Raw genomic sequence first — 72,089 nt, 5'->3', positions numbered from 1 at the left:
TGTGCATGACGGCCAGACTTATGGGAAGTTCTGGTATGCGCACGTGGGTCAGCGCGCTACGCTGCACCCCACAAACATACCCATTTGTTATTTATCCGCTAAAATAAAATCTAAAAACAAAAGTGACTGTATGAAAAGAGATTTTATAAGAAAATGTCTTGGTTAGGGCTTCTTTTGCTATGAAAAGACACCATGACCACAGCCACTCTTATAAAAGAAGCCTTGAGTAGGGGTGGCGGCTCACAGTTCAGCGGTTTAGTCCATTATCATCGTAGCAGGAAGCATGGCGATATGCAGGCACATGGTGCTGGAGAAGAGCTCAGAGTTCTACATCTTGCAGGCAACAGGGATGACTGAGACACTGAGCAAAGCTTAAGCCAAAGAGATCCCAAAGCCCACCCCGCAGTGACACATTTCCTTCCACAAGGCCACACCTACTCCAACAAAGCCATACCTCCTGATAATGCCACGCCCTATGAGCTTATGGGGCCAATTACCTTCAAACTACCTCAGTAACAAAGCAAAGTGTTCCCTTTATCACGGAAGGCAGTGAACTGGACATCTCCATGACTGTCCTCCTAACACACCCACCTCCCAGTGCATCCAGCTACATCCACGGCATTCTCGTCCCAGATGATCTGGCTTAGAGAAGACAGCAAGTGATGAGCCATGGGTTGCCGAACATGATACAAAATGAACACAAAATGAACCTGAGAAATAGTCAGGTGCCTTGCAATGACGCTGAAGAATCTTTATCAACCTGAGAGACACTGAGGTCCTTGTTGTTGCCTGGGGTAGCTGGAAAGGGCTCTTCTGAGTTCAGGCTCCTGTCTTGGGATTGCCATCTTCCAGCCAACAGAAGGATGCTCAGCATCACAGGCCTCCTGACTTCCAGGAGAAATATCACTTCCCATGAGTCATCTACCTTGCCCATGGAAGAGCCAGGACTGATTTCTAAGCAACCTTTTAATAATTCCAAGCTCTCTCCTGCCCACCTTCATCTAGAGAGAATGGGTTTATTACATTCCATCAGACAGCATGGGTGACAGAGCCAGGAAAATATTCATGGGAAGGGTACAGAAAGGGCTGATGTCTACACTGCCGACACCAGCAGACAGGGGTCATCCACTCAGTGCTGAGTGTGTCAGTCAGTGGCCCTGGCTGTGGCAGCCACCTCCTAAACTCCACTTAGTCTTCCCCTCAAACTAAAACGTGTGTATTTCTAAGCCCACTTTACTGATACCTCAGAAGGAATCAGAGCCTTTGGTAACTGACGCAAGGCTACAGGAGAGATCAGAGCATCTTCACTTTTCAGCCCATCTTTCCAACTCCCCAGCGGTGCTTCTGGAAGCCTATGGCAAGAGGCTGAAGTAGAGCGGGTTTAGAAGAGGTCCTCTGTTACACAAATGTTCGGTTTCCCTTTTAAAGCACAGATTGCAATTTTATAAAATATAAATGTCAGCTACTTCAGATTCTGTGACCATCTATCACCAAAATCCACAAAACTGAGTAAATAGAAGTTAAATTAAATCTCCACTGACTACTGCTTCAGACGCACAGGAGATGCAATGGGCTATATGCATCCGGTCCCAGGTACTTGCTCAAGAATTGTGCATGGCTCTGTGAGCATCCCTCGGGTACATCACACACACACACACACACACACACGCATGCACATACGCACGCATGCACACACGTGTGCACACACACGCATGCATGCACGCGCGCGCGCGCGCGTGCGCGCACACACACACACACACACACACACACACACACACGCACGCACGCACGCACGCACGCAAGCCAGAGATGGATCACTCTTCCATACACTAGCATCTGACTGAAACCGAGACTCTGAAGGTTAGCCATCCCTTCACAAGTCTCCCTCAGCATTTGGCAGCTATTCATGCATGGATGAATCTACAGAGGCCGAGAGGGTAGAAGTCACTCCACACTGCACTGCAACCACGCACAGATGTGCTGGTCTTTTGTCAACAGCCAGAATGACCCCCATGTTCCCCCACCCCCCGTGAGTCTCTGTGTATTAGGGCTACCTTGTGTTTAGAAACAAGTTTATTTTCTCTATTTCTAGCCAATCAAAGGCATGAAAATAGCATCTACATAACCAGAGTAGAGGGGAGGTGATGGGCATTGTGTTTGCCCGTGACATATGACCTCTATTGACTTTGGCTGTCTCTTCATAAATGTAGATGTGGCTTTATCATAATTTTGCCACTGGAGAGTTTACTTGGAACCCATGGGAAAACCTGGGTCAAAGACAACCTGGGAGGTGTGTAGAATTGTTTAGCTCAAAACCAGTGAGGTTAACGTTTGAGAATTCCAGATCCAGCAAGAGTGCTAAAACATTCTCAAGGATATGCTGTGGGCAGCACACAGAAAACATGCCTTGCTCAGGGCTGGAGGGAAGAGAATGCAGACTAAACACTGGCTGAGACACCCTTGGTAACTCTTCCTGTCTTTCTCTTTTGCTTCTAAGTACTGACTATGAAGTGATCATAGGCCGAGTCCTGAGGGACCTCTTACTCCACCGTGTTCATAGAGGTGCCCCATGTAGAAGGAGAATCCAACTCCAAGTTCTCCTCAGACCTCCATGCGTGCACTGTGGCCCAAGCCCTTTGCACACATCTTTCCACACCATTTCAACCCATTTTTAGAGACAGGTTCTTATGTAGCTCAAGCTAGCCTCAGGTGGATTCTCTCTGTAGCCAAAGATGCTCTTGAACTGCTGATCCCTCCTGCCTCCACCTCCTAAACCCTGGGATTTCTGTACCACCACACCTTGGTGTGTGTGTGTGTGTGTGTGTGTGTGTGTGTGTGTGTGTGCACATGTATGGGTGTGCATGTGTATGTGTTCATGTGCCTGTTCATGTGTGGGGATGGGCACCTGGGCACCAGGGCTTGCACTGGTCCTCAGTTCCACCTGGTTTGAGACAGGTGTGCCGTTGGTAACCAGACTAATTGGCCCATAAGCTTTTGGAGATTCTCCTGTCTCCAATCCCCATCTCCCACAGACGCTTGTGCTACCATGTCTGGCTTTAGTGGGGGTTCTGGGGACCTAAACTCAAGTTGTCAGGCCCGCATTGGTACCCAGCAAGCCATCTCTCCAACCCTCAGCCATCTTAAACACTCAGGTCAGGGCTCTAAGGTAGACGCTGATTGCTCTGCAGTCATCTCTGTTAATCCCCACAACTTGGACTATTCTGTATCGACCCCGTCCCACTAAACACTAAGTCTCCATGACCCAACTCCTGGAAGCCACCACTCTACTTTCTGTGTCTATGAACCCGAAAGCTCTGGAGGTGTTGTTTGAGTAGAATCGCATGCTTCTTCGTGTGATGTGTTTAGTGGTTATTTGCACCTCATTTGTGGAGAAATGCCTCTTCACGCCCTTTGCCTGGGTTTTAAACCAGCTTTTCTGGTTGCTCTTGAGCTGTGGGAGCACTTTATATATTCTGGGTACTAACCCTGAGCCCCTTACATGCTTGGGGAGCATTTTCAGTACCTTTCAGTATGCTGTTTTTTTACTCTGTCAACAGTGTTCCTTGGTGTGCAGTATTTTTAATTTTGTCGTGATTTATATTGTTTTCATTTCTTTTGCTGCCTGTGATTTTTGGTGACATATCTGAACAGTTGCTAGTGAATTCTGTGGATTTTAGGTATAATAATGATATTTCTCATATCTTACGCATGTCCTCATCTTTTGGAGATGCATGCTGGGACGTTGTTAGTGAGCAACAAGGTCCTCATGAGTTTATAACACAAGAGGGTAGCAAATGGGAAAGAAATGTGCAAGGTGCTTGCACAACAAGCCTGAAAGGCTGCATTATGCTTCAGAATTTCTTTGAAATATTCCACAATGAGGAATTTAGAAAACGAAGAGGATCATGAGCATGAGCATCCTTCCCAGCTGCATGATGCTGAGACAAGAAACACAGGTCCACGCAGGACCGGTTTCAGAGGCAATGCCCAGACCTGTCCCCACTGAGTTCTGAACACATGCTAGAACCAAAGATTTTATCTCCCAGAGAACCAGTTCGTTGAAGTCAACCCCTGGGACCCTTTGCTTTCTATAGAAGGAAGTGGAAGCTCAGAAAGAGTCATTTTCCAAAGGTCCTAAAGTCGTGAGTGACAGGATAGAGATCAGACTCCAGATCTGAGTGGACACAAAGCTACTCTCTCAGGCTAGGCTCCCGGGTTCCCTTGGTCTTTCCTGTTACAATTTTCATTTTTGCTCCTTCTGGCTTCACTTATGAGACAAATCCATGAGGTTAGAGCAGTCTTCCCGAACATGTGACACAGGGTGAGCTCCTCAGAAAACCATGGAGTCCTGAGGACACATGGTGAGTCCCTGCTGGGTTCCGTGTGCCCACACACCCCTGGCTAGTGTGGGAGGACAGCCACATGGGGATGCCTCTCACCTGGGGCCAGCTCCTATGGCAACACAGGTGCGGATGCTTCTTCCTAGCTACTCTGATCTGAAACTCCTGCCTGATCTTCAAACCTGAGTCAGCTCCATGTTGCTTCTGGAGCAAAGGGCAATGAATCGAGCAGTGGATGACCAGGTGGGTGAGGCCTTGTGCTACGGGCTGGGTTTATTTTTATTTGGGGGATAGCTCTATTCTAATTAGATTTAGCACATTTATAAAAACAACCACCCGTACGGATGAAGTGTGGAACCACCACACACACAATTTTCCGTGCACCAGTGACATAAACCCACTTGGTAAACACGTTATAATTACTAGTTAAGATAAAGCCAAGACAATCCCACTCAGAGTGCTCATTTCAGCGAAAGCTCCAATAAACACTACGTTGTGGTTCTGGAGTCTCCAGGGTGGCTTACTACACAGTGATGACATGACCAACAACTGCACAAACAGGATTTCAAGCATCTCGCAAACAATTCGCCAGGGTTCTCTGGATAAATCACTTACCCGATACAAATCACTTACCCGATACTGGCATCTTTCAGATATCCGTGCGCATCAGCAATGCATTTACCTCCTGGTTTTAGACCCCACTCCTTTCTGGTTCCAAAAAAAACAAACCAAAAAAAAAGCTTATAAAAGACAGTCATAATCATATGCACACCCCCCAAAACAAATGAGGGGAGAGTCGCCGTCTCTGGCACAGAGCTGAGGGCCTCACAATACTGTACATTTTCAGCCTCGCTCTGCTATTGCCTGAATTGAAGCCAAAAAGCTTTCAAAACCCTGCCTTCACCAAACCTGAGGAAACTGCCAAGGCAGAAATTGAATTCAAAAGATCTGCTGTGGCTCCAGCCACGGCTCGCTTTTATTGCCTTTGTTTGTGTAAAAAATGTGTTTGTGATCTGAAATGAGGACGCCAGCACACCAACGTGATCTGTTACAAATGTGCTCATCTTCCCCGGTGCAAGGCTTTCTTACTTTCTAGGATTTTTTTTTTTTATTAAATTGGTGGGTTTTCTGCAAGACTGGAAGTTATATTCCTGGTTATATATACATTGAATCGTGGTTTGGGGGAGAAATAGCTATAAATTTGAACTTCCTGAGTTGCGGTTGTCGAGTCTCTGCTACTCCTCACAGACGACGGTAAGACATGGAAGGTGTTCTGTGAGTCAGTGGCTGGCTCCTAAGAAAACAGCAAAGCATTGCTCTACCCCAAGCCAAGCTCAGTGCAATGGATGAGCCCTTGTCCCGTCTGGATGGGGCTGGAGCCTCAGGACCCCATTAGTCCTGTCACACGCGTGCAGCCTGAGTGTTTACTTTCTTGTTCCCCAACAGCCACCTCATCTACCTGACACGCTTAGATCCATTCTTAGAACCTGTGGATTCTGTATCTTTGTGCTTTGAAGGAAAAGCTAAAGACTTCTTCAAAAGTCCTTAGGGAAGAAAGAAGTTTGGAAATGATATCAAGGGCAGATCGGCGTGCAGATAAAGTGCCCATGCGTTTCCTTCAGAAATCGATCGATGTCGTTGACCTAGCCCGGAGGAGACTGCTCTCTTTGGCATGTTTAACACTGAGGGCGCTTCCCTGTCTCACGGGGGCACCTGCCTCTGCTGCTGCCACCTGGCTTCAGTGCACTCCCGTTCTGTGAGCGAGGACTCCAGCCCACATCAGTGCAGCTGTGTGTCAGGGGACCTACACTGGTCCCCCTAGTCCACTCTTCCTCTGCTCTCTCTGCCCCTCCCCGTATATCCCCAGATCATGTGCCTGGTTTATGCCACCTCATATAATGTCCTTGCAGGTCGTCCATGCTGTCATAGACGACGTCTTTTCCCTTTGTCATTTTTTAATATTGAATAGTGCTCCATCATGCGTGGTACCACAATATCCTCATCCGTCATCTGCCGATGAACGCTGAAGTCGCTTCTCCTTGTAGCAGTTGTGAACAGAGCCGCATTTAGGGGCAGACGTCCTTTAAGGTAGTGGGCTTGTCTCCCCAACATCTGGTGGTCTTACAGTTATTCCAATCACCATTTCTTTGGGAACCTCTGTAGTTTTCCCATAATGGCCAGGCCCAGCCATATTGCCACCGACAGAGTCATAGAAGTCTGTCTTGCTTCTTCTGCCCCACCTTTCTAAAGGGAGCTACCACACAGTGGGTATGAAATCTCATTCTCCTACTGGATCCTTATCTTGCCTTCTATCCAAAAGCAGAATTGGCAGACAGCAAAGGCTGAACAAATGAAGGAGTAACACTTCAAACAGGAAAGCTGAAATTCTCCTGGGAGGCAGAATGCCAGCGGAGCGAGGTCACTAGCCAATGCAAACCCTCTATGCCCTCAGCAGGCCTCAGAGTCCCAGCCAAGAGGCTGCAGCTATGTGATCTCCATCCTCAAAAGAAAGAGCAGCACCCTTTCTCCTCCTTCTTCTCTCAAGTCCTTCGGTCTTCCTCCCTGAAGGAGTGTCTGGGAGCAAGGCCCCTAAGCAGAGCTGGGAGCTGGCTGGGAACTAAACTGACCAGCTATACTCAGTGGTTTCACCTGGACTACTCAGGATAGTTCTGATTGGCTGGGTGCAAATGAGGTGTTAAATAAGGACCAATCAGAAGAGAGCCTGTTGGCCAGGAGGGGAAAAACAAAAGCCCACAGAAACCAGGGAGAGTTTCCATGCAGGGCACTGCTCTGTCCCTCCTCCTCCTTTGATGCTTCAGGGGAAGCACACTGGGGGGTGGGGGGAGGACCTGTTGTATTGTGGTGGGGAGTGTCAACTGTCAAAATGACAGAATCTGGAATCACCTGAGAGGGGGGCTCTGGGCATGCCTGTGAGGATTGTCTTGGTTGTGGTTTAACTGAGGTGGGAAAACCGTCCCCTGTGGGTGAGACCATTCCCTAGGCAGGATGAGGTGGCGAGGTGAGTTGGACACTAGCTTGCACTGCTCACTCTCTGCTTCTTGACTGTGGATGCAGTATAAATAGTCCCTGCAGGCTCCTGCCGCCCTGACATTCCATGGCAATAGACTGAGCCTTGATCCGCGAGCTAAAATAAGCCCTCTGGCCCTTAAATTGTCTTTATGATATGATTTTATCATAGCAAGGGGAATAGAAAAATAATGATGTGAGCCCCTTTTGTTTATCTCTTGGTCATTTTGTGTCTTTTTGGAGAAATGCCTGCTCAGGTCTTTTGTTCATGTTTCGAGTCATTTTTCGTGTTTTGTTGAACAAGTTTTTAAATAAATTCTGTCTATTAACTCTCTGATCAGATACATGTTTGCAAATATTTTTCTCAGCCTGTATGCTGTCTTTCTGTTTAACAGTTTCCTTGAGGCAGACTTTTGGTTTGAGGCTGTCCCATCTGTTTATTCTCGCCTTTGTGGATTAAGCTTACAGCTTGAATCTAAACTTCCATCACCAAGACCAAGGCATATGTTCCCCCTGTCATCTTCTGCAACTTGAATGGATGTAGATTCTACATTTGAGTCTCCTATGCACCTTGAGCTAACTTTTGTGTGTAGCGTAAAATAAGGATTCAATGTCACCTTCTGCGTGTGGGTTTCCCATGTCCCCAACATAACCAAGAGATTGTCCTTCCCCACTCTGTGTCCATGTTTGCTTTTCTGTGATAAACACCATGAGCAGAAGAAACTTAAGGAGGAAAGGGTTTATTTTGTCCTACAGGTTACTGCTCATTATGGAGGAGAGTCAGCGTAGGAACTAAAAGCAAGAACCTAAAGACAGGAACTGAAACAGAGGCCATAGGGGAGTGCTGTTTACTGGCTTGCTTCATGGTTCTCTGCTCCCATGACCACCTGCCCAGGGAAGGCAGTGACCATAGTGGGGTGGACCTTCCTACATCAATCTATGATCGAGACTGTTCCCCAGAGATGTCAGCACAAGACAATTTGATCTGGGCAACCCCCCAATTGCAACTCCTTCGAATGACTCTGGGCTGTGTCCAGTGGACAGCTGTATACAATATTCTCTGTGTTATAGCTCTCATTAGGAATTAGATGGTCACATGTTGGACTTATTTCTGCGCCCCTGTTCTATTGGCATCCCACTGTTGTGGCAATGACAGCTGTAAATGATTTTAAATCAGGACGCACTCAACTTGGTATTTCTTTCTGATTGCTTCTGCTGTTGAGATTCTTTTGTAACTCCGTGCAAAGTTTAGGATTCCTCCTGTATTTCAATAAAGAATACTATTGTAGCTGGGTGATGGTGGCATATGCCTTTAATCCCAGCACTCAGGAGGCAGAAGCAGGTGGATCTCTGAGTTCGAGGCCAGCCTGGTCTACAGAGCAAGTTCCAGGACAGACTCCAAAGCTACAGGGAAACCCTGTCTCAAAAAAAAAAAACAAAACACAAATCAAACCAAAATAAAATACCGTTGTAATTCTGGTAAGGATTCCAAGAAAGCCGTGCATCACTTTGGTTGATATAGATATTTTCACACTAGTTCTGACTCATAAACCCTAGATGTCTTTCCACCTGTTTGTGAGTTGTTACTTTTTAAATATCTTCCATTGATTCTATAATTTTTGATATGCAAACATTTTACCTCCTTACTAATATTATCCCTTAGTATCTTTGTCTTACAGTTGGGATAGAGTTGTTCATTTCCTTCTCAGTCAAGTGATGATATAGAAATGCTATGGACTTTCCCATGTTGGTCTTGCCTGCTGACTTTCCTGAACTCATCCAATAATTGTGTAGTTGTGTAGAATCTTTGGGATTTTTGCAGATAGAGACATGATGACATCTTCAAATAGAGGTAGATAACATCTTTCTTTCTGACTAGGACTTTTTTTTTTCTTCTTTGATTGCCTTTGTCAATAGTACTGGTCCTTGTTAGTAGTGGGAATGGCAGAGTGGGCATCTCTGTCACGTAGTGGGTTTTAATGTGGAGGCTGCAGTCTTTCCCTGTCAGTCATGACGTCAGCTGTGGCGTTTTCCTAGCCGCCCTGTTGTGGCAAGGACCTCTCCTGCTACACTACGCTAAGACTCCATCAGAGAAAGATACTGAGCCATGCTAAGAGTGTTCTGTTGCCCTGTGTTAATGTCATCCATCAGCGATTGACTTGCACACAGCCTTGCATGCCTGTGAGCACCAGCCCCACTCAGAGGTGACAGATGATCTTTTCCTCATGCTGCTGAATTCAGGTTGCTAATGCGTCCACTGGGGCTGTTTGCATCTGTGTCCCTCAGAGGTATTGGCCTGTGACTTCTTTTTTTTTTTGTAATGCATATGGGTATTTGTGTACATGTTTGTGTGGGGTGCATGTGCGTGCATATACACATGCGTTATGTGTACATAACCTCAAGTATCATTTCTCAGGAATGCTGTCCCTCCTTTGGGACAGGGTCTTTCATTTTCAAAGCTCACCAATTAGTTTAGGCTGGATGGCCAACTAGCCCCAGGGATCAGCTCACACATGCATCTGGCCTGGCATGTTTACATGGGTTCTGCAGGTTGACCTCAGGTCCTGGTCTTTGCCCAGTGGAGCCCTTTACCAAACCTTACCCTTGGCCATCTCCCTAGCCCTGGTTCCCTTTTCCAGTGGTGTCTCTTCCCTGGCTCAGGTGCCAACATAGTGCGAGCCTTGTGAACTATGTGTGGACATGTTTCCTCTTGTACAAGCTTTTCACAGGCATCAGTGCCCTGGGGGTGGCTCAGTGGCATAGGGCCTGCCTGGCATGCATGAGACCCTGGGCCCCCTCCCTAGCAGTGCACGCAAACATGCTGGTTGTAATTGTTTCTGTAAATGCCTGGGAGGCCTCTGTCACTTGGCCAGCTGGTCCCAGACGATTCTTTGTTAGAAGGCTTTTAATTAGCACTCTTGTCTATTACTGGTCTTCTCAGGGGCATCGTGATCCTTTCCGTGTCTGTCCAGCCAAGCTTTTTCTCTAGGAATTTACCCATTTCCTCCAGGTTATCTAATTTGTTGGCCTGTAATTGTTGCTAATGGTCCCTTATGATCTCTTCATCCTGAGCCAGCTGTCAAAGCATCTCCAACTCTTATTTCTGACTTCATCAGAGTCTCCCTTATTTTCTTAGTCTGGGTAGGGGGTATTGATTTTGTTTGCTTTTCAAAGGATCAACTCTTAGCTCCATTGATTTTTTTCTCTCTGAATTTTCCATTTGCTCTCTGTTCCGATATCTGTTGTCTTTCCTCCTGCTGATGTTGGGGTTGCATGTTTATTTTCCGGGCTGTTTATTAAAGGTCTTTTCTTTGAACACAGACATTGATTCCTGATGAATTTCCCTCTTGGAGCAGCTTTTGCTGCATCCCATAAGCCTTGCCATATCCGTTGCTATTTAAGATGTGTGAGCCGTGTGTGTGTGTGTGTTAGTATGTAGTAATATGGTGGGGTGTGTGCATGTGTATCTATGCTGACTATTTGTGTATATGTATGATGAGGTGTGGTGAGGTATTTACGAGGTAGATGTGAATGTGTGTACATGTGAATGTGTGTTGGATGTAGATATGTGTGAATGTGAAGGCTTACATGTGTGCATATGTATAATGGTGTGTGTGTGCATATATGTGTGTGTGTGTCTGTGTGCTGTCTCTGTGTGTATGTGTCTGTCTGTGTGTATCTATGTGCTGTCTCTGTATGTGTGACTGTGTGTGTGACTGTATATGTGTGTGTATCTTTGTGTGTATGTGTGTATCTTTGTGTATGTGTGTTTGTGGCGGGGGGGTATATACAGAGGCAGAAGCTCCAGGAAGAATTCTAGTCCCAGCAGAATCACTTGGAGGGAGCACCCGGACCCTGAGGCTCCACCCTCCTAAAGCACCCACTTCTCCGTTCTGATCACTACACTGAGTTCCAATGACATCAACACCCACCCTTCTTTTGAGAAGACTTAAAAAGCAAAGAGGAAATGTGTAGGTGAGAGAGGAGGTAGGGAGTGGCTGGACTCACACCTAGTGGGTGGCACAGGCAGGGGTGGAGACAAAGTGCCCGTCATCTGTGAAGTTTACCCAAGAATAGCCTTCATACAGCCTGAACATTTGTTCTACATGCCTCAGTCCTCCCTGTGACCCCAGTACGTGTTCAGTTCACCTACAGGACTCTGGAGCAGTACACAAAAATGTCTATCTTGTTGTGAGCACAGGCAACCAAAGCACAGGGCATCAGGTGCCAGGGAGTTTGATGCAAACCTTGTGCTACAAGGGTAAAGTCTATTTAAGGAACTGACCTGCTAAGTCACACAGGAGGACACAGTCCCCTGTGTGGGTCCTGGAGATGATGATGCCCCAGGGTGAGCCCTGACAGACAGAGCCACAAAAGAGGAGCATGCCTGGAAAGAGGGTCTTGGTGAGCATGTCTTGGCTTGCCCCAAACTCACAGGTCCACTTTGATATGGGATTTCCCCTCTGTATGTTGTTAATGTTTTATTACCATTGGCTAATAAAGAAGCTGCTTTCAGCCAATGGCTTAACAGAGTAAAGACAGGCAGAAAATCCAAGCAGAGATGTACAGAAAGAGTAGGCAGAGTGAAAGAGAAGCCATGTAGCCACTGCAGGAGACAGATGCTGGACACTGGACGGAACCTTACCGGTAAGCCACAACCATGTAACCATACACAAATTAATAGAAATGGGTTAATTTAAGATATAAGAGCTACCCAATAAGAAGCATGAACTAATAGGCCACAGTTATTTCGGGTCAGGGCAACAGGGAAAGAAACGAACAGCCTCAGACTACACCACCTGCCTCCTCCTCCCATGTGCAGGGATGGGATGAAAGTCATAAACACCGTGCTCTCCCTGTAAGGACATTTTGTTCCTAATCTGTAGCTGGGGAAGTCGAAGCATGGGGTGTTAATGTTGCCAACTATCTCAAAGCTGTAAGCAGCAGGATGGTTTGGCAGGGAAGAGCTCCAAGCTCGTCTTTTACTGCCCCAAAGCCTCTTGGGAGCAGCAGCTATTTAGAGGACCTCCTGCTGTCAATCACTGCCCTCGTGACTGTTTGCTTTTCTATATCCCGACTGTGCCAATGCATTCCTTGCTTCCATGGCCTCAGTTCCGTTTCTGTAAGGGGTGATGGTAACACCCGCCACGAGCATCCACAGGTGCTCACCTTCACATCACCCGAGGTCAGCTTGCTCTCACTCCTTGGCCTTGGTGTCAGATGGCCCTTCTTCTGTCCTGTTACCTGATATCCGGAGCTAACCCTGGACACCAGACTTTACACCTTTTCCATCAAATTATGTAGCTTTCTTAAAAAAGATGGAATACATTGATGGATTAGTTGATTGATTTAGAGAGAGTTGGTGTGTGTGTGTGTGTGTGTGCGCGCGCGCACGCGCGCGCGCACGTATGCATGTACAGGTATGCACATACCATGGTGCACACATGGAAGACAGAAAACAAGGAGTTGGTTCTTTCCTTCTTCTCTGAGGGTCCCTAAGTGCAAACTCAGGTCACCAGGTTCTCAGGGTAAAGGCTTTAGTTTTTACTGGCAGAGCCAATCTATTGACCCCAGACTGCAACCTTCTTATAGGAATGGACTGTCCTTTGCCTCTGTGTAACTATTTCCTGTATAGACATCTGGACTTTCAGGTCTGGGCAGAAAGGTGCCTGTTCGTCTTATTCACATCTACAACCATGCTCATCTGGTTCTCAGGAAATACTCGGGGAGCCTGGGACTCCTGAGATCTTAGAGTTTGAAGCCAGCCTGGTTCACAGAGTGAATTCCAGGACAGCCAAAGTTACAGAGAGAAACTCTGTCTCAAAAAACCAAAAGAAAAGAAAAATAAATCTATAGAAAAGTCAAAATTTGAGGAAACAAAATTAATGCTGAAAACCAAAACCAAAAACTACTCCCAGAAGTTGGGAGACATTCCCAAGGAAAGCAAAAGCTGTTGGATTTCTTTTGTCTGGGTGTTTTATAATAAAAGTGGACAGAGGCTGAGAAACCATTCACTAAGATTGGCCGATTCTCTGGGCTGTCGTAGGCTGAGTCAATGGAGGGCCCACATGCCCTATGAATGCCCCTAAAGCAGAACCAGGGAGAAGACCACGTAGTGTTCCGTATGACGCACACAGGCTGGGGTCGTTGATGTCCCTCTGTCCATCTCTAACTCAGCTCTGACACTGAACACCTGCTAAGTTCCAGCGTCGCAGCCTCTCAAGCGCTGTTAATTATACGAAGATCTCTTCGTCGCCATGTTCGCATGATCAGCTTTTAGATTGCCACGGCAGAGAGTCACTCTGTCCCAGCCACCATGAGGAAGCAACAGTCACAGTGGTCTGGGGTGATCTGCTAGGTTGAACCTTCCTGCTAGAAGCCACCTCACAATTCGGTCTATCACAATTAGCTGCATTAGAAGTAAGAATATGTGGATGATAATAGTATCATCAATGCGGAAAGGGTTGGGGGACAGCCAGCCTACCGTCACTATCCAAGAGCCCTGTCCCTCCTCTCATCTATCTAGCTTGGTTACCTCTCACCCAGCCTGCAAGTCCTTTTCTTCCTCTTCTTCGGGGTTCCAGACTCTCCATGTTAAGCCTTGGTCTTCCCTCAACATCAGCCTCTGTGTTTGCTGCAACACATGTGAGCCCCTTGCAATTGTCACTTGTGACCTTTGTCCCCTTCTACGTCTTCTAGAAAGGTCCTGCATCCCTACCTACTCTGCAGTGGGCAAGTGCTCACTCGAACATGCGAGAGAAGACATGCATGGAATATGCATGGGAACGGCATGTTTCCTTTAAAGAGCAGGCACCTGCTCTTTGGAAAGAGGGCCAGTCTCTTTGCCACATTGATATCTTCTTCATCTTTATGATGAAAGGCCAGATCCTTATTCTTTGTCAACTAACCAAGTCATCAATTTCTTGCAGAAAAAAATGTGTGAGCATCATCAAGGATGTATTTATGTCTCCAGCTTACCAAAGTCACAACAAATTAGAGCTATAAAAATGACAGGAAGCCATTAATTTTGGTTGAAGCTGGCGGACAGAAAACTTCTCTGCAAGGAAACAGTGAAACTGAACTGGAGGGTGGGGTGGAGACTGAACCTTCACAAGCGCCACTTTCTCTCTTTTCAGGAGGAGGAACTGTGGGACTCTGGCCTCTCAGTAAAGTTCCACCCTGAGGGAGGCTGGGCTGAAATAGAGAGAGAATTCAGGAACATCACCCGAGAGCTGACGCCGGAGGAAGGTGAAGGCTGTCTGGTACACTAGGGCTCCAGTCCAGCCCCTTCTAGCCCACCCTACCTGTGCAAAGAGACCCAAGGAAGATTTGCCCCCAAACACCCATGAATGTGGCTGGGTTTGGAAACGTGGCTTTTGCAGGTGCCATTGGGTATGCTGAAGTCATATTGTGGGAGAGCTGGTTCCAATCCATCATGGCTGGTGTCTTCAGGAGACTAGGAAAGCCACCCCAAGGAAGCTGACCATGCGGAAAAAGAACACCATGTGACAGAGGGCCAAGGGCTAGAGAGATGAGCCAGGAGGCACCAATGACCAAGGACACAGGGTCTCATATAGCCCAGGCTAGCCTCAGGCTCACTATGCAGCAGAAGCCCTTGGACTTCTGATTCTCCCGCCTCTACATCCCAGCTGCTGGAATTACAGCTGTGTGCCATCACACCCGCGCTGTGCTGCGCTGGAGTGGAACCAGGGTCTCACGCATGCTAAGTGCACACTCTACCTCCCGAGCCATATCCCCAGCCCCTCTGTGAATTCCTAATTGTGCGATCATATTTTCCTTTCAAATTTTTAAATTTTATACACAAATCACAAGGCCCTCTTAACATGGTTTTCTGTCTGGGTCACGGTAGTTCTGGTTTTAGCATCGCTTGCTCCTGACCATTCTCCATGTTCTGTCTCTTTGTGTCTGACGATCTTGAACATACATCTTCAGAGTAACTGAAATCATGTGAGATACAGGAATATGTCTTTCTTGACGGGAACTCTTTATGCTTCTGTGGTGCACCTGGGGCCAGTTGTTCTCAGAGTCTAGACCTAAAGTTTTCCTCATCAGTGGGGACCAGGACCCCCTACTCCTGCAGGATGCAATACTGACTAGAGCTAGGGTCTCTTTTAGCAAAGCCCTCAAATTCCACAGCAACTGCCATGGTCCAGGTTTCAGCCACTGTTTTCCAGGCAGTGCCAAAACCCCAAATAGCCCCATATGCCAGGCTCCCGTCTCTGGACTCAGGCCTTCAGATTTGGGGGCAGTCATTTTCAACAATCTTATTAATTCCCTTGATGCTAAGCTGGGGCTACCTATCATGCTTGAAAGGCAATGCTCTGCCTGTATATATATATATATATATATATATATATATATATATATATATATATACATACATATATATATGTGTGTGTGTGTGTGTGTGTGTGTGTGTGTATGCAACAAGAAAAGGTTTTTATTGAACACTGCCCAGTGAAGAGGCAGGCAACATGCTCTAGTTGGCCTCCCACCTGCTGGTAGGGACCAGACTTACGGGGAGGGTGAGGGGAACTGCTTAAGGATGGGTACAGATGTTGGCATGCCTCTTAGCGACTTAAGTGTTCCTTGGTGGGACTTTGAGCTTGAGACATCAGAAGGCCATCATCTGTGTGAGCAGCCTTTGTCCGAGCAGAGACTGTCGGTTCCTAGCTGGCCCCCGGCAGGTCCAAGCTCATCTCAGCAAAGCTCCTTCACAGAGCTTGCCGTCTGCCTAGTTTGCCTACTCCCTACCTGCTCCACTTTGTTGCTTTAAATTTTCATTTTGTTGATTTTCCATTTGCCTGGCTTCTTGGAGTACCCTCTAGGGGAGAGTTATTGGGAGCTACCCTGTCTGCTCTTCTTAGAAGTAACTCTTCCTTCAGCAAGAAATTCAAGTGTGGATAAAGCCCTACTTAAAACTATTTCATTTAGAAAAATCCTCCCAGATCCCTTTAAGATGTTCCCAAGCGATGATGGTTCAGGTGTATTTACCTCTGCAGCTCTCTGTGCTCTTCCACCTGTCAGATGCCAGTTGTGGCCGGGAGATACCTAATAGTTCAACCCAGAGCACGGGATGGAAGGGGTGCCCCTTTGATTCGAACCCAGGCTGAGTGCCTGGGAAGGCTGCCATCTCTATCTTTTCCGTAAGCAGAGAAAGTTGATCAGGAGCTGAGCAGCAGCTACAGACAGCCAAGAAACCAACGAATCAAATAGGTTCCTGCTGCCTATTCTATACAGATAACTTCAACCATAAAAATTGACAGCATTTAAATAATGGCTGGAGAAATTCAGAGAGAAGAGGAATAAAATTAATTTGAGGCTGATTGTCCCATGTCTGCGGCTGTGACCCCCAATTCTCTGCTTCCCCGCCAGTAACAGTTGTCCATGGATATTTACTTTGTTTCCACACTCCTCCTTTCTCCAGCAGTGGCTAACGAAGGAAATGTCAATGCGATTGTCTGTTTATTTTAGGAAGTCTATAGACTTGAAAGCCGGTTTATACTTTTTAATCAGAGAAACTAGTTCGGCTCTTTCTCTCTCTCTCAAGGACAAAGCCTCATGGGATGGCAGCGAGTAAACAGGCATTGGAAATGTAAATATTTATGTGCTCCACTAAGGGAGAAAGGATTCTGACCCCGAAATAACTCCGGAATTGTCTTAGATAGTGGGCTTGAAAGAATATCATAATGCATTTTATCATTATTTTAAAACATAAAACCATGAATCTTTGTGTAAAATGCTGAGCTTAAGCACACATTCCAGAAAAGCATCAAAAACAATAATTAGAAATTTTTATTTCCTTCTGTTTGGGGATCTGTTGATGAGCCTCCACAAAACAGCATGCTGCAGAGACTGTCGCTAAAACTCTTCCAGGAAATACCAGACTCCGAGGAAAATCTGAAAACCTGCTGGAGAGCCACGTGGCTTCTTCCCTGTAGGGATTCAGGCTGTAGAGAGACCAGGAGAGCCACGTGGCTTCTTCCCTGTAGGGATTCAGGCTGTAGAGGGACCAGGAGTCTAGTCTCCCATCAGCTCCAGCCACTGAACTGCTAGTCACAGGGTGTTTAATTTTCAAGATGCAGAGTTCAAAGGGCACCCCCCTGAATGGCATAGAGAGGATATTAAAAAGCTCTGTGATTGTACCAATAAAAAAGAATGTCTAATCATATAGCCGTTATTCTTTAAATGTAAGCAAATTTGTGTACATGAGCCAAATAAGACTTAGTTCATCATTGGTCTTTTAATATAATAGACTGTCATGGTTAATGACTATCTGTCATATAAAACAGATACTTTCAGGTTTTATATACATGGAAGATCTTCAGTTTCTGAGAGTATTCCAGGACCATCTGGCAAAAGGGTAGCGAGCACAGCCTGGAGGGAAAGAAACCTTTGTAAATGCATCTCATCAGGAGAGGATGAACGAGCTGTTTGTGCATGCATGCCTGGCATATACATGTATGTGTGCATGTATATTACACACATACATTTATGTGAGTGCACATGCCCACATATTCATACACACGTGTACACACATCCATATATATGTATAGACACATGAAAACATGCAAACACATATACGTGAGCACATGTAGATACATATATGTATAAGGCTGCAGGCAGACAAACACACACATATATACACATGCATGCATGCATGAATGCATACATAATGTGGTAGCTAGGATGAGAATAGCCTCTGTAGGCTCATGTACTTGAACACTTGATCCCCAGTTGGTGGAACTGTTTGGAAAGGATTACAAAAGTGTGGCCTTGGTGGAGGAGGAGTGTCAATGGGGATCAATTCAAGTTCCCTTGATCACCCACTTATGGCCCTAGTAGTAGCTGGGTGGCTCCACCGGGAATGGCTCGGCTAACCAGAGAATCCCAGAGGCAGCCATGCAGCACGGGGAGACTGACAGTGCTACCCTAGGTCCCACTGGTGCAACTTACTCCCAAGGGGCTCACAGACATCGAATGTGTCCTACCCCTACACCAAGACATGCCACAATGCACCAAAGAAGCACCATCCTATGTGGCCTGCAGAAACGGAACTGTCAGCTGTGCAGATATCAACACAGAAACACGAGAAACATAAGAAAAGCAAAGGAGCCGGGCGGTGGTGGCGCACGCCTTTAATCCCAGCATTGGGGAGGCAGAGGCAGGCGGAGCAAAGGAACACAAAACCTCCAAAGAAGTTAGCAACAGACACCAAAGAAAAGGAAACAGATAAGTTCCTTGGAATGTAATTAAAATTGATTTTTAGAAGGGAACCCAACAAGATACTAGACAATACAGAGACAGTTCAGTGAATTCCGGATAAACTTCACACACAGCATAAAAAAAAAATGCAGTGGAGACAGAGCACAGAAATGAATCGGTCTTAGAACTGGGCGAGGGAGATGGCTTGGTTGGCAAAGTGCCCACTGAACAAGCAGGAGGATCTCAGCACAACCCTAGGAATGCAGGTTAAAAAGCCAGGTACAGCATTGAATGTTTGTATTCACAGTGCTGGACAGGAGAGAGAGGTAGAGCCTGTGGTCTCAGGATATCAGATTCCTAAGCCAGTGAGAGACCCTGTCTCAAAACAAACAAAACCAGGCAGTGGTGGCTTGTGCTTTTTATTACAGCACTCAGAAGGCAGAGGCAGGTGGGTCTCGTTGACTTTGAGGCCAGCTTGGTCTACAGAGTAAGTTCCAGGACACCCAGGGATACACAGAAAAGGTCTGTCTCAAAAAACAAACGAAAACCAACAAAGTAGGTAGCAGCACGAGCAATAATACATATGCAAGACTGACATATGTGCACACGCGTGCAGATAAACATGCACAGTCTCAAAACTGAAGAACTTGATGTTTTTAAAAGCACAATGGGTGACCTCAACAGCAGACAATATCTATCAGGCAAGGAGGAATAATTTATGAACTTCACTGCTGGTCTTTTTAAATGAATCAGACCAAAACAGAACAAAAAAATTTAAATGAAAGAAAAATAAATTTAACTGGGTAAAGGAAGCTTGTAAAATTTATGGTACATTGTTGAGTGAAGAAGCTTTGATACTAAAGGAGGGAATGGCCATATAAATCTATAGTAATTTGCTTTATTAAATAGTAAGTAGAACTTTTCAAATCACAGACAAGATATATTTTTAATTGAGGAAGGTCCAAAGACTGGTTCAAGCCAAATGGTGTCAACTTTGAGGTATATAATAACCAATAGTTAGAAGTCCAAAGCAAAGAGAAAATTCTTGAAACAAGAGGAAAATATTGAGTCTTATATAAGAGCTATAAGTTATCCCCATTAGAGTAACCAGCAGAAGTCTCACAGACCAGGAGGGAATGAAGAGACAGATTCAAACTCCTGAAAGAAACAAAACTGAACACCAGAATACTACACTCAGTAAAGTTGTCTTTCAAAAATGAAATGAGAAAACATAATTTAAAGGATAAGCAAAAGTGGCAGGAATTCAGCACCACCAGATAGTCTTGCAATAAATACTTATAAAATGTAGACACCTCAAGGCAAAATAGATAAAAAATTGCTATCATAAAAAAACATAAAAATAAAAAATTTACCAACAGATTAGATACACAAAAGAAAGTGAAACCTTACCAGTTCTGAGACCCTCTAAACCAAAAAATGAACAAGGGAAGAATAAAGATGTACAAAAGGCAGAAAAAAATAAACAAAATGACTGTAGTAATTCCTTAACTATCAAAAATAACCTTAAATGCAAACAGCTGAAGTCTCCCACTAAAAGAATTAGACCAGCTGAATGTACTGAGAGGGAGGGGCTCAATGATGTATTGCCAGCAAGAAACTCACTTCCCCTGGCAAAGACACACAAATAGAAAATGAAAGGTAATTCTTTACAAAAGAAAGTCAACAGCAAGCCGGAGCAATGTTGCTTATGTTAGATAAAAAATAGACAAAGTTTTAAAATAAACTATAAGAAACAGAGTCACCATAGAAAGACCAATAATATAAACTCAGAGTCACCATATAAAGTCCAATAATAGAAACTCAAAGTCATAAACATGCATGCTTCTAAGGTGGAGTGCTCAACTAAAGAAAACAAGCACCATTGGATCGGAAGGAAAAGACAGACTGCAATACAACAAGTTACCTGAAGAGACAGAAACCCGGGCACAGGAATATGACGTGTATGTGCAATGGGATACCATTCTGCCACAGGAAACACAACCTTGCCACTTGTGGCAACGTGGACGGAGTTACGTGAAGTAACCCAGGCTCAGAAAGGTTAATTCTGTGTGCTCCCATTCATATGTGGAAGCTAAAAGGCTGATGTCACGTAAGTCAGGAGGAAAGTATTGGTCACTAGAGACTGGGACGATGGATAGAAGGAGGCTGGAGAACAGGTCACAAAGTAGAGTCACATGGGTAAAATAAACCCCCATCTTCTACAGCACAGAAGGCTGTGTTGTTTCCAATGCAGGTTATATACTGGGTGAACAAGATGGGAAGAGTTCAAGGGTCCCGAAACAAAGAAAAAGAAATCATCTTTAAAGAGACCAACATGCTAGTCGTCCTGACTTGAGTGGATTAACTATCACGTCAAAAGCCAGGGGACAAGCCGGGCGGTGGTGGCGCATGCCTTTAATCCCAGCACTCGGGAGGCAGAGGCAGGCTGATCTCTGTGAGTTCGAGACCAGCCTGGTCTACAAGAGCTAGTTCCAGGACAGGCTCCAAAGCCACAGAGAAACCCTGTCTCGAAAAACAAAAACAAAAACAAAAACAAAACAAAACAAAAAAAAAAGCCAGGGGACAAACCATCTTTGAAAATAAATAATTTTGAATGGAAAATGCCTCCAAGACCACACTGTACATATCCCAATGACTACATATCCTTTCTCTAGGTGCTGAAATCGGTCATGCTGTTTGCTTGCTTTCATTCCAGGTTGCAATTCATTTAAAGTAGAAGACTCACAACCAAAGCTAGTGAGTTACCTTCTGTTATTATGGGAAAACCTTATGACCAATAATGGGAAAGAGGGGATAAAGGAAAAAGGAACAGGGAAAAGGAGGAATTGAAAAAGTCTTCAGTGGTTGTAGGTTGTTATCACTATACATGCATATATAGAGATGTATATATGCTTAGATACACATGTGTGTATATATGTCACCATATATCACCATATATACATATGTATGCATATATACCGCTGTGTATACACATACATATACATGTGTGTATAGGTGTATATATGTGTGTGTTTGTGTGTATATACAGTGATATATAGTGAATAAAGATATAAATATCTATTCATATAGCTTTATGATGGAATGTTTCATTCAGAGTATGGTATGGTTTCACTCCAGGCTTGAGTCTTGTTCTGTGTATAACAAACATTCTGTAGGTCAGTGAGCTGGATATTGGCTTACACTAGAATACCAACAGGCTGGTTTAGGGTGATTGCCGAGACTTAAGGCCAGCCGGAACTACAGATGCAGACACTTAAAACAAATGAACAAAGGAAGAAAGAAATTCGTGAGGACAGGGATGCAACCCCATACAGGACCTACGGACTCTGCAATGATCTCCTAAGTACAGTGTAGAGAAAGCCCTTCATTCCCATCCCGTGCCATTTCCTCCTGTGGGGAAAGGTACACTTCAGCATTCGATGGTGCGGTCCGCTGCTGCTGAGTACTGCCAGCCTGTCTGATGTCACATGTCTTAAACCCTCTTCCCAAGGGTCTTTCCATTTCCTCTAGATTTGGTGTTGGCCAACCAGTCAGTGTATCGATGCCTTTACTATTTCCTGCCTCCTCCCCCCCACCCCCTGGAGGTTCCCAGGTGAGCAGCTCATCACTCCCTACATGGCCTGTCTCCTGGTTGATTTCAACATTTTCCCCTTGACCCTCCATGTGGCTATTTACCTGCAACATACCTGGTATTCATATTACTGTTTATCTATTTTACATGCTCTTGCTTTGAGTCTGACTGGTCCTGGGATCTGAAAATTACCTTCTTCATCAGACAAGGTGACTCTCTGACCATCATTTTTCTAAGACAGAGAACCCAGCATGTCTCACTCTCACCTGCTTCTCTAGGGAGTTGTATGTGTGTGTGTGTTGAGCTGTTTGATGCCATCTGTAGGTCCCCAAAGATCTATGCAGCTTTCTTTATTTGTTTTCTCTCTTCAGAGCATATGATTTCTGTCGGGGCCTTCAAATTAATTGCACTTACATTTCCTACCTGCTGCCTGTCAAGCCCACCTGGTACCTTTTGAACGAAAAAACTGTACTTCTTAAAGCTCTACACATTCCACTTGGCTCTTCAATCATTTCTGTCTCGCTGAGATCCCCACTCTCTCTCTCACTTGTTAGTTCTCCAGTTTCCTTCTATTCTTTGAGGATGTTAGAAGATCCATGATAGTCTTTGCCAAGTGGAATAGCTGGTTGTACCATTAACTGGCTCCTGTCTCTTCCTTTTTCCTTTTGTCTGTGGATGTCTGTCTGTCTGGTGATCAGAACTCGATACTGAACTCTGTGGATGTGCTCTAGAGGCCTCGGGCTCTGTGATGGTCCTCTTCACAGTGCCAGTTGCCATGACAACAGGCAGTTGGTCACAGAGTAATCGCCATGAATTTGGCTTCAGTTAGCCAGGATTTTCTCTTTAGAAGTCCAAAGTGTTTCAGACTCTTTCACTTGGCCATACTTGACTGTCCATCCTATGTCCCATGTGTCTTTGTAGGCTAGCAGCAGCCACACATGCTCCCTGCTCCAAGGGCTTCCAGGATTTCTAATCAACTCCATCAGCCTTAACATCCAACTTTGTAGGCCTTGAACCCTGACCCCCGTTCAGCCTCCAGTTCCCATACTTCAGTATCAACTCCCAGTCAGACTTGATTGGCATTGATTTGGCCTGGAAAGCTTCATCCTGAGCCACAGCCTCAGGAGGGACCCTATGAAGACTCCCAGGGCTTCAGGCTGAATGGTCTCTGCTCTCTACGGTGTCACCTACACAGCCTAGCTGCTCTAGGAGCCCAGAACTCAGCTTGTTGCTATCTCTCTGTGATAGTTTGGTTGTAATTGGCCCACATAGGCTCACGGGGAGTGGTATTTTTAGGAAGTGTGGCCTTGTTCAAGTAGGTGTGACCCTGTTGAAGGAAATGTGTCTCAGTTCACTTCCTGCTGCCTGTGGATCCAGAGGTAGAACTCTCAGCTCCTTCTCCAGCACCATGTCTGCCTGTGTGGCACCCGCCATGATAATAATGCACTAAGCCTCTGAAACTGTAAGCCAGCCCCAATTAAATGTTTTCTTTTATAAGAGTTTTCATGGTCATGGTGTCTCTTCTGAGCAACAGAAACCCTAACTAAGACACTCTCTCTGGGTTTCTGCCTTCTGCACCACAGACAGGAGATTGTTCTTGGGTAGAATATAGGGCACAGCTCAATTTATGAGCTGTCTTTCAGTGATCGTGTGTGGTGGAGATGGCCATCCTCTGCTGGGCATGGTGGCTGTCCCCTGATGGGCATGGTGGCCATTCCCTGCTGGGCATAATGGCCTCCCACAACTTATGACCACTCTTTGCAGTAGAGGGTATTTATGCCCAGCTCTCCAATGCAACAGTTATTCATTGCTGCTCATACTTGCCTATCAATATACACACAGTGAGTATCCAAAACATCTTGGCATTGAGGACACAGGCCTGAACAAGGGCTGAGATCTTCACACCCATGAAGCTCAAAGTCTAGGGGGAAAAATCAAATGCTGACCAACCATAAAAATAAAGTTGTGGCTGGGACGGTAATGGACATTGTTTGTCAAAGCAGTGTACAGGGAGAAGCGATGCCCCAGTGCTGCCTGGGAGAATGGCTATTCAGGGAGGTGATGTGGGAAATGAGGCCAGACCTAAAACCACTGTACAGTTAAAGGGTCAAGGAGAATCTTCGACAAGGCAGAGGGCAGGCTGGCAGAGAAGGCTCTGGGTAGGAGAGGCATGCCAGGGGCAGTGGGGCATCTACAGCAAAAGCCATTCATGGTGATAGAGGCCTGATTATGTCTGGCATTCCATCATTGAGAAGAGGAGTCAAACCACAGTGTCCCCAGCACCACGGGGTGTAGAAACCCATACTACTCAGCTGGGTGCCCAAATCCTAGCCTGTGCATCATCCATTCTGATGGAGTCTCCCCAAGAACCAGAGTAAATAAACTTTTCAGAGCTCGTGGAAACAGGTTGAGGACCCAGGCCTTCCAAGAACCCATGTTCTGGGGACCTCGGCTGATTCTTCAGTTCCTTTGTAATGCCCAGATGAGGGGATCCTGCCTGCTGCCTTCATACCACCAAGTTCCTCTGCTCTGACAGACAAGATTTTCTGTGGCTGTGCTTTGTTTCCTTGGGGGAGGGGGAAGGGCTCCAGAATGAACTGAGCTTGGCCAGTACTCAGAGGGAGGTAGGACACAAGGAGAGTTGATGTCAAAGATTAAAAGTATTCTAGGGGATGAGGACAGACCACAAGACGACACACACCAGCTGCCAGATACTGCTTGTCATTGTTCTCTTACTGGATTTCGTTATAAGAAGTGTCTATTAGACATGGCTCAGTGGTGGAGTGTGTACATATTGCCTATGTGTGTTAGGTTCCGAGAGAGAGAGACAGAGAGACAGAGAGACAGAGACAGAGAGAGAGGGGGGAAGGGAGAGATTTATCCTAGGTTTCACTCTGTAATTTGAGCTTAAACATTTTAAATTATTGAAGGAAAGGTTTCAAATACAGTATCCATAGCTCATGTTTTGGGTCAGCCCTTCACACGCTAACCTAATTGCTTATTTCCAGGTACTCAAAATGGGAAATTTTTGCCCACTATAAACAGATATTGATTATGATGACCAGTTTCATCCTCAATTAATTGGCAATTAAAACATTTTTCTCTTAGGCAGGAAGTAGTTAATATTCATCCCCACGTCACACTTTCTGGACTGTTTTAAATGGAACCGCGTGAATCAGAATTTCTAAGGCGCTGCTGCCACAGTCAAGGCTGCATTTTTCTGTGTAAGATGCGAGAAGGAAACATAACCGTGCATACGCCAGAAACAGCTACCCGCCCATCATCATATGTCGATGTAACCTAGCTGCTCAATGTCACGTCACATATGTTTTATTCAGCTAAATTACCGAAAATAAAATGTATAGTGTGGTATGGTACAGCCATATATTGTGTACAGTTTGTACATAAAAAAGAAAGAATGATTAAAAGTCGATGAGAGAGTGTTTATAAATCTTGATTGCTTCATAATTTTAACTTTGAGCAACATTTTTATCATAATTATAGGCTTTCTTAAAGCATTTATGCAGATTGTTGTTGCTCAAAAGGGGGTTTATTCCATTTTGGTATAAACTACACTTTTTTTTTTCTTTATGAAATCACTCTTTGAGTTCCTAATACCCAGGACTCTGCCAAAGCTGTAGAATTCAAGTAACAGGAGGCGCTTGCCCCACAGGGTGCAGTGTCCCTCTGTGCCATGGCCATTTAGTGCCCATGGACACAGGGTGAAATGGGACAGTCTCCACAGTGACAAGCACTTGACACGTGGGGTACTCCTGCCCCTTTCCCACATGTGTGAGGTTGGTCTATTCCTGTACCCAGTTCACAGATTCACCCTGAAGGCTTAACTAGTGACAGAATATTCCACTGGACATTATATCTGGAAGATGAACCTAGAAACAACCAACAATGTGGTTTTGGTTTTCACCTTAAAAAGCTGGTTACTTAACCTGCCCAGCCAGCATCCTGTCAGAATATATACTATTGTTGAGCCCAGAGGCCACAGTGTGATGAAGATTCAGGCTGAGTCACTCAGAAGCCTCATCAATTCATAGGCTCCCATCCGGGGTGGGGTAGGGGTGGGAGTACGGTTTTCCCTCCAAGAATTTTCACGATTGCCACATGGTCATCAATTTATGAAAAAGCATCTGGGGGGAGGTATCACCAGACACAAAACACAAACTATGTAAAGAGGAAGCACAAAGAGGACCTGTTCCAGAAAATTATCTAGTAGACTCCACCAAACCAATCTACAAATCTCTCCACATACTCTAGGGACCAAGGTTGATCTTGCTCTTGGTTCCTCCATTTCATCTCAAGGCCTAGGATGATACCTGCCAAATAGCAGATGATCCACAAATATTTATAAGGTGAATGAGTGAGTGGGTGTAAGGATGGATGGATGGAAAGATACATGGATGGAGAGAGAACGGGGGCTATGTAGAAAGATAGATAGATAAATGGATAGATAGATAGATAGATAGATAGATAGATAGATAGATAGATAGATAGATGGATGGATGGATGGATGGATGGATGGATGGATGGATAGATAGATAGATAGATAGATAGATAGATAGATAGATAGATAGATAGATAGATAGATAGATAGGGCTATGTGGATGAATGGATAAGTAGGTGGGTAGATAGAGAAACTAATGGACATATGGACAGGTGGATGAACAGATATGTAGATAGGTGGCTATGTGGATGGATGGATGGATGGATGGATGGATGGATGGATGGATGAGGGATGGATGAGGGATGGATGATAGATGGATGATGGATGGATAGGTGGATGGGTGGATGAGGGATGGATGGATGGATGGATGGGTGGATGATGGATGGGTGGATGGATGGGTGGATGGGTGGATGGATGGATGGATTTTGGATGGATGATGGATGGATAATAGATGGATGATGGATGGATGGGTGAATGAGAAGGAGAATGGGTAAATGGATAGATGAATGGGTGGATGGATTCTGAAAAAAAGGAACAAAAACCTGAACAAATAAGGGGCTTCTATGAATAAAATATGACATGTAAAGTCTTTGTATAAATTTGCATAAAGAAATAAGCCTTTATCGATAGGGTTAGTATAAACCTTTAGATACAGCCACTCTTATCTAAAACAAACAAACAAAAAGACAGTGTGAATATAAGTTAGTACACAACCAGGTGCCCTATTGCTACCATGGACAGCATATGTTTAAGTCACCCAAGAGAGGGCGTGACCACTGAGACATGAAGACTGACCAGAGTGTCCAGTCACTGCAGACAGACACTGCCAGTGCACGGAGGAAGTCCACCCATAGCATTCTGCCTGGGCAAGCCTGTGGGATCTCCCCCAGAGAAGTGGGGTGTTCCCTGTCCATTGTTTCCCAACACCGAGACCTAAAGAAGACCAGGGCATGGATGAACAACCTGAGCACAGAAGAGTTGCCGTGAGGAAAGCCTGTGTTTTCCATCAGATTGGTCCTTTGTTTCTCACGACACTGCAGTGCCCAGTCTCTGCTTCAGGGTCAGGAAACTAAGGACTAGAGATGCTAAAGAATGCCAACCATAATCACACAGCACGGAACAAAGCCAGGCACTGTCACAGGCTGTCTTACAAACATCCACTCTGCCATTTCTTCATCTCTCTACAAATAAGTCAACACCTGTGGGGTTTCAGGTGATTGCAGACCCTCTGCAGTGGCCTGCTTCCAGAATTTAAGTCTGGAAGATTGGTCAAGATTTTTCTCACGCTAGTTTCATTCTGCCTATAGTGGTAAGAAGCGTAGTCAAAATATCACATGATTGTTTTAACTTTTCTAATGGATTTGTCTTAATTATAAGTTAATTGGGAAGGTGAGATGACTTAGTAGGTAAAGGCATTTACCACCAAGCCTGACAACCTGAGTTCAAGCCCCAGGCCCACAAAATAGAAGAAGAGAACTGGCTCCCATGAAATGTGCCAGACCACACCACACCATACCACACCACACACACACACACACACACACACTTAATTTGTTAATAATTTAATCAGATATAAAGGCATATGCCTGTAATCCCAGAACTTGGGATGTAGAGATAGACAGATCAGGAGTTCACAGTTATCTTTGGTTGCTTGGATAACATGAGACCCTGTCTCCAAAAGAAATTCAATTAATAATTGAGACGGGCTTTTAGTTAGCACACTGTATAATTCTGTGTGTCATAAATGTTGTTAACAGTGTGTTGTACTGTTTATATCACATTACATATAATATGGCTATGTCTGAGAACTCGTCCTGTCGGACAGGGCTCCAGCTCTTGACCACTGACGGTGCGTATTTCTTTGGTGAGGTCAACACTCTGCCTCTAGCTTCAAGAACTGGATGGAAGTGCAATGCTGGCCCTGCCCAGCTCTGAATCTGAGAAAGTTTTGAGGTACGAGTTTCATTCCTCTTCAACAGTGTCTGGGCTTGGTTCTGGTTGCATATGGTTTGCTATATGGTTTGAGCAGGGAAAAGGAACAATAGGAAGAAGCTGTGTCTTTTGTCCAATTGAACATGAAAGCATAGCCAGGCAGTGGTGGCATATGCCTTTAATCCTAACAGGTGGAAACAGGTGGATCTCTCTGAGTTAGAGCTCAACCTGGTCTACAGAGCAAGTTCAGGACAGCCAAGGCTACACAGAGAAAAACAAACAAACAAAAAACACAAAGACAGATATTCAACCAATAAGTAGATTTGTTCCGTGTGACTCACCCCTGGATGAACTGCTCAGAAAACAGGGCCACAAGGCTGCTCTGTCTAGGAAAACATATCAGGTGGAGAACCAGGAATGGGGGTGCAAACTTGTGGTCTCAGCTTTGAGGATGCAGAAGACAGGAGAATCGAGAACTCAAGACCATTATTGCCTACATACTGAGTTTGAGGCTATCCTAGGATACCTGTGATCCTTTCTTTAAAAATGGGATGTGGAATGTACGTGGAACTTTCAAGTAAAGATGTTTTAAGAGGATAGAATCCATTCTATTCTATTGCTCTGAGTAGCAAGAAAATATATCCGAAGAAGGTTGTAATTAGCTCTGACTGGAAAAGAAGGAAAGAAGGAAGCAAAGAAGAAAGGGAGGGAGGGAGGGAGGGAGGAAGGAAGAAAGGACAGTAAAGAGACACACACCTGCCCCTGCAAGAGCACACACACACACACGCACACGCACACACGTGCACACGCACACACACACAGAGGCACACTGAGCTGGTGCTGGACATCTTCAAGGATGCCTTTCCTCATCCTTCCTATGTCTTCTGCAACCTTCAGGGCTCTGGCTCCAGGGTGCTAATGCTCCTAAATTTGCTGAACCCTGCTGCTGTTTAACCTGAAACCCTAGGGATCTTGCACAACATCTTCACATGGCATGGCACAGGGAGACATTGAGCGGAGTTACTCCCTTTTCCCCTGAAGACTTCGTCCTTCATACATAAGAAGTGTATCTAACGAAGATGTATTCCTGTCCAGGTTTGCCCTGTGGCAAGCTCAGATGTTCTCACTGCTGCTACTAACCAGGGATGCCTGCTGAAGGGGACCCCTGTCCTGTTTCCACCTCTCCTTGCAGGAAAGCAATGTGCTGTGGGAGACATGTGATCAAGATCTCAGGCAGAAGGTGAAAGCGTGTGCCATGGGTACACTCAGAATTAATTAATTCTATGGACCCAAGGAAACTGCTTTTTTTAAAGAACTTTATCTATCAGCCATGTGAGATGGTGCACACCTTTACTCTCAGGCGGCAGAGACAGGGGGATCTCTGAGTTTGAGGTCAGTTTGTCTGCAGAGTGAGTTCCAGGACAGAGAAACAGTGTCTCAAAAAAATTTAATAATAATTAAAAAATTCTTACAGGTCTGCTTTTTCTTTTCTATTAAAACATCATTAAAGTCAATGGCACAGAGAAGCTAGGGGCATGGGCCAGAGTAATGCTCTGCATGCTTAGGGAAGGAGGGGCGAGCCATGTTTTTCTTGCAGTCCCTTGAAAAGACCATAAGGAACCAGGAAAGCCTGTGTCAGCTGTGTGTCATTCATCCAGCACAAGAAGGAACAGGTCTTCGCTGATCTGAGAGTCAGACAGTTACAGCACCAGGGCTCTGATCACTGTTCATTGCAAAGTAGACACTGGCAGCACAATAAGGCCGATTTTCTGGAGGGAAGCCCTGAGAACTCCTAAATCTTCTTAGGCCATATTTTGTACAGCCTAAAATGTTTATCCCCACCTTCAAACTCCATGTGTAAATTCAACAAAACAAAACGAGGAGCTGACAGGTCAGGGGGACAAAGGAAGGGACAATACATGCCAAGTGTAAAACTATAGGACTCTACCTATCAATCATCTTGTGTCATGATCACATGGCTTGGGGCCCCCGTCTGTAAGGGGTGGCTGGCATCCCGTGTACAAGCTGGACTTCACCAGGAGAAGATGAATTGGACAGATTTTTCAGAAGCAAAGCCTTGTGAGTCAAGTTCTTACTGCTGAATAATCCTCTTCTGATGGAGGAGAGAGTGTAGACACTCTCACCCATGTACCAAGTTCAAGTATTAGAAGTCCCAGTGGAGAAATACAAAAGCCACAGGGTTTCCCTCCAGCTGCTTTCTCTATGCAACTTCACTTAATGTCTGGCTGGCCCTTCAGACCTTAAGAGGAGGATCCTTGTGTGATAGGAACAGATAGGACGGCCTCTGGGAACCTAAACAAAGATGTTCTCTCTCGAATCTCCGCCTTGAATTCAGAACATCACCTCTTTTGGTCCCTTCTGTCTTCCATGGCAGTAGACAAAACCGGGTCCGCCTCAGACGCCCAATTCCGGCTAGGAAAAGTAACAAATAACATTAACGCAGGCACTCTGCGCTAGGCTCCAGACCTCCTTGGCTCTGGCACAGTCTCCGCCAGACTTAGGGTGGCCGTAGATTTGCTGTAGACCCTGCCTCAACCACAGGCCTTTTTGAGATTTCTGCAGGCCCATTCTCCCTCGGAAAGCCGAGAAAGGCTTGCTGCAGCGGCCAAGGAAAGCGCATGGGCACCAGGCTCTCTGCGGTGTCCCGGATTAGCAAAGAGCAGCCTAGGTCTGCAGAACCGGAACTGGGGACTGCAGAGGGAAGCGAGGGAGAGGCATACCATCTGGCCACCCCCACAACCTGCAAAACTGGTTGACACTAGGCTTATCCCCTTTTGGCACCTGAGAAGCAAGTCCTGGTTTGAACAGACTCCCGAAGTTGTTCTGTCCAGTGCCTAGGACCAGGCTGTGACTCGCAGGATCCTGCGTCTTCTCTGCACTGGTGAGCACACCAGCTTCCCGTGATGTGGGTTAAACTCCACTTCACAACCCCCATTGATACGGGTTTGACATCTGTTTGCCAGAGTGTTTTGCACTTAGGCTAACACCCACTATTACATGACAAAAATGTGGCAGCTTGTCAAAGCCAGCTGACTGGCAGCTGCTCCGCTTACAAAAACCATTCAAATATTTGCAGGTTCTGAGGCTTTATGCGCTGTTGTACCCAATCTTTTCAGTGATTTAACATGTAAAATATAAGTCAAAGTTTTAAATCTGGATTCCAAAATGTTTCCATTTTCCATACAAAAGGAAAGAGCTTCCCGTGTCTGCTGGAATGGCTCCAACTCCGAAGAATCTCCGCATTTTCTGCCCCCAGATTCCTGCACAAACTCGGGTTTAAAAAAAAAAAAAAAAAAAAAAAAAAACCACCCAGGAGGGAAGTCCCTCTCTCTGGTGTTGCCGACATTTGGAATAACTGAGCTAAATTACTTTAAACTCCAAGGGTTTCTTAGAGGTGGATTGAAAAAATAAAAAAGGCTTCCCCACGGAACTCCACCACCAGCTTTTTCCCCCTTCTCTGTCAGACCAACGTGTCTGTGGCTGGGAAGCCTTTCTACCAGGGCAAGTGTTCCTAGGCAGCTCGTCAATCTTCGGCGATTCCCAGCACACTAAATCCTGAATTGCGCTTCGAAACCTCTCAGTCCGATTAAGAAATAATTTACACATGACAAAGTGCTTGCCTAGATTAAGATCCATGGAGGGAAAGTCATGTGGGTTTTTGTCTCCGAGATTAGAGCCAGTCATGGTTCTGCTGAAAACCTCAGCTGCCAGCAGTGGGGGGAGGGGGAGAGGCATACGTGTGTCCACAAGAGAACTCCAGATAAGCACACACCCACAGCACCCCGATGGGGTGAGCAAACGCTTGATACGATCACGTGTGTTGTGTTTGTATATTTCTTTTTAATATTAGCTTATTTTCTTAGGTTGTCAGGGAATTGTAAATTCTTTGGGCAGAACTTGGGGTCATCCCTTTAAGGGGAAAAAAAGTTTGCTTTTGAGACATTCTCTAGGTGCCACAGAGGGTGTAGGTCTTAAGTCCAAAGTGCTGACATCTTCCCATAGTTGGTGACCTAATGGGAGAGGGAGACCGGGTACGGAGAGAAACTGGAAGCGAAACTTGAGCGGCGGCAACCCGGCGCCTTCTCAGGGATTCTCTCCGGCATTACCGTACTTCGCGATGGGCTGCCGGGCAGCTTCAGCCTCGCAGCAAAGGCCGAGTACGGGGACCGCCATGAGAGGGAGTACAGAGTATTGGGAGGGAGGGTACTCCGCAGCAAACTCACTGGCCTCGCCGCCTGCGGCTACAGCTTCGGAACAGCTACTCCGGACTCCCTCCCGCCGTGCTCACCGGGACACCAGACTCCAGTCCGGGCGACTTTTTTTTTTCTTTTTTTTTTTTTAAACCTGGAGAGCTTTGTGTCCACCCATTAATCTTTAGACACCGTCTTTCGTTCTGTTGCTCCCCTTGGTAGAGGGAGCAGCACTGGAGGGAGGGGGGATTGAGGAGCGCGGGTGGGGGGTGCTGCCCTCACTGCTCCGGGGGAGGCCTGGCGCGGCGCCCACGGTCAAGGTATCCCCTGGGTGAGACAACAAAGCTCCAGCCCGGAACAGAGCCGAGAGAGCCCACAGTGAGATCGCGGAGGGGGCGGAGGGGGGTGCGCCGTTCAGATCCCTCTCAATGACCGCGCTGACTCAGGAGTACGGGTGGGGGCGTCCCCACCCTACGAGAGGTAGGGAAAGCCGGGAGAGTCGCTCCAGGTGAAAGTCGCCGCTCGTGGGACGCCACAAGTGACAGCTGACGACGGGCGGTGGGGGGGGGGGCGGGAATGCGATCGCCACTGGGGGAAGGTACGGGATCCCTGCGGTCTCAGGGTCTCGAACCTCTGCGGTCGGGCCGGCGGGAGGGGCTGCAGGCGAGGGCGAATGGGGGAGCGGCGGGGACCCGGCTGGGGAGCGGCTAGAAGAGGGCGAGCGGCGGCTCCACCTCCCCGCTCCGCTCGGCGTCCCAGCTGCTAGCGAAGCAACGGCTCCCTTCTATTCACTGCCGAGCAGGAACAAAAACGCGGCTATTTATTAGAATACTTGTTTGGTATTGTTCAGTGCCACACAAAAGACGCTTCATTATGTGGCGGGATCCCCCTTTTCCAGAGAGAAACAATAACCTGAAATTGTCTTGCGAGTCTTTTCTATCAATAATAAATTTCATTTTCTTGTCTCTCTCGCCTGCAGTGTGTGCGTCTGCAAGTGTGTGTGCCGAGCAAGGAGCGAGGAGCTTGTGCTAGCGAGTGTGCGAGCGGGGGTGAGCGTGTGAGTGTGCGTGCGCGTGGCGCGGGCGCCATCGCCGCCAGGAGCCTGGCCGGGCCGGGGTCCGCGGGTTTCAGCGCGTGCGCTTGGGCCTGCAGGGCGCCCAGGTCCCACACGGCCCGCAACCAGGCAGGGCTGCGGAGGTACAGGCCGGCCAAGCGGTGCGGACCCGCCGGGCTGCAGGAAGAACTAACTGTAAGTGTGTCTCGAACTCGCGCGCGCGGGAGCTTCACCAACCGGGCAGGGACACGCGGCGGGCGAGGAGCGGGGAGGGGAGCCGGTCACCGTGGGCCCTTTCCGAGAGGATGTGCGAGGTGCTTGGAGCCTTCTGGCCTCAACGCTGAACGGCCCTGTAAGGCGGTGACCTTCGCAAGCCGACTCGCGGGTTTACTGGTCATTTTCTTATCTGTGTGTTCACTCCTTTGCTGCTCCTCAGCCTTTTGGATTGGCCACCGCCCAACCGTCCCAAGCCACATCTAGGTAGATCGCCCTTAGGAGCCGAGGTGGAGGGAGGTCCAGACAGTAGCCTTGGGGGTAAGATTTAGTGGAAGGAGGTTCCCCTTCCGCTGGGGTCGTCTGTCCTTGCCCCGCCCCCGGCCTTGCCGAGGCCAAGCTGGCGGCTCTGTGCCACCACTCTAGGCAGCGCCAAGAACTTAACCCACGGGATGAAAAATAACCTTCTAAAAATTAACATGTTGAAGCGCGTGCCACTTGGTGAGAGGTGTTTTGGGCAAAGAATCAATTTAACTTTGACTGACCGACAGACTTGACTGTATTAATTCTGTTACTAAAAGAAAATCAATCATCCGGGAGCCCTCGACACTCAGAGAGAGCCTTTGGACCGGGTGCCTGCCCAGTAGCTGCTTTGGCGCGGTGGAAGTCGCACCGGCTAGAGGAGGACTCCGGGTGAGCGATCCTGAGTACGCACAGCTAAGGGGGCCGCCCTAGATAGGGATAACCCGGACCCAAAGACCCAGCCTTGGTAGTGGGTCCTCCCTCATCAAGCAAAAGCGCATCGTTCGGCTTTGGGTTGAACTTGTTGGGCGCACTCAGAAGTCTCCAGGCCCTAGTTGGCCACCCTCTTCTGCCCCCTTCCCATTTCGAGTAGCCAGCGAGTGGGAGTATACCGCGACTTTCAGAGGTGAAATGGATTTTCGGCGTGGCCTAGATTCGATGAACAAGGCGGGGCAGAGCCTGCAGCATCGACCTAGGCAGAGACCAGACAGGCCGCCGCTGCTGGCAGGAAACAGGTGTTTGAACGCGATAGAGGCCTCCAGTCAATTAACCCATTAAAAGCTCGCTTTGTGCCATTGATTTCCTGCAGTGCGGAGGGGCCCGGCTTTCTGGACGCGCCTTTGTGAGAAGCTGGCGTTAGAGAGGGGGCTGCATTCATGGCACCCTAGTAGGTTCAGAGGAACCCCAGGAACACTCCCCTCCTCAGTGGCTTGGGCTGGAGCCGGAGTCGCCCTGTTCGGTCCTCAGTAGTCTTCTCCCCTGCAGCCTGGTTGGGTGGATGCCACTGGTAGCAGAGTGGGAACCGCGGGCATCGGCCACAGGCCAAGTCGAACTGGGCTGTGAATACCGCCTATGGTCAAGTTCAGGATCCTGAGGACAGGGGAATTGCCCCTTTCCTGGACTCTGCCAGGTTTCCTTGCCTATGAGTTTTTGGGTGGAGCAAGGCAGGCTGCGGTGGCTCTACCTGAACAAGGACTCCCACGGGGGATGTTCAGGTGCCCAGTGAAGTTGAACAGAAAGTCACCAGGTGGCTTCCTGCTGGGTTCTAGTAAAAGTGATGGAGCCAAAGACTTAGAGACTGAGTAAGGGGCTGGAAAGAGGGACTGGGATGGAAGGAGGTGACCTTCTGGGGTTTCCTATCTTCACTTGCTCCTCCCAGCAATGAACCCAACCCTGCAGGGGTCTAGAGAGAGAATACTCCTGTGGCTGACGGAGAAGAGAATCAACAGGCGCAGCCCCGTTGGGGGGAGAGGGGGGGAATGTCCAGTATGCCCTCCAGAAGCGATGTCTGGGCATTCTGAGTTACAAGCACAATTTGAGAAAAACGAAAGGCCGAAAAGAGCTGGGGTCCAGACACCCCTCTCTGGTGGCCTGCTAGGATTCTTTGTCCTTCTGAAATACAGATCAGCTCCTGACCCAGGTAGCCAGTCCCTGAGGGAGAGAGGGGGACAGTGAGGGGTACTGATTCCAGCTCTTAGCCAATTTTATAGTAATCTCACCTCTTTTTCCCTCCACTCCTAAGTGAAGATTTAGGACTTAAAGGCCACCTGAAACCCTACATGCCTTCCCACCCCCGCCCCTGTGCCTTTGGACCTCCTTCCCAAAAAGGTCTAGAGTCCTGGGCCCTGGAAGGTGGGCTGTGATCTTTTTCCAACGCCCCTGTCTGGAGAGTGTTGCCCCCAAAAGCTCCTGTGCACACACAGTCGGTCAACTGGCCTCTCTCTCTCCAACCCCAGAGAAATCTGATTTCTGCTGGAGAACCAGCTGGTTTGTATCTTTGCAAGGGAAGATGAATGGCGTTCAGATGGGGCCAAGGGGTCCTCCATTAGCCCCTCACAGGGCTGCGAAGCTCTCCCCACAGCCTGGAGATATCTACAGACCCCCTTTTCCTGTTAGCTACTTTCTGAAGTAAAGCGGGACATATGACTGAAAGGGCTTGAAATTGTGTCAGAGTGATGTTTTAATCTCACTGAAAAGTGTATTAAAGGACAAGATGTGATTTATGTGAGCCGCTCCGATGAAAGGCAAGATTGGAGTGGACGGGCTTTCACTGGCGTGAACCTCGTGCCATGTTTATATTGCAGCCTGTGCAGCTAATCTAATTTGCAATAACTGGCATGACCAGGAAGGAAAAAAAATAGCATCTCTGATTTCACGGTATTCCTCTTCATATAAAAATTCCTTATGACTTGTCTCCCCTTGTGAGGGATGCCTTTTCTATTTGGGGGCTAATGAGAGAGAATATGAGAGAAGACCATGTGTACTCCAAATGCAGCTTCTTGCACACAGCCCTGGTCAGGGACGCCCTTGGGCTCTATGGGCTGAAGCCTTCTTTCAGATAGGATGGGATGGTTACCGTTCCCACCTTCTAGTGTGTCATAACTCACCTTGCCCCCCAATATCTCCAGGCAGCAGATATTGCAGGCTTGTCTGCTCAGCCTAAGAATTCTGGTGTTAGAGGTTTCTTTGGGAATGTCCCTTAATCAGACGCCTTCCATCCTTCCGCGTTTATTCTCTGCAAATCTATATTTGAGCAGTTGCAAAGCTCCACTGATCAGAAAAGTTTGATCTTGTGCACGAGCTTTCTATGGTCTTAGGGAAAAGCCCAGCACCCCTCCACTGGGAGCAGAGCTTTGAATTCTCATGATCACATCTAACTTAACCAGAATTCTTTATTGGGAAGACACAACAAGCATTGGAAAATTACAACTTTTGCACAATGTAAAAAAGGTGTATTCAAACTGTTAATTACGGGGGGTTGAGTAAATGAAACTTTCACAGTGACCCATTTAATTTTGCAGTAATTGCTGACAAAATACGACACGGATGAATCACAATACAGTATATTTATCTTGAAGGAGAATATTGTGCTGATGTAGTTAAACCGAAGACTAAGAGAAAAATTTAAGAACGGCGGCAGAAATTTTTAAAGTACATAAAAAAAATTACACCCTGAAAACATCTGGGTTAAAATCGCGGAAAGGCGGCTTCCTTGACTTTTCTGAAAAGCGCAACCAAATTACAGAGGCGATTGCGCCTCTCCTCAAAACCCGAGGCTCACCACAGCCCACCTCTAAGCAGGGTCAGATGTGTGGTAGAAATCTAAAGGCAAAAGAGGGTGGCAAGAAAAGTCGGTCCCAGTGCAAGCAGAAGGCGGCATCTCAGAGATGCCGGTTGGAGCGCCTGAGCCCGTGGCAGGTTGACCCTGAGACAGCGTCTAGCCCAGGCCCTACTTGGCAGAGAGAATGAGAAGGGAGAGGAGGGGTCACCCATGCCCCTGGCACAATTTGCTTCCTGCGGGCGAGTCCAAACGGATTTTTTTTTCTTTCCCATTCTTTTGTAGGAAGGGAAGCGGGCCCACACTCTCTAATTGCTAACCTTCTTCTGCAGCCCAAGGCCAAGCAACCGGTTCAGCCAAGGGCAAGGGGGCACAAGCCTGGGTACCCACTAGATCTGTCCTTTCTCTGTCGGCATTGACACAGGAGTGCCAACAGTGTGCAATGCCACCAGAGCCTGGCGCGCCCAAGGTGCACATAGAGAACCGCATGGGTAGAGCTGTTCTCTACAGAGTGCCAGGGGCACTGTGCTGTGGATGCCCAGCCGGCACTTGCGATGGGTGTTAGCACCAGGCATCGCTAGTTCTTTCAAAGGGCACTGGATGGAAAGGCAAGAAACAGCTAGATGCTGGAGGCTCAACCCTCCTGTAGGGATGGGTTTGGGCTAAGTGGATAGATTCGTACATCTGGTGCCCAGTTGTACCAGCAAGGTAGGCCTGCTGAAATTCTTGTCAGATTTCACGCGGCAAAAGTGGGCGCTCGGTTCCAAACCCGCGAGGCCTGGCACCCAGCGGCGGCCCAGCCCCGCTGGCATCTTGGTTGCCTCTTCCTCCAGCATCAACAGCTCTGGGGAGAGAGGGCGCGATGCCCCCTTGGGTTCCAGGCTTTCCCCTCTTTCATTCATAAACCTGGTGGCTACAGACGCAGCTTGAATATTGACGTCTCTCCCCCGACTGCTCCGCCGTTAACCCAATTACAGAATTCATCAAGAACTGTGTTGAATTATCTCTTTCCATACAGTATCAGCATTAGCCTAATTAAAAGCTATAATGTCTGATATAATGATTAAATCGTTAGCTCTGCTGTAGGGAAGCAATATTTTGTTTTCCCTTCAATTAGAAGCTGATTGAGGTTTTCAGAGCAGGTCAGCTGTGAAATTTGAATTATATGTGTGAGCACTGCTCACAGGGTGAGCCCCTACTCGAAGCTCCCAGAGATTCTCCGAATGCTTCCACCCAGAGAACCAGGAAGCATGCACGCACACGCAGTGCAGCTCTGGATTTTGTGTGCCGTTCGCCACGCTGGCAGCAGGAACCCGAGCCTGGAAGCCTAGAGGCGAGGACTTTATTTGCCCCTTTCCCACAGGCGCAGTTGCAGCGGCTCTATAAACTCGGGCGCCCGTTCAGGTCGGAGGAGAGGAGTCTTTGCTTTTTAGTTGAGAGCGGCTCGGCAGAGAAGGGCTGTGAGGAATGCTGGTAAAGGCGCTGGGATCGCCCAAAGTTCTTCACTTGCGAGTGATTCTCTTCCTTTGTCCCCTCCCCCGACTTCTCCCCTTTATCTAGATTTTGTTTCTTTCCCCCTTTTAAACAAATCAGCAACAACGAACGAACCACCTTTGGCACCTTTGGCTGTTTGCGAAGAATCCCCCAAACTAGTCCGGACTGGGCCCAGGAAATCGGCTGAGAGGGCTTGGAGACGACCCAGGAGAAGAGATGCTCCCCACCCCCACCCGGAGACCGGGGTCAGAGGCACACGCTAAAACTCAAAAAATACTGAACTGGCGGGCGGCCAACCCTCCAGTGACGCTGAGCTAGCCATAGCTGGGCGAGGGGCGCCTCCGCCAAACAGGTGACAGACAGTCCGAGGTGGCTCCGCGAGGACAGAGAAGGTGGGGCGGCCAGCAGACGGCGATCGCGGCCCGCGCCGCGGCAGGGTCCACACTGACATGCCTAAGCGCTCCGCGATGCCCCAGCGCGCTGCCCTCCACTCAAGTTGCAGGTCCCGGGATGGAGTCACAACTTCCGTGCCCGCCCCTCTCGGATTTGCTCTCCTCCCACATGGCCTATAATCTGTGCCTCCTGTTGGCAGAGATGACTTCGGAGGCCCTTTTCCAACTTGCAGTGTTCTTTTCCCTCTCCCGAGTTTACTTTGGGGCCTCTTCCTAAACACTACTTTCTTCCTCCATAGTCCAGCCTAGAAACTGCCAGCTCGCTAGAGGTCTTCAACTATTCTCTCAGCCTTTAAAGGGTACATCAGAGCCTTGAAGTCTTTGCCCCTGGCAGTTACCGGTAGTCACTTCCTCGTGTCCTCTGTCCAAGTGCCTCATCAGCCTTTAGACAATCTTGTTCTGAGCATGATCAAGGGATTGTCACCAGAGCAGACAGTCTGGACCTCCCATTGAATAATTTCTAGTCTTGCACGGTCCCCAAGAACCTCAGGCTACCCAAATTGTTTGAAGCTTGAGACTAACGCTAAGCATAGAAATCCACATATAGATGTCTGAGAACCAGTCTTCCAAAAAAGGAAACAAGGGGTTCTGTCCACAGGGGCCCTCTATGAGTCAAAGATTTTTCAAGAGCACAAAGGTGTGTGAAAGTACTGGTTATTCTATGCCAGGGGTTCAAGTTTAAAACCCAGGTGTTTAAAATCCAGGACTCGATTTATTTGAAAGTCAGGGTTTTCGTGCGAAAGCTTAAACATACCATTTCCATATATACACCCTTTCATAATTTATCTATGTTCATTTACATATACAGGCACAGATGCATATACTACATGCATGCATCATTTCCTCTAGCAATGGGTCGACATGAATTTTCTGAGGACTGTAACCACAGGTTGGATTAAAAACTTAGCCACTTTTCTAAGTCAGTCTTTGGCATTTTGAGCAATGGCACAGTGAAATTTCTGAGTTGCTGAGAGAGCAAGATTGGTCAGTCAACAGTGAAACTAATCCTTGCCTTGGATTCTGGGCTTTCTCTATTGTTACTTGGACATAATATAGTCAGTCTTCAAATCCACAAGGATATGGTTTGTAGGATGGCATTAGGCTGGTAGGCTGGGAGGCAGCCCCACCAAGCTGGTCGGGAGAATGGGAAGCAGACAAAAGTATTTATCAAACTGGTTTTTGGCTTTTCTTTTCTTTCTTTTTTCTTTCTTTTTTTCCTTTTCTTTCTTTCTTTCTTTTTTTGTAAGAAGAGCCATTGGGGAAAGTGAGCATAGAAGAAACAAGGAGCAGAAGCTTCCAGAAGTTGTCACTGACAGGAGTTGCAAAGCTTCTCACTGCTCATGCCAGGATGGAAGGCACAAGGAGGTCTGGCACAGCATGCCCACCACTGCTTAGTTGGCACAGGCTGCTGCTGCCAATCTTCTGTCACTTGGCAACAAGTTACACCTGCATCTCTGATTTCCTACTTCGCAGGTGGGCACCCATAGGGTTTTCACTGGCTTGGGTTGGCAACAGTTTATTACTAAACGGGGCTTCTGAAGTGCAGTGCCCTGAGTGACAAGCACCAACATGGTTGCCTGCAATGTGACGCCATTTACCTCCTATTTAGATGTTCTGGGAAACAAGGGTAACATCCCATTTGGAAACAATGTTCTGGGCTTGGTAGAAAGAAATGAGACCATTTCAAAGTCATCTATCCAAGTTTCCCAAAGCATAAAGCATTCCTGCAAAGCTCACTGGAGTGCAGGGTGTTTATAAAATAAATTGCCCCATTGATATGGAAAATAATGTGCCAAGCTTGATTCATACAAAGCGTTTTCAGGGGGTCTTTGGCTATTTAGTTTAAAATCTAAATTGAAAAGCACAGGAAAGAAATCTTTCAAGTGCTAAGTGGATAATATAGTTTATAATTTGTAAACCGTTTCTTTTATTTCAGTCTTGTTGACTTCCCCTAACACAGTGGATCTCTCTGCACACCCATCGCCTCCTAGATTATCAAAGAAAAATGGCTCTACCAAATTCTTAAACAATATTCCTGTTCGTTTTGTTCATTTACAATGTAACTGATATTTGTAGGGAGTTCATGAAACAAATCAAAAGGTTTAATAAACTTGATTGCTGAAATAGGAAAGTAGCTGAAAAATAGTCTATAACCTAGATGTTTATGAAAAATATGAAACAATGCTTCCAGAATAATTCTATATTATTTGATGAGTTTACTAGTAAGCACTGGATGGCCCGAAATGAAAGCTCAGTCGGCAGAGGGATGGCTTTGCTGTTGCACTGTGCTATAGCAACCTGGGATTAAAATAAAATGAAAAATAAACGTATGTAATAATCATAGCAAGGGAGCAATGGGGTCGGGAAATTCACAGCCTCAGATATTTTTTTGTTAACAGAAAAAAAGAACTGTCACATGTTCAGCGCCCAATATACTGGGACACCCCTATTCTTGCTATTATCCTTTATCTCTGCCACAGAAGAGCCTTCGGATTACACACCGGGCGGTCTGCAGGCAGTCAGCAGACGAGCCTAGCCCAATCTCCGGAGGCACCTTCGTCTCAGGAGTAGAAAGGCACCCTCTTTTCCCACCCCCACCCCGCCCCAGGACGTCGGAAGAACTTCTGCACTCTAAGGGCCTTTCTGGAAGAAGCCTTTAAATCAAATCCCCATCTTTCTCTTGGAAATGGCAGTCTGAGGTTGGATTGGAAATCTCTTGAACACCCCAGAAGCATACTTGTTCTGAGATTCAAGAATTACAGTCGGCTGTGATTTATGCTTTCCTCATCCCCAGAACTGGCCTTTCTTTTTCAAACAAAACATAACAAAAAGGCAATACTTTCACCCGATCAGAGGCACTCCCTTCTAAACCGTGAGTTCAGAGTTTTCGAAGGCCTTTGGCAAACAGCTTCTGGGAGAATCGCTCCAGAAAAAGAGTGCTCTTTCAACTAACTTTTTTTTTAAACGTTTGAGTAACTAGATTCCAGATCTTGTTTTTTGACCTTCGCAGGAATTCAAGAAGAGAAAGTAAACTGGGGAGAGTTTTTTACTATAACATCCTGATCCATTAAAAGACACCTCCCCCACCCCAACCCCGCAAGAAAGTTCAGGATAGATAAGGGAGCTATGAGCCCTGCACCACACAAAAGCGGCTGCACCTCCATCCAGACCCGAATTATAGATCCCGGAGCTGGAAAGGTCTTTGCTAGAGCAGGCTCTGGAGAATGCACTGAGCTCCGGGAATTGGGGAGACTGCCTAGCTTGGAAACCAGCAGCGGTGCCTTGGGTTTAAACTGCCCCTGGGAAGATCTCCTCGGGCACCACCGTTATTCTGCACTCCGGCTGAGTGCAAAGTGCGGCCTCTAGCTCCAACTTTCCCCTTCCCTGCGGGCACAGAGTTGGCTGGTTGGGAACAGGGGAGGAGCTGGGTCTCCAACGAGCGCATTTAAACACGACCCAGAACTTTAACCCCCCCCCCCCCCCCCCAGTCCCCGCCTCCCCCGACAGCGATTCTTTTTACTCTTGGTTTTCAACCCAATCGTTAATCATTCGAAGCGCGAGGGCGGGGAGAGGAGAAGGGGGCGAGCTCCGAGTTCGCCGCCGTCGCCGCCGCGCGCGCGCTCAGGAAGCAGTGTGGCTGTGACCCCGCCCCCCCCGCGCCCCCTTTCCCCCTCCTTCCTGCCCTTGCTCTCTCCCCCCCCCCCTTCTTCTCCACCTCCTTGCTCTGCCGCCCGCGCCCAGTGTATCTACTCCCTCCCCACGTCACTCGCCAGCGCGCCATGCAAATCACCGCCGCCGCCGGCTCCCATTGGCCGCGGCGCGCTCATTTAATGGCAGCCCGGGCCCGGCGTATGGCTGCTGGGCCCCCCGCGCCACCGGCCCCGCGTGTGCCTCCGCTCCGAGCGCACGGCCCCAGGCAGGCAGCGGACAGCTTGTCTTGCGTGCAGCGGCCCAACTCTCTGGCTCTCTGCACGCGTTGGCACTCGCACCGCTGTCCCTAACCCCCTCCCTGGCTGCACCGTGATCGCCCCCTCCAAACCCCCCTCCGAGTCCCCCTCAGCGCCTAGCTCCCCCCAGGCACCTGGGACCAGCACATGCCCAGCGCACGCGGCGCGCCGCCCTGCTAGAAGTTGCGGCCCCGGAGTTGGAAGCCGCCAAGGAAGCCAGCACAGTAAAGAGACTTCGAGCCACCAAGAAGAGGCAAAGAACTCGGTGTCGGACCCGGTGGCACCGCTTCAAACCCAGAAAGTGGAGCCTCAACTTGGCCACGACTGCACCTGTTTGCACAGCTCAGCCGAGAGCGCCCGGACTGCAGGAGCGGCAGTGGCGGCGGCGATGATCCCGGCCAACGACCTCTCTGGCAAGTGATTTGTGCACCCGGAGAAACTTTCCACCTGCGAGCTGGACCCGCGCTAAGTGCGTGTGCTTTTGCCTCTTTTTTGTTGTTGCCTCCACCCAACCCCCTTCTCTCTGCTAGGCACCCCCCCCCCAGTCTCTCTGGGCTCTCTCTCCACCCACCCACCTCCACCCGGCCGTCTATGCTCCAGGCCCTCTCTTTGCGGTGCCGGTGAACCCGCAAACCGCCCAGATGTACAGCATGATGATGGAGACCGACCTGCACTCGCCCGGCGGCGCCCAGGCGCCCACGAACCTCTCGGGCCCGGCCGGGGCGGGCGGGGGCGGTGGTGGGGGCGGGGGCGGCGGTGGCGGCGGGGGCACCAAGGCCAACCAGGATCGGGTTAAGCGGCCCATGAACGCCTTCATGGTGTGGTCCCGCGGACAGAGGCGCAAGATGGCCCAGGAAAACCCCAAGATGCACAACTCGGAGATCAGCAAGCGCCTGGGAGCCGAATGGAAGGTCATGTCCGAGGCCGAGAAGCGGCCGTTCATCGACGAGGCCAAGCGACTACGCGCACTGCACATGAAGGAGCACCCGGATTACAAGTACCGGCCACGCCGTAAGACCAAGACGTTGCTCAAGAAGGACAAGTACTCGCTGGCCGGTGGGCTGCTGGCGGCCGGCGCAGGTGGCGGAGGTGCGGCCGTGGCCATGGGCGTGGGCGTGGGCGTCGGGGCGGCGGCGGTGGGCCAGCGCCTGGAGAGCCCGGGCGGCGCGGCTGGAGGCGGCTACGCGCACGTCAACGGCTGGGCCAACGGTGCCTACCCGGGCTCGGTAGCTGCGGCGGCTGCAGCCGCGGCCATGATGCAGGAGGCACAGCTAGCCTACGGGCAGCACCCAGGCGCGGGCGGCGCGCACCCTCACGCGCACCCGGCGCACCCGCACCCGCACCATCCGCACGCGCATCCTCACAACCCGCAGCCCATGCACCGCTACGACATGGGCGCACTGCAGTACAGCCCCATCTCCAACTCTCAGGGCTACATGAGCGCTTCGCCTTCGGGCTACGGTGGCATCCCCTACGGCGCCGCAGCAGCCGCCGCCGCCGCTGCTGGCGGCGCGCACCAGAACTCGGCTGTGGCGGCCGCGGCGGCTGCAGCGGCGGCATCGTCGGGTGCCCTCGGTGCCCTCGGCTCGCTGGTCAAGTCAGAGCCCAGCGGCAGCCCGCCGGCCCCTGCGCACTCGCGGGCGCCGTGCCCCGGGGACCTGCGCGAGATGATCAGCATGTACCTGCCCGCCGGCGAGGGTGGAGACCCGGCGGCGGCAGCGGCTGCCGCGGCCCAAAGCCGGCTGCACTCGCTGCCACAGCACTACCAGGGCGCGGGCGCGGGTGTCAACGGCACGGTGCCCCTGACGCATATCTAGCGCCGCGGGGACGCCGGGGACACTGCGGCTCGAGGCCGCCGACCCGGCGACGAAGAGCGTGAGGCCTGCGCCGGAGCCTCCAGAGCTCGACTTTGTACAGACGTCTCCACGTTCCTGTAAAAAGACAGCTCTGGAGGTCGGAGCACCAGGTGACATCTGCCCTCTCTTTCACCTTTTCCGGGATTCCGAGGCGCTGACACCAGACTGGCGTCTTAGACTGAACTTTGGTGTTTTCACGAGACCTTTTGTACAGTATTTATCGTCCGCAGAGGAGGCACACAGCGTTTTCTCGGCTCGGGAGGACAAAAGACAAAACCCAGCGAGGCGATGCCTACTTTTTATGACTGCCGGCACTGTAACTTTCTCCGGGGTTTCCTTCCCGCCGGCTCTTCTGCCGGAGGTCGAGTGACGGACCTCGAGCTGTTCTCACTTGTTATAAATGTAGTAAGGCAGATCCAAACATTTACAAGTTTTTTGTAGTTGTTACCGCTCTTTTGGGTTGGTTGGTTCATTTATACCGCGATCCCCTCTCAGACGGTGGAGATATATTCTGGGTTTTGTAAAACTCTGTATCCGAGCATTTCCATTTTTTGTTTTGTTTTGTATTATTTCTTGTAAATGCGTTGTGACATTTTTATTTTAGGCGTTGCGGTAAGGGGGGAGGAGTCAGATTATGTACATAGCCTGCAAGTCTTTCATCTAAAAAAGAAAAACAAAAAGAGACCCCCCCTTTCCAAAATGCATCAAAATTTGAATCAATACGTCTAAGAGAGAAAAGGCCGTTTCCCTATGAAATTGAAACGTGCTAATTTTATATGCATGATTTATGAGCTCAAAATACAATTAGCAATCTGTTGAAGGAGAAATTATCAATAGGGCCCAAGAGTAAGGGAGCCCCACCGAGCGGAGGGCAGCGTTTCAATGGCTTTATTCAGTGGGAAAAGAGGAAGCTAAACTCCAGAGATTATTCTGTAGAGTTGAAGTTAACACAGAAGGGAAGTAACTACAAAGTACTTCCTAACAGTTTCGCATTTTAACTGCCTGGCCCTGGCATATTTTTTTTCTTTTTTTCTTTTCTTTCTTTTTTTTTTTTTCTTTTTGCATTTCTTTGCTGTGGCTCTGCCCTTCCCCTACTGTAGCAGTTTTTGAGGCAGCTTGGTCCTGGTTGGAAGGAAAAAGGATGGTGCTCAATGGTGGGGCTGGTGGGACGAGGCCAAGGATGGGGGACAATGACCACCACCAAGACAGTGTGCCTTTGACATCTCCGTAATTGGGATTGTAAGTGAAATTACCTTCCAATGGTTCCAGGAAGCAATCCTGACCGGAACGCACCACCGCTGTGTCCCTCACCCAGGTCCTACCCCAACACCTCCCCTTCTTCTCTGGGAAAATGCAACATAAATTTGCGGATTTTCTTCACACACACACACACACACACACACACACACACACCGCCCCCTCTCCTGTGTGAAACGGGGTGCAGGTCGCTAGAGAATGTAAACACAGAATGCAGTGTTTATTATTCCTGACCAGATCTTGAGGTTGTTTGATGCTTTAAATATTTTTAATTATATTTTTTTCTAGGTGTTTATGGTACATTGCAGGTTTTTTTTCCTGGAATTTAAAGTTTTCTGTAAAACTTTGTCTTCAAGTAATCTGACAGCATTAAATATTGCATTTAAAACTTATACGCAGCAAATATGTTTTGAAATTAATCATGACATTAGGATGAAATTCTATTTTTGAAGGAAATTTTCCTTAAGTCCAGGTGGAAAATGATACTAATTTCAGCATTCTTTCCCCTCATTTTCCCGCTTAGTTTCTTTTTCTTCTTTCTTTTCTTTTTTCTTTTTCTTTTTCTTTTTCTTTTTTTTTTTTGAATGAGTATGGACTAGCTATTCTAAAGTGGACTTACTCTACCGATTCAGTAAGACCTTAGCTCAGCCTACATTGGAGAATATCTTTCCATATAAATGCTAATCTTACAAGTGAAATGTATGATTTTTTTTAAAAAAAAAAGTCATTTTGATGATTTTGCTTAAACCCCTCATTCCTTAACCTGATTGCAAGAGATTCAGGAATGATGCCCACTGCTTTCTGATAAGGTAATAAAATGACACCCCCCCCTTTTCCCTTTCTTCATTTTTCTTTTAGGGTTTTTGCTCTGTTATTTCCAGAACTGGTTTGCTTGCTTAGGAGTCCAAGAGGGGAGCATACTCAGGCAGTCAGGGAAAGAGCCCCGTTCACCTCAGGGAAATTCTAGGGGACTTTCAGGTCCAGCCCACCTTCCCCTTCACACACAAGGGACTTTGCTGACCGGCTCCCAAGCACAGCAGCTTCAGTGGGAGACAGGGGTAGCCACACTCACCTCTGCCATGCCTGGGCTTCCGGGGTTCCCTGCCTTGGCTATGGGCAGTTAAACCAGAGCTCGCCATCACAGGAGTTATGGCCCACTTTAAGTGAAGCACACCACATAAAGTTAGTCATCTTGCAAATACTAGACAGCTCAGCCCCCCCCCCCCATTCCTTGTGTTTTGTGTTCCCTATTTGAGCTCCACCCAGTTAGCTAGAATTCTTTGTGCCAGGCTTCCAAGCCACCTTCCTTTGGGTTCTACTGATGTGAGAGACTAGGAGAAAGTCTCTAATGACTTAATTTGAAAACAAAGCCAGAGGATTAGGTAGGCCTCCTCTCAAGATTGAGGCCAGATCCGGGCAGGCTCTCTCCAGTTAAAATAAGTGGAGACAATTTTCTCCTAGACCTTACTTACTTGGAGCCCAACTCAAGGCTAAATGCAGTTCCTAACCAAGCAACGCACATTTGTGTTCACGTGAGATTCTTTGTGGTCGTTTTCCCTTGATAATTCACTTCCGATGCAAGGGCGGTGTTCCATTCTACTAGTGCGATTTTGTTTCCCATCTGTGGCGAGTGGGGCAGTATTTTGTGGCGGCTGGATAAAGTTTGCATAACTTTGTGTAGGGCACCTGAGTGGCTTCTAAACTCACCGGTAAACTAAGCAGTGTGATTTCCTTGACGGTCTCGTACCCCCCCCCCCACCAGCCCCCGTCTGCCCCCTCTCCTCTCCCTCCTTCCCTCTCTCCTCTTTCCCTTTCTTTCTTTCTCACTTAAAAAAACAAAAAAACTCACTGCCCCGTTTTTATTATTGCCACCAAGACTTTGACACCCTCCCTCAAACCCACCAGTAGGCAGATGAAACGAATTAATTTTTTTAAGGAGTTGCGGGCGCAGCGCGCCTGATCTGCAGATGTGTCGGGATGTGACTGATAGGTCTATTAAAATCATGCGTGTGGGAGAAGAATAACACTCATATTCACGCATTTCATTCCCCCCCCCCCCCCCCGACAAAGACTGGGCACTGCCACACTCTGTCTCCGGAAAATTCCAGTCAGTTGGAAAAGCCCTCCCCAGCACTCGTGCTCTGGGGACGCAGGAAAGCAAGCTCGGTCCAGCCGGGTCCAGCACCGCTGGCTCGGGCCCCTGTGCTTTTCTGGTCACGCCTCCTCCCCACCCAGCTTCCGCAGCGGGTGTCCGGGAGCCCGGCGGTGGAATCCAACCCTAGGTTAGAGTCCTGGGAAAGTTCAGGAAAAAAAGCAGACTTGGCCTTGGCACAGGAACTAGTTGGCGGGATGGAGAGGCTCCGGTGGATGGGGGGGGGGGGGGGATGCTGCACAGGCCCCCGGGGAGAGAGCGCCAGAGTCCTTCTGTGCGGGGTGGCGGGTGGACTGGCAGCAGCCAGGCTGCCTCTGGGGCTAGAGGCTGGGGCGCCACACCCCTCCCTCTCCTACTGCCCTCCTCCGCCGCCCCCCCTCAGCCCTCCCCCGCCCCTTCTAGGCCCTTCACCTCCAGCTGCGCCCTGCAGGACCTGACTTCACCAACCCCCAGAAACAGCCAGCGGGGCAGTGCGGCCACTGACAGCGCCCTGCGTCCCGGGTGTTGTGGCCAGGTTCCCACGTGCTCGAGCGGGACTTCTGCACCCTTCCTCCCGTGTCCCAAGTCATGTTTCTGTGGTTCTGCTCCCAGATGCATCCCGCACCGAGCTCGCTCTTCTCCCACGTCCTCTCTACACCCTCTGGTCCACCACTTCTTCCCTTCCCCTCCCTTCTCCTAGCCCTCCGTCTGCAGCCTCCGCTCTCGCCGGGCTTTCCCTCGACGCGCTGACAGGCCCTCCCTTTGTCTTAATGCGCGGTCCGCTTCCCGCCTCCGTGGCCCGTCTCCTCTCCCCACGTACACTCTCCGGCATAGCCGCCCCGTCGGAGGCCCAGGTTCAGAGCGATCCATTCCCTCTTCGAGTTCTCCCATCCTTCCGGGTGTAACAAGTAAGGGCTTGGCACCCACCTTGCTCATGCCCACGCTTACCCGGAGGCCTTTGGGGAATTAAAAGAGGAGGGTTTGCGCTAGACTACAGGATTACAGTGGAGAAAGTTCTGACCTGGGGTCAGGCTCAAGCCAAACCTTTTCACAATCAGTGCGGGAACCAAACAGGTCCCAGGCGAGGCCGCAACAAGTGGGCGCAGAGTGGGGGAGGGGAGTCAGGGTCTCCTGGAAAGCTGGGGCAAGGAAGAGGCAGGGTGGCCTCCTCGCGGCAGAACTAGGCCCTGGGCAGCAGCGGTTACAGGCGGGATCGTTTGGGCCTCGGTCTGGGTCTAGACAATGACAAGATGCCTTCAAAGGTATCGATCTCAGGGAAATATCTGCTCTGGCCAAGTCTGGGGGTTCGCTTGCATGCTGCTCTTTGGCATTCGAGTCTAAGGAAAGCTGCACAGGCCTCTGCCCAAGAAGCAGAGGCTTTATAAACACAGCTCAGCATACTTAAGCAGCAATAAATAAGTGAATACAAAATTAAGACCAAGTTCTTGAGAGCGGGAGTGAGCGGTCCCTCCCGCCTCAGTTTAGACTCTTTGCAGCCCTTGGCTCCATCTCTTTGAGAGTTGTGGGTGAGGTGCTGTTGAAAGGAATGCTTTAGGGCTGCGGTTTCTGTTGCCGGACCTGATTCTCTACACGGGGTGAGGGAAATACCAATAGGCAAAATGCGCTGTTTGTTCAGACTGATGGAGGCCTGGGACCAAACTGGCATGGTGGAGCAGACGGAAGCTGGATGACAAGGAATGAAGTTGGCTCATCTTCCTTAGACTCATTCTTACCCAGACGAGTCCGCTGGTAATGTGTGGCAAGTGTGGGAAATATATTAAGAGCTCAAGGGAGTAGTATAGTCATAGACAAAGAGCATATGTTTGGGTAGTAAAAATAAAAAGCACAAAAAGGCCAGCTCTTCTAAATTTGCACATAAACAAACACCACCAGCAAGTAGAGGGCAGAGCCGGGTTTAGGTGTTTCTTTGTTATTTTGTTTTGTGTTTATTTTTCTTTGATACAATTCTTGGTGAACTCACACATCCTTGCATAGTGGGCACTGTGTGGCCTGTCACACAGTGAGGTAGAAAGTATGTTCCCAGCTCAAAGTTCAAACTCGAAGACCAGGATGTTGTTAAATGACCTCTAGAGGAAAATCGTCTGTGGCAGAGACACTGGCCATCGAGTCTCCCCAAATGCCTCACGGGCAGCTCCAGAGGGTTTAATTGCCCTCAGCCACTTCAGAACAGCCGTGTGGGCACATTAAAGGCGCTGTTTGTGGAGAACAGCAGGTCACCACACGCAAAGCCTCGGAATAGTCAGCCAGTCAAATCAGTGGAAAAAATCAGCTTTTGTTAGATTTTGCAGTTTCGGGAATTAGGCATTCACTGCGGAGCCGCAGTTGTGAGAAATTGCAATGTCAGGCGTGTTCCCAGTGGGGAAATATTGTGAGTGTGGAGGATCGTAAGATGGGGCCTGACAATGGGGAAACTGACAAGAGCCATCACCCAGACGTTGTTTTCTCTCCCAGCACCCCGGAAATGCTAACAAGAGACATTACTTGGCAGCGGTGGCACCAGAGTCAGGTCTGCACACCGAGTGCAAAGAGACACCATCAGTGCCAGACCCAAGCCCAGTTTCACGTGAGTCAGGGAATCCACAGACAAAAATGCCCTATAGATTAAAAAAAAGAAAAGCCACCTCTACACCAGTTAGAAATAGCATCAGGATCTTCTAGAAAAAAATAATGAAGAAGAGACCAGTGTTTTGCTTCTAAGCGGCAGAGTAGAGGACACCCAGGTGAGCATGTTTAACCAGGAAGAGGACCTAACAGTCAAGCTTTAAAAAGCTAAACCCACAAGCACATTCAGTAAATGGAGGGGCTCGAACCTGTGCTGGGCAGAGATGGACCCTTTGTTTCTACACTGAACAGAAGAGAGAAGGTTAACCTGGACATTGGCTTTCTACACTTGAAAAATAGAGCACTCTCAACTGCGGGTCTGTAGCTCAGATGTGAAACCAAAATTACCAAACACCTAGGTGGGACATATCCTACCGGGGTTTCAGAGCCCAGCAAACAGGAGGCTTCCAGGAATGGTCAGCTAAAATGGAGAACTGGGACTTAGGAGGCAGGTATGGCAGAGGCAGGCGGGATGCAATGATACTCCCACACACAATGTGCAGGGCTTCAGGGCTACTGGAGAGCTGTCACATTCCCTGTCTGTTCAGCAGACTTCATTCATGCCTGTTACCAGGTGCCCATGATTCCAAGATCAACTGGCCAGGGCTCATGCCTCCTGGGTGAGTCCTGTGTCACACAGGTAGGAGAGATGTTGCAGCCTTGTGCCAGAGAACATACCCTGAGCATCTGGCCTGGCCAAATGGAGTCAGAGGAAGCTTTCCAAAGAACATGAAGCCACTTGATTCCTGCACACTGTAGGACCGTGATTGGTGGCAGTGCTGATGGGATCCTGAGGAGAGCTGGCTTTGTTATGGTGACTTTGCGCCAAACTCAGATTTGGAGCTTTTGCAAGGGTCTTTCAGCCTCCTGGCTCTGACGAGGACCCATACAGGCTGATCGCAGGTGCCCCCAAGAATCTGCCCTGTGTCAGAGAGATGCTGATAGTGACCCTGGAGGACACTTGGAAAGTCTGTGTTTGCAGATGACACTGTGTGTGTGTGTTTATTGTGGGCTACTACCAGGGCTATGTCAAGATCATTAAGAGTAGCAATTTGTTATTTATAGAGTGCTCATTCAGTTCTTCAGTTGGTGATATTTTTTTGGGAGGGGGGAAGCAAAACCAACAGTGGCAGAAGGGAGATTTCTGGAGTTGCAATATTTGGAACTTGTGCCTGGGAGGCAGCAATGGAGCCTAGTTTTGATTCCCTCTGCTGGCTGACTCAGCCCACCTGAGCTTGCTCCCAAAGGCATTCAGGGTCTCCTGAAGGGTAGGTAGTCTAGCAGCCCAGGGGAGGGAGGCACACACGTGTGTGTTCAGAAACCATTGAGTGACAGGCCTGCTGGGACCGGACAGTCTTTCCCAACGCCTTCTTTTAACCAAGTGGGTTTGTATATGCACAAACTGGATCAACACCACTCTGGTGTACACCAGAAACATTCCTGCTAGCCAGATGGCAAAAGCACCACTCAACGGTGCCTACAAAATGACCACATTGTTCTCCTCGAATGTATCAGAACTACACCTGTGAAATGGGTATGCCCTGTGAGAGAGTCTTGCAGGAAGAGCTATGGACGTGAAAGTGTTATGTGCAGATTAACTGGCTTGTTCAGTAGAGCTCAAGGTGACAGCGTCCTTCACTGTATTAATAAGTACAGCCACCACCCATGGATGAACTCAGTACGTGATTGGCAGGTAAGCAGGTTTGAAACCAGAGAGGATGGGAAATCTTTCATTTTCAATTTTAAAATGCTTGATTAAAATAATAAATCATTTATTTCAGTGTTCCATGCTGGGAGGGGGGGGGAAAAGGACTGCAAACACAGTGTTGTTTTTAAAATACTATGAAATTTGGATAAATGGCATGCTCTCTCTACTTGCTAAGGGAAATTATATGCAGCATAAAAAAGTAAGATGACGCCGTATTCTCCTAATGTAAATAGATCATACGCAGTCACCATTTCTAACAATGGAATGCCATCTAAAGTCACAGTTCAAATTGGATTATTCGGTTTCATCCATCAAGACATAATATTAAAAAAAAAAAACGGGCCAGTGTAAAGCCAATTCCCAGGCTACAAGTTTGATATCAATGTCAATAGCAGACATTCTGAAGTGGAACAGTTATGAGGCTGTTCGAATAGACAGATCTGAGGAGAGCATTTATGATAGCCTTTTCAGATGACTTCTTTATTTTAATTAGCTCCCAGAGGGTCACCTTCCCATACTCGCTCTTGCAGTCCCGACTGCTGGCACTGCCTGAGTAAAGTTCTTCCCGGGTGAGGGTGCTCCGAGGAAGCAGATGTGCCCTGTGTAGAGGGCACATGGGGACAGACACCCCAACATCACCCAGCACCTGACAACAAATACATGCCGTGAGCCCCGCAGCTATGCCTGATTTGGGGTTTCAGGAAGCTGTCATTCCCAACACGGCCAGGTTCTGTGCACGTCACAGAGAGACGACGTGATCGTTGATGTGAGTTGAGTTCACAGGATAGATGCAGGGAGGGCAGGACCGGTGGAGAGAAGGCTGACCTAGTTCCAGGGAACCCCTTGGCCTTCTGAGTGCAAAGGTGGGACAGGAGAGCAGCACCCCTGAGTTCCTGACTGTGGATCTGGCCCCCTGATTATAGCAGGGAGCAGCTGGTTGACAGACAGGAGTAGACAGAAGAGTGGGTTGGCTTCCTTGCTGGGCAGCGGTGTGCCTCGTTCCTTAAATGGCGGAGCCAGAGAAGGGCTTGGAGGTTCTGCTGTAGTCTCAGTAAGAGATGAGCGATGGGGAGCTTGTCCTTTGCTTCAGAGTGCCCTGGAGGCCTGCTGCACACTTGGGCACCTGGTGCATTCAGGGTGCCTATGTCATGGCACAGGGTGTTAGGATGGGTTTTCCTTTAGGACCATGTGGCCGAGCCGCTCTCGGCACCAGAGTGCTTCAGGCACCTGGAAAGGAGCTAAAGCAGGAGAAATTGGCAGTGACTGGAATTGAATGAGAACCCTATACTACTGTCCCACCTCGCCCTGCAGGGATTTTAAGGGCTCCTGGCATGGAGCTGTCTGAACACTGTGAGACCCACATGGACCTGGGTTGTCAGCTAATCTCAACGGACTTAGCTCTTAATAAATAAGGGATTTATTAGCCCTTATTGTGTGATTCTGAATGCGTGGCCTACAGAAATCCCTAAACACGGAACTGGATACGGCTGTAGAGGGGTCTGCGTGGAGCGCAGGAAGCAGCTAGGTCCATGCCTCCGGGTGGAGCTGTGCATATTCCATGTTCCCACTCTGTTCTCTGCTCCTAGGGTCCCCAAGCTGCAGACTCCTCAGAACCCCATAGGGAAGTCAAAGAAACAGTGCAGGGTTTATCATCCAGGACGTCTCCGAGGCCGTGTGAAGTAGATACCTGGCTGGAGGTGGTTCTCAGCCTCCATGTGAACATGGAACTAAATGGCTGCCGGTGACATCCCAGCTTTAGGAAACCAGGTTTTCGACAGACAGTTTAAAACTGATTCCTGTGGGGACAGTGGAGCACACTAGCAAATCCAGTGCCAACGCCAGCCTGGCAGGGCTCAGCAGAGCAGTGTAAGCGGCTAAGAAAGCAACAATGCAGGTGTCCCAAACTTCTGGTGCTGTGACATGCCATTGCGATCTTCAGATGTGTCTGGCTGCGCGCAGTTATCATCTAATGCATGTGGCCCACGTAGACATGCCTGCAGTAGAGAGAGAATTTTTATTCTTTTAAGAGTGAAAAATATTTAATCTTTGTATATTTATTTAATGATTGCCAAGCTATCATAACATAAATACACATACACATACACATACACTGACTTGTTGGGTCTCAAGTGCTCCACAAAACCAGCAGGCATTCCCGACAGCCAGGGAACCGTGGAATTTTGCGCTGTTTGCTGCAGCGTTAACCTCGGTGCACAGGTTCATTTAGAGATACGAGTTGTTGCTTACGCCTTCGCGAAGTTGCACAGCTTAGTTTAAGGTCTGGCTTGAAATACAACTTTATATTTCCTGCAAATAATTGTCAGAGGTGATGTATTCATTCTGGAATAATAAAGTGTTGGTTTAATTAGTTTTTTTTAAAGAATTTTATATAATTTCCCTTACAGAGTGGATAATTTACTTTATTATCCAAATTTCATAGTCAGTGTTTTGAAATTGAGATGACATTTCTAATAGTATTCTCAGTTTAAAGACTGAAATAAATGACTTATTTATTTATTTATTTAAATGAGCAAGAAAGTTTTTACCTTGGCATCTTCCTCATTAACATAACCGAATTTAAACTGGGGATGACAGAACACAGCTAATGTGTGAGCTCTGCTGCCAGATACTAGTGTCGTTAGCTTCCTGTCACTTTGGGGGCAAATGACCCCCGCACCAAGATGTCTACTCTCCCCCCAGCAGCTGTTTATCTGAGACCTTCGTTACAAAGCTGGAAAGACTCCCCCTGCTTTTTATTTCCATTTTGTTCCATCTGCTCTAATCTCAAGAAACCAATGCGTTCTTTCTTTTCTCAAGTTCAGGATGGTGGCAGTGTCTATGATACTGGGTGTGTGGGCAGCGTGTGTGTGGTGTGTGTGTGTGTGTGTGTGTGTGTGTGTGTGTGTGTGTGTGTTTGCGCGCGTGAGCAGCAGAGATGGTGTTGCACCAGGTGACCCACGGCTCAGCAGATGAAGGAGCACATTCAGAGCAGAGGGCTGGACAAGTATGGCTCTTGCCTGGCACTCACCAGCCACTGAGTTCCATCCCAACACAGAGCGAAAGGGAAAGCCTGTGAAGTAACACCGTTGCCCTGAAATCCCAATGTTTGATCAGTGTTTTTATTTTATATTTTTTCCCAAATAGTTTACCTTGTATGTTCAACGAATATATACAAGGATGAGAAAATATTTCCTTTGAAAGTGATATTTCAACATTGCATGTTAAATTACTTTTTACAAAAGGTTTTTGTTTTTTTAAATTGTATTTGCTTCTTCTGTTTTATTGAATAAAGTTATGGAAGATTGAGGGATGGGGTTGGGGAGAGCAAGAATCAAACAAGCCTCGAAGACAGCTGACAGTCTGGCTCCTGTTTGAGCAAAAAATAGAATCTGACTCCATTCTGTTTTCTCCCCCACCCACCCCAATGCCCAGCAAAAACAGACAGGGTGTTTTGCGTCTCACTGAGGTATCTCCCATCTGAGGGGGTGAAGCTAACGCTGGCCCTCTGTCATTATCTTCTAATTGCTCATGAGCGAGGAAATGTTACGTTTTTAAAAGCTTGGCTGTGTCATTCACAAAGAGGGGACCCTAGGAACAAATAAAGACTATAACTCGGGCCAAGAGACACCTGTAGTGTCAAAGGGATTAGAAAGAAGAGGTTTTCAAGTAGCAAGGAGATAACCAAAAGTAGAGAGACTGAAGAAGAATGCAGGCTAAAAAGGGAGAGTTGAGGCTGACAAGGCCAATCACTTTGGGCAGACCCTGATCTTCAGATACTGCCCCTCAGCCTGGGAGGAGCAGAGGAAAGATTCCAAACAGATTTGGAATTAGGATCCAGCTGTCTGAACACGGCTGGAACTGTTTCAAGTCAGAGGATTATGGGAGCTGCTGTGCAGCCGCCTCGGGGCTGGTCCCTGGGACTCCCATGACTGAGTACCATAGTGGAAGTATGGGAGCCTTCAAGGACAAAACTCGTATTCCATAGTTCTGGGCTCAAGATAGGAGCATGCTAGTTTCTTCTGACACGTGTGAAGATGTGTGTACACGTCCCAGGCCTCTGTGCTGCCTTGGGACCTGGGCATGGCTTAGCTTGTAGAGACAGCACCAGCTTTCTGCCTCTGTCTTCCTGTAGTAAAGGCCTTGTTAGTGTCTGCTGTAAAGTGCCTTTCCTTTCTTTCTTTTCTCTGTTTTTTTTCTCTTCTGTGTGCATGTATGTGTGTATATATGTCTGTATGCAGGAGAAGATGTGCATGCGTCCGTAGACACACATACACAGTGGGGACCTATCTAAGATGCCATTCCTCAGGCATAGTGGGGACCTATCTAAGATGCCATTCCTCAGGCATAGTGGGGAATCTATCTAAGATGCCATTCCTCAGGAATTGCCTACTCTTACTTCTGAGTCATTGGCCTGGACCTCACCAAGTAGGCTGTGCAAGCCGGGCAGTGAACTTTCAAGTTCTGTCTGTCACTCCCTAGCACCGAGACTGCACTTGCTTGTCATCCCACCTGTCTTTGTTAAGGGGGTGTTCTAGGGACCAGGTGATCATGCTTGTGTGCTAAGCATTTTACTGACTGAACTATCACATCCCCCCCCCCCAAAAAAAAAACCCTTCTTTAAAGAACAGATGTCACTAGCCGAGGACCTCCCAGATGACCCTGTCCTGACCTATCTGCCGGCGAAGACCTTGCTAGCCACCAAATGTCCTGGGTGAGGGTTTCCAGCTCTTTCTGGGAATTGCCACTCCAGCCATGGTGTTCACTGCCGGCTGTGACCATCTCTCCTGCTAGACGCTGTGTTCTGAGGTCCCATCTCCCCTCAACACAGCTCTCACACAGTGCAGGGTCTCCCAGGTCTCTGCAGCGGGCACTTCACACACTGGGCAGCTGCCCTCTAGCTGACCTGAGTCACCCAGGTTAATAACCTGCTTCCTGTGTGGTGGGAATAGCAGGCGGCTGGAGGGGAAAGATGGTCACCGTGTCAGGGCGCACCATATGTGACATTCACCCCTCCGAGGCAGTCACAGAGGCAGGGAACTGCACGGCTCCAGGGTGCCAGATTTACCTCACCTTTTCTTCTTCTTAATCCAATTCCTTTTGTGGAGTTCCAAGTGCCCGTGTAAATCACCTTGACTCCCGTGGAGGAGCGTGGTGCGGAGACAATGCCACACAACTGTTGCCAGCTTTCCCTCAATCCTCCCACACTTCTGAGCAGTCAGTACATACAGTAAGCCGGGGTTGAACCCTGGGCCTCCAGCCTGCTAAGTGTGCACCTTCTAACTTAACTCTGCCAGGCCCTCAAAGGAAACCAGGCGCTAAGTCATCTGCCAAAGGACGTGTCGTTAAGGAATCTAGAGCTGACAGGGTCTAGCATTTATGATTAATGTAATACACATGAACATTATACAGAAGGCCAGCAGCACTGCCAGGCTCTCAGGGCACCCAGCAGCTCCGTGCTCCACCTACCTCAGCCGCATTTCCTAGCAGCAGCTCCTCCTTCTTATGGTCATCTCCCCCACATTGCTGCAGCCGTACTCCTGCATTCCACGCCAGCGCCAGCGTTGCCTAGCATGGACCTGCTTGATTTAGCCGTTATCCAGTCAGACCTCTGTCGCAACCAAGTCTGCCTGTTCTTTTCATCCTCCTCCCCACCCCACTCATCCTTCTCACAGCAAGTGCACCCCGGTTTGTTCCATTGGCATTTGGAGTTTGTTTTGAATAGGCAGTGCAATTCGTGGCTGAGCCCACAGTAAAGCTGGATGGGATTACCTCCGCTGTGGGGCCGTGCTCTCTAACGTTGCTAAAGGTCTTGTTTTGTGAGATCGTCCACCTGCTTAGTTTCTTGTGTTCCTTGCACAGTAACACCGCCAAACAACAGTTGCACCAACAGTTCAGTTTCTCCGAGCCAGCCCTTCCAGACCACGGCGTACCTATTTGCTTCAAGCTTGGCCACTGCCCTCACACGCTGGTTCATCTCTCTTCCATGTAGACCATGCATTTCTGGAATCGTTGTTGATATTGTTTGAGACAGGGTCTTATGTATCTCATATTAGTCTCCTACTCTCTGCTTAGCGGCAACGATCTTGAGGCAGTCTGTTCTTACGGTCTCTCCTTCCTGTGTGCTTGTATGACAGGCATGTATGACCACCTCTGAGCTATGTGGTGCTGGGGGTGGCACCGGCTGAGCTACATCCCCAGACCCACTGGATCCCTTGGTTTTTGTCACTTTTCCCTTCCACACTTGTTTTGTGGGTCATGTCCTCTAAATGATAGCAACACAAGAGGTATTTTAGCTGGGAATAAGATTCAAGGTGAAATATTGGTATGAGATTATTCCCTTGAGATTTTTGTCTTCTCACCTATTGTGCTACTTGAGATAAGTCTGTACCGTGTGTGTGTGTGTGTGTGTGTGTGTGTGTGGTGTGTGTGTGTGTGTAGTGTGTGTGTATTCAGGGATACTTGATTCGTAAGTAGGCTGTGCCTAAAATAGTTTGACCAAATGACAAGACCATACTCAAGACGATGGACACGTCTACCACCCCCAAGTTTTGTCTTATTCTCCTCGGCCCCCCCGCAATGCTTCCATCCACAGGCTGCCCTTTCATCACTTTTGTTTTGTGATTTCCGGAAGTTTCTATAAATGGAATTTTATAAAAACTCTCATTTACTTTTTTTTTAAAAAAAAAAATCTGGTATCTTTCATTTATCATAATGATTTTGAGATTCATCCAAAATAAATTCATTCATTCATTCGTTCATTCGTTCATTTAATTGTTAATAGTCTCCTGTATGGCTATACCTCAGTCTGTTTACTCACCAACTGTGAATGCTTTGTTCTCAGTTTTGCATTATGAATTTGGATACAAGTTCTTGTAAGGACAATGTGTTTCTTTTCTTTTCTTTTTTTTTTTTTTTTTTCAGTTAACCCATAGGAGTGGAAAGGCAGATCCCATGATATGTTTGTTTAGTTTAAATTGCAAAAAAAAACTTTAAGTGTTTTTTTTTAATTATTTATTTATTTATTATGCATACAATATTCTGTCTGTGTGTGTGTCTGCAGGTGCAGAAGAAGGCACCAAACCTCATTACAGATGATTGTGAGCCACCATGTGGTTGCTGGGAATTGAACTCAGGACCTTTGGAAGAGCAGGCAATGCTCTTAACCTCTGAGCCATCTCTCCAGCCCAACTTTAAGTGTTTTTACTTCTGATTTTGAGACAGGGTCTGACTCAGGCTGTCTTCAAACTACCCACGAAGCTGAGGATGACCTTGAACTCCTAATCTTCCTGCCTCCACCTCCCAAGTGCTGAGATTTCGGGTGTATACAGCCTCTTCTCTCTCCTGGGAGTCAAGGCTGTGTGCATACTCAGCAAGGACTCTGCTGACTGATGCGTGGCGACGTTGCCAGGTCTGAGGGCTCCGCGTGTGCACATCCATACCCACACTCAGTTTTGCCTTAGCTCTATGACTGGACGTGTAGCTCTACCCCACTGCAGGGTTTATCTGCTTTCTCCTAATCACGTCTCACCCTGGTATCATCTTTCCAGACGCCCACTAGGCATCCCGACATCTTCTTGGGGGAAATTCTCTGTTCTGTTCTTTTATTTTATTTTATTTTATTTATTTATTTAGTATACAATATATGCCTTCAGGCCAGAAGAGGGCACCAGACCTCATTACAGATGGTTGTGAGCCACCATGGGTTGCTGGGAATTGAACTCAGGACCTTTGGAATAGCAGGCAGTGCTCTTAACCACTGAGCCATCTCTCCAGCCCTTCTGTTCTGTTTTAACCGTATTTGTAGGTCGCTTTTATATTATGAATTTTAAGAGTTACTTTTTTGTTGTTTGTTTATTTTTGGAGACAGGGTTTCTCCGTGTAACTCTAGCTGTCCTGGAACCCACACTGTAGACCAGGTTGGCCTCAAACTCACGTTGTAGACCAGGCTGCCTGCCTCTGCCTCTGCTGGGATTAAAGGGGTTTGCCACTACCACCTGGCTAAGAGTTACTTTGTTTGACTTTGTTGAGACAGGTCTACTGTATCTGAGGCTGGCAATGAACTCTTGACCCCCCCCCCCCACTTCCCAAATGCTGGGATTCCAGGTGTGAATCAGACCTTCTAGAGATTTTATATATTCTGAATACAAGGCAGCTGACTGGCAGATGTTGTACCTTTTGAAAAAGAAATATTTTTAAGCAGTTTTGATGAAGACCTCATTTACTGTTTTCCTTTTTACATTCCAAGCTTTTTGTTTTATAATTAAGAAATCTTTACCAAACTCCAAGTTACTATAGTTTTATTTGCCAAGTTCATCCCAAGATGTGTGGTCCAATTCAATAGCCAATTGTTATATGCGGCTATTTAAATTTAATGTGGAGGGAGTTGGAGCAATGGTTCAATGGTTAAGACCACCTATTACTCTTGTAGAAGACTCACAGCATCTGTAACTCCAGTTCTAGATCACCCACATCATGGCTTACAACATCTGTAACTCCAGTTCTAGATCACCCACATCATGGCTCCCCAGAGTCTGCAACTCCAGTTCTAGATCACCCACATCATGGCTCCCCAGAGTCTGCAACTCCAGTTCTAGATCACCCACATCATGGCTCACCAGTGCCTGTAACTCCAGTTCTAGATCACCCACATCTGTAACTCCAGTTCTAAACCACCCACACCATGGCTCCCCAGTATCTGTAACTCCAGTTTAGGGGATCCAACTATCCTGCCTGGCCTTGAGGGCCAGCATGCACCATTGTGCACAGAAATACCTACAGGCAAAACACCCACACATAAAATAAATAAATCTAAAAACAAAACACAAAAATCTAATTTAGCGGCTATCCAGTTAAATAAGCAAAGCATAGTGGCCCACAACTGTAATCCCAAAGCATAAGAAGCTGAGGCAAGAGAATCACTATACGGTGTAGACCAGCCTGTTCTCCACAGTGAATTCTGGATGAGCTGGGGCTGTCCCAAAACAAACAAACAAACAAACAAATAAAATAAAGTAGTACTGCCTCATGGCAGCCATATTTTGAGTTCTCAGTATCCCATGGGCCAACGGCTCTCCAGTGGTCAGCACAAAGGGAATTGCCACCTCATAGGAACTTCTGTCAAATGATGCTCAGCACCAGGTAGTCCCTGCTTGTGCAGTGGTCTGTCGTGTGGAAGAAGGGGGCATCTTCTGCTCAGGATTACTTGTCCTAGCCTGGCGTTTTGAAGACATCATCCTTTCCTCATCTATTCCCTCAGCATCTGTCAAAAGTCAATTAGACCGGGGCTGGGAGACAGCTCGGGCTTTGAGCACTTGTCTTGCAGAAGACCCTGGTGAGATTTTTTTTTTTTCTGAACTGACATAGCAGCTAAGAATCATCTGTAACTCCATTTCCAGGGGAATCTGATGCCCCTCTCTGACCTCTTTGGGCACCAGACACTAATGAGGTGCATAGACGTATATACGGGCAAAGCAGTCATATACATATAAAATAAAAATAAATAAAAATATTTTTTAAATATCAATTGGAGATGTGGTGACCCATACCCATAATCCCCACCTGTGAACTAAGGCATGAGGATCAGAATTTGGGGAGCAGATGTTTTTGTCTTTTCAGACTAGCCTGGGCTTCATACTAAGATTCCGTCTTGAAAGAGACCCTTCCTCCAAAACATTTGGCTATATGGACCCAGGTCTATTTTTATCAGCCAGTTTGCAACATTGATCTATTGATCTGTCTTTGTGCCAATGTCACATAGTCCTGGTATGTGTGTGTTTGCAGTAATTCTCAACAACATCTAGTGTAAATTACCCAATTTTGTACCCCCCCAAGATGTTTAAATTCTTCTACGTATTTTGAATTTCCTTATAAAATTTGAAACTTTCCCCTCAAATAAATATAAGCAAAGAAATTCTTCCCATTGGCCAGGCATGGTGTTCACTTCCCTGCTTTCAGGTGTTCCAGAGGCTGAAGGAAGGAGGCCCACTGGCCAACCTACCAAGACCTTCTCTTAAAGGAGGGGCTCATAGGTCAGCTGTGGGGTGTTCGTCTGGCACATACCAGGCTCCGAGTTCACTCCTTAGGGCTGAAGAGACAAAAGCATCTCACGTACTCTCTGCCACGGTGAGAGCTCCTATAATTTTCAGATGACTTTTGGAGCATTGCCGCCTTCACAATGTTCCTCCTTCGACCCCTTGTGTAAATATTCTTTGTTCTTAGGCATCTTCTGCAGGTTTCGGTCACCAGCTCGTGCATCCTTTGTCCTATTTTTGCCAAGCTATTTCCTTTTGAACTTGAGGTAGAGGATACCACCCCACATTCTTTTTCTTGTGTTATCACGTGGGCTGGAGCGTGGCGGTCAGAGAGAGAGCACAGCCGGGAGTCTGGTTCTCGGTGGAAGCCTGTTGGCTGGCTCTAAGCAGGCCACGCTGGCCCTTTGCATGTGTCCTGCTTTGTTTCTCTTGCTTGAGTTTAAAATATGATCCACGGCCTTTCTGGGTTTTTATTCCTTTAATTTCTGGTTTTTTAAATTGCACAGTGCTGTGAATGGACTTGAGCCTTTTCTTACCCGTCGTGCTGGGAATTTGGTGTGTTCTTTCAATCTTGAAAAACATCCACTCCGATTCTGAGAAATCGGTGTAAATTATGTCTTTAAAGGCCATTTTCTATGTTCTCTCTTTATCAAATTCTCATTAGGTTGTTAGCTCTGTACCATCTTCTGATTCTCATAGTTTTTTTTCTGCTGTTTTTCCTCTTTCTCTTCTGGTTTCATTTTATTACAAAGTTCCTCGTTCCTTTCCCTTGTTCTGTATTTATTTTAATCCTCGTTCCTTTCCCTTGTTCTGTATTTATTTTAATTTGGTAATCATGCTTTTATACTCCAGATATTTTTCTCTGTCTTTTTTTCGTTTTAAATATTGTACTGATTTTGTTTTAGTACCTAGTCTCCCTTCTCTGAATCTCCTTTGTTTTTTAGTTTTAGATATGGAGGCCTTCTGTGACTGTCTAGCTACATTTAACATGTCTTAATATTTTAAAGCAAGCAATCATAAAGTCTGGGGAGAGCCTTAGGTGTGGGCTACAAGACACTCGGAGGCTTTTCAGCAGCCTACGACTTACCTGTTTTGTTGCAAGAATACCCAATATCATCTATTTATGGTTATTCTTCCCTCGTGTGTTCTTCTGCAGAGAATTCAGCATTCACCAACAGGCGTTTCTGGTCCCGAGTGGCATGGTGTGGAGGGACCTGCGGTCCAGTCTGTGGACTTCACATAACCATCGTTTTCGTTCTGTTTTTGCCCTTTCGCCAGCCTGCGCCTGTGGCCTCCGCATCTACTGCCCCTTTGGCCTAGTTTTATGCAGATAAACCTGCTGTGTTGGAGGTGGGGTAGCTGCCAATACCAGGCTAGGGAGGGGCCTTCAGGACCAACAGTCCTCCATCTGGGCTGCCAATACCAGGCTAGAGAGGGGCCTTCAGGACCAACAGTCCTCCATCTGGGCTTCAGGCAGTCATTTCAGAACCTAGTGTTGTCATCTGGTCCTCTCCCAGCTCTGCAGTAGAACTGGTTTGTTTCTAAAGAGTCTGTGCGTTTGTTCTTAGCCAAGAACAAACTAAGTCTTCCCACCCCTTCTCATCCCTCATACCCACTGCATGTGTCTGTCGTTCATAGGTCTCTCCCTCCCCCTCCTCCCTCCTCTCTCCTTCCTCTTACCACTCAGTTCTCATATTAAGGCGTTTCTGAGAAGGAAAAGGAAAGAAAAGAACCAAGTTTTCAAACCACTGAACTTGGCCAGGAGTTGCTCAGTTTCCAAGTCTTAAAGCAGGCGTCTTCCAAGTCCTGCCCACAGCACCCTGGTGGGAGTCCAGAGCGCATCAGTGCTGGTCTGGCTTCTTTGTCCTATAATCTGTCTTAAGGATTTGCGCTGCTGGCTGCATTGCGGTGTTCTCTTTCACTGGGTCGTAGGCATCTTCTCTCTTTTTCCCGTGGTCTCCCACATTCTTGATTCCTCATGAGAAGGCAAGCTGGCTCTAGTTTCTCTACCTCTGTGTTTTCAAGCATCATTCTTCGCCATGCCACACCACACTGTCCTTTGGTCCAACCAACCCAAGCGAGGAGGGAAGAGATCTGAGCTCCTCAAGGCTAAATTGTGAGGCGAGGCCCATCCCCCTGGAATGTTTGGAGCCACTGTGTTCAGCGTGCACTGAAGGTCACCTAGACTCGGAGAAGTGCCCTGGGTCTGCCACCCTTACTTGTTCATCTCCACCTCTAGATTGACAGCCTGAGGGCTGTACATGTTCACGTTCAAGTCCCTGGATGATAGGATTCTTGTTTCAGAAAAATGCCACAAATGTTTTCATGTCAGCTGTGATTGTCCTTGGTTTATGCCATGGTTTAAACTCCTGTTGTCAGACCTCTCCCCTTCAACGTGAGGAGACTTGACCCATGTGGCATGGAGACAGGAAGGGAGGCATGTGAGCACAGGCATGGTGGCAGCCAGCACTCATGATAACACGGCCACTGGGGGACTGTCACTTATGCACAGTCTGTGATGGAGGGCTCCTCAGAGGACCTCCCCGTGAGTTAGAAGAGATGAGACGTGGAGACAGACACTACCATGGTGACAGCACCACAGTGATAAGCAGCACTCTGGTGACAGAGCACGCCACCGCCTCCACCAGCAGGCGCCGTGAAAGGCAAGTGGGCAAATGAGACTGAGGAGCAGGAGCCAGGTTTCCAAGCCAGCACGCAGCCAAAGGACACAAACCGGTCATGACTGGTTGAGAACTACACACAAGCATTCCAGTTCATCCATGACATGAGCCCTCACTTCTCAGCCAGGGAGAGACAGCCAAGAGATCACCATGGAAAGATGTCTCAAAACCTTCAGTGACTCACGAGTCACATTCTAACGTCTTCAGAATGGAAATTCGTACAGCATCTACACAGGGCTGATTCAGCATCCTCCATCACTGAGAAAAGGGCTGGCTCCGGGGCAAGCAGAGCCAAAAGGAACAACTGTGGCTAAAGACCTGCACAAATGTCCTGATCATAACAAGGGACGGACTTAGTGATCTCAGCATTAAAATGACCACTTTAGAAGTCCTTTATTGCAAGACACTGTCCAAGGTTCAGAACTTGAATAGAGAACAGAAAAAGCCCTGTCCTCAAAATCCACAGGTGCAGGCACCCCGAAAGGTCACTATGCTCTCCTGCTCCCTAGGTTTGTCTTGTTACAGATGACAAATGGAAGGACAGTCAGTTGTGTGTGTGTGTGTGGGGGGGTAATTGTGTGACCGACGCCCAACCTAGGGCAGGTGTCAGAGGCACGCGCAGACAGGCACATCACTTTCCAGATATCATCTCTGCACACAAAGGCCAGAGTATGAGCAACTGTGGCTGGCTTTCGGACTCAGACATGGAGGCTAATTAAGTAAGAGGACCACAGCTCCTATATGAGATCAGAAAAACCTTCTGGAAATCATAGTCACATAATCTTTCACAAGGAGCTGGGCAGTGATGGCGCACACCTTTAATCCCAGCCCTCAGGAGGCAGAAACAGGTGGATCTCTCTGAGTTTGAGGCCAGCCTGGTCTACAGAGCGAGCTCCAGAACAGCCAGAAAACCTTTCTCAAAAAAATAAAAAGAAGAAGAAAAAAAAACCCACAAGGAGAGTTTCAGTTTGAAGTTCAGGCACTCAGTAGTTCAATGAGAAATTGATTAGATAAACTCATAGGATTAAGAGTTCGTTTGCTAAGTCAGCATGGAGCTTAGAGATCAAACAAGGTTTGTGACGTTCTTTACAGCCTCCCAATCTGGTTTGAAGAAAAATGAACTCCATGAGCAGGACCTGCTCAGGGCGTCTGTTTTTACATGAAAGGAGGAAAGGAGGGCTACTCCACGGACTCACTCTGGCGACCGTGAGTAAGATCCCAACTGTATCATTTACAAGGATGGGAAGGCTGCAAACCCAGAATGTCTCTTCAGGAGGGGTCTGCCATCCAGGAGCACTTAGCTGGGAACAGGTGTCCTGGTTCCTGTATCATTAATTTACCAGGGCACACAGCTCACAGCCGGTGTCCCTCAGACCTGCCACCTGTTCCCCTCACGCACCAGTGAATGGTACCTACCACATCTAGGCTTTTAAAATGCAAGCGGGTTTTTGTTGTTGTTGTTGTTTGGATTTTTTTTGTGTTGTAAGGAGAGGGCCCCTTGTTTGTCCTGGCTGCCCAGCTAGCTTACACCCGAAATAACCACACAGAAACTGTTAATTAAAGCACTGCTTGGCCATTAGCTCTAACTTCTTATTGGCTAACTCTTACATATTAGTTTAACCCATCTCCATTAATCTGTGTATCGCCACATGGCAGTGGCTTACCAGAGAGTCTAACCAGCATCCATCTCAGGCAGAGGATCCATGGCTTCTCTGACTCTGCCCTTCTTCCTCCCAGCATTCAGTTCTGTCTTCTCCACCTACCTAAGTTCTGCCCTATCAACTAGGCCAAGGCAGTTTCTTTATTCATTAACCAATGAAAGCAACACAGGACCAGAAGAACCTCCTACACCATTTTTGTTTGTTTGTTTTGTTGTTGTTGTTGTTTTGCCAGGGTCTTACTATACATCCCTTAACAGGCCTGGAACTTGTTATATAAACCAGGCTGGCTTTGTGCTCACAGAGATCTGCCTGCCCCTGTCTCTTGAGTGTTGGAATTAAAGGCGTGCATCACCACACCCAGCCAAACATGACATTTGGAGCCATCTGATGGTATGGTTTGCTTTCAATAAAATAAAGAAAAACGGGGAGGGATGCTTTTGCATATCTAACAGGAACACAGCAGGTGGATACTGGGTCAGTACCAGGTCAGCAACAGCACAAACTGCGAAAGGAGAACTGTCCACTGTGTGCGGCAGTCACCCCACCAGGGTAATATTAGGTTGAGGTGTGTATGCTCCTTCCTCAAATCCTTCTCAACAAGAAGAATGTACAACACTAGGCACATTTGGGCTGCTTCCTGGAAAAACAGCTTCCTGCCCAGGAGTAGAGATATCCAGGCCTGTCTACCTGCGTAAGGAGTGGGTGTGCCCCGCCCTCTGCAGATATAATAAAATGTCTCACCAGTTCCTTGCTCTGAAGAGCCTCTGTGCACAGGCACAGCCCCCATGCTATCCATCATCGTATCTAATGAAGTGAAGGAGAAACCGAGTCCACCCCACTCCCCACTGCTCCAGCTCTCCCATCTTCAATCCCGTGCCATTGTCAACTCCAGAAGTTGAGTCAAATCTTTCAGATTGACTAAAAATGAAGTCAGATTTTTACAAAATTGACTACAAGACTACAAGCTAACCTAAGACCATTCAAAATATATTGACTGACACAGCTGAGGATATCAAGGGTTAAACTTGGTGGCTTCACCTGGCTGCTAGCTCCTGCACTAGGCAATGATTTTACCAGCGGTTCTTGGAGAGTGAACATATCGTCAGTAGGCGCAATGGCTGTGCCACTCAGTATCTGTATTAGTCAGCGTTCTGTAAAGAAACGGAACTTACAGAATGATGTATAGATTTAAAAGGCATCTATCAGATCGGTTTACAAAATGACATCTGGGAAGTCCAACAGTGATGCTATTTCCCAACAGGAAGGCAGAGAATCTGGTAGTCGGTCAGTCTGTGGGACCAGATGTCTCAGCAGTCTCAATCTGATGTGGAAGACCTGGAGGCTTCCTGCATAGCTGCTGATGGCCAGTCTACACTGGAAGCCTGAAGACGTCAGGAAGGGAGAGCCATGGCAGAGACGTCCCAGTGGATGCTGGGAGCTGAACTCAGGTCCTCGGCAAATGCAGGGAGCCGTGTGCACTCTTAACTGCGGAGCCTCCTCACTAGTCCCTTTCGTGTCCTATCTGCCACCAGAAGGTGCGGATCACATTCAGGGTGAGTCTTCCTGTTTGAAATAGTAATTAAGAAACAGCACTTAGAAGCCAAGTGGTATTGGCTACAGCTTTAATTCTAGCACTCAGGAGGCAGAGGCAAGTGGAGCTCTGTGAGTTGGAGGCCAGCCTGATCTACAAAGCAAGTTCCAGGACAGTCAAGATTATACATAAAAACACTGTCCCAGAGAGAGAGAGAGAGAGAGAGAGAGAGAGAGAGAGAGAGAGAGAGAGAGAGAGAGAGAGCCATCAAGCAAGCACTTGGGGAGACAGAGACAGGCAGATCTCTGAGTTGAAGGCCAGTTTGGTCTACATAGAGAGAGACCCTGCCTTAAAATACAAAACAAAAATCCCTCACAAGGGCACTCAGTGGTCCTTGTGTTTCAGTTGACTCCAGATGCTGTCAAGCTGACAACCAAGACTAGCCATCCCATGATCCACTTGGGAAGTTCTGAGCTCCCTCACAGGAAGGAGGCTGGAATACATGCAACACGACTGTCTCACACTTGTATTTACTGCCAGAACATGGCGGGCAGTGCATTCACAGATGGGGATCACTCAGGTCTGAAATTTCATAGGGTTTCATATCACTGTCTCTCCTTATAGTGGTGCTCACCCTCCTCACAGTGGTGCTCAGCGTCCTCACAGTGGTGCTCACCCTCCTCACAGTGGTGCTCACCCTCCTCACAGTGGTGCTCACCCTCCTCACAGTGGTGCTCACCCTCCTCACAGTGGTGCTCAGCGTCCTCACAGTGGTGCTCACCCTCCTCACAGTGGTGCTCACCCTCCTCACAGTGGTGCTCACCCTCATCACAGTGATGCTCAGCGTCCTCACAGTGGTGCTCAGCGTCCTCACAGTGGTGCTCACCCTCCTCACAGTGGTGCTCACCCTCCTCACAGTGGTGGACCCCTTTACCACCTCTTTCTTTTCAAATCTGCTACTTCTCGCAGGATTCTCTCATTTCCTGTCTCTTGCCATAACTAATATTTTTTTATTGCATGCTGGACATAGTGGACATCATTACAGAAGGTCTGATTTTTTTAATGATTATTAATTAGCTTGATCGTGTGTGTGTGTGTGTGTGTGTGTGTGTGTGTGTGTGTGTGTATGTCTGGGTGCTTCTGCACACATATACATAAGGAGGTCGGAGGTCAATGCCCTGGGCCTTTTTTGGTTGCTCTCTATTATGTCTGGATTTTACAGAGGTGCTGGGGTTCGAACTCAGGATTTCATAAGAACATGGCAAGCACCTTACCAGCTGAGCCGTCTCCCCAGACCTAAGCTTTATCCTTATAGACTGCCCTTTAATTCCCAAGTGTAGAACAACTCCAGGGCTGGGCCTCTGCGGAGAGCAGCCTCTGAATGAACGCGCGCGTGAAATGCCCTGCGTGAGCTCGTCTGTGCATTAGTTATGTTTCCAGAACCGGGGCTTCCTTCATGATAACACCGACACTGGAAACTTCCATCTCACTGCTGTGGGATAATCCTTTTGTACTCTGTGAAGATGTGTCTCTGCCTAAGGTGCCTTCTGATTGGTTTAATAAAGAGCTGAGCGTCCAATAGCTAGGCAGGAGAGGATGGGCAGGACTTCCTGGGAAAGTTTGGAACTCTGGGAGAGATTCTGAGGTGGGAAATCCGCAGCGAGATGCAGAAGTCAAATGTACAGTACTGAGGAGAGGTAAGGAGCCATATGGCAGGACGTAGATTAATATAAACAAGTTAATTCAAGTTTTAAGGGCTTGTTGGGAACAAGCCTCCTAATCTAAGGCCAAGCTTTCATAATTAATGAGAAATCTCCATGTTATTATTTGGGAACTGGTGGTCCAAAGAAAGTCTGACAGCACTTTGGTACCCTTCTGGTGCCTGGGGTACATCAGTCACGTCTCCACTCTCCTCCTCCTACTGTCTGAGAGGAAGGGGGTCCCTCCATCTTCCCCTGAATCGTCTTCTGCCTGGTTTCACAGGGATCCTCAGCACAAGGACAGGAGGTTGAACTATGAGCCAGTCCAAGGCTGAAAATGCACTGTGTGGCTAAGTCGCAGAGGGTGAGCAAGAGCTGTCCATGTGGGCAGGGACAAGGACATGGGGGTCTGTGAAGGCAACAGCAGCCCAAACCGCGGCATCCATTTCATGCATTTCCCAGCCTTCCATCATCCTGCCCTCTCCAGTCTCCACCCCTTCCAGCTTCCCAGACCCTGAAGCCCCCTTCAAATCCCACCAGAGCCCAGCATGGCCATGGAGGCCACCCTGCTTCCGCCTTACCTCACATGGAGACCCACCTGGCATTTCATAGCTCCCTAAAAACTCCTAATGCCCCGCAGTGGGCATGACTAGACGCCTTTCCCACCTGGCTGCTATTTCACAATGGCTGGCCCCTTCCCATCCAAATCTCTTAGCGTCTTTCAAGTGACCCTCTTCTTGCTTTGTCTCTGTTGGACTTTTTCTCTCTCCTCTGTGGAAACCCTTCCCCTGCACAGTGCAGAGTGTGCTTCAGCCTTTCCCCCCTCCTTCTCATCAGCCTGCTGCCCCCAAGTCCTGGGCCTGGCAAGCCTGACTCCATATGCACGGGGCTGTTCACAGGACAGCACTGAACCTACAGGGTGCCATTCTAGGCCTCTATGGAAGGATTCCTGGCCTGTGAGATGCAGCCCCCTCCCATGACCCTGCTGCCCAGTAATTTTTCAACATCAATGCCTTTCTTCATGACCCACACCATGGCTGATAGCAACTTCCTTCTTTCTCTGCCCAAGTCCGTGCAGATAGTTACTGCTCACCCCATAGGGCTCAGCCTGGATCTGTGCACAGGTAAGCAAGGCTTTAAGGGAGGAAACTGTGTTTACTTTCTCAGAGGCTGTTTTATCTGCTCAGGTTGCTTGACTCAGTGGTCCAGTCTGCACCAGGTAGCAGGCACAGTGAATCACAGGAGAACACCTTAGTCCCGAGTCCAGGACTCTGCCCACATTGCCTCTCAGATCTTGTCCAGATCTAAATCCTCAGTCTCTGAGCATGTTTACCTGATGCTCATTCGAGCCTTCGCACATCAGGTAAAAAAATCTAAGGAATTC

General features: G+C 48.0%; 1 protein-coding gene across 1 annotated transcript; it reads left to right on the top strand.

The window, feature by feature from the left end:
• Positions 1–44,168: 44,168 nt before the first annotated feature.
• On the top strand, positions 44,169–45,344 carry Sox1 (SRY-box transcription factor 1). Its single transcript, XM_038327368.1, has one exon. It carries the CDS (start codon positions 44,169–44,171, stop codon positions 45,342–45,344), a length of 1,176 nt encoding a protein of 391 aa, XP_038183296.1.
• The last annotated feature ends 26,745 nt before the right edge of the window (positions 45,345–72,089 follow it).

The sequence above is a fragment of the Arvicola amphibius genome, chromosome 4 (assembly GCF_903992535.2).
Source record: "Arvicola amphibius chromosome 4, mArvAmp1.2, whole genome shotgun sequence".
NCBI lineage: Eukaryota > Metazoa > Chordata > Mammalia > Rodentia > Cricetidae > Arvicola > Arvicola amphibius.
Note: the sequence above shows the minus strand (reverse complement) of the source record. Positions and strands in the feature narration are given on the sequence as shown.

Bases quoted from the DNA above. Each gene is read 5' to 3' on its own strand.
- Sox1 (XM_038327368.1), top strand. From the start codon at position 44,169: ATGTACAGCATGATGATGGAGACCGACCTGCACTCGCCCGGCGGCGCC.